This window comes from Nesoenas mayeri (genome assembly GCF_963082525.1).
Source record: "Nesoenas mayeri genome assembly, chromosome: 4".
Taxonomy (NCBI): Eukaryota; Metazoa; Chordata; class Aves; order Columbiformes; family Columbidae; genus Nesoenas; species Nesoenas mayeri.
In genome coordinates, this window is record NC_137540.1 from 70,791,256 (window position 1) to 70,863,344 (window position 72,089).

At 36.5% G+C, this 72,089-nt stretch overlaps 3 protein-coding genes across 3 annotated transcripts; all 3 read left to right on the plus strand.

The window, feature by feature from the left end:
* Positions 1-21,317: 21,317 nt before the first annotated feature.
* Positions 21,318-27,106, plus strand: SPON2 (spondin 2; the record flags this gene model as incomplete). Its single annotated transcript, XM_080343979.1, has 6 exons — positions 21,318-21,485; positions 22,278-22,503; positions 22,850-23,073; positions 23,339-23,530; positions 24,605-24,779; positions 26,928-27,106. The coding sequence occupies 6 exons, from the start codon at positions 21,318-21,320 to the stop codon at positions 27,104-27,106; spliced, it is 1,164 nt and encodes a 387-aa protein (XP_080200105.1).
* A 5,626-nt stretch (positions 27,107-32,732) lies between these two features.
* On the plus strand, positions 32,733-38,138 carry LOC308040239 (transmembrane emp24 domain-containing protein 11-like; the record flags this gene model as incomplete). Its single annotated transcript, XM_080344135.1, has 5 exons — positions 32,733-32,862; positions 33,752-33,852; positions 34,767-34,892; positions 37,002-37,148; positions 37,989-38,138. 5 exons carry the CDS (start codon positions 32,733-32,735, stop codon positions 38,136-38,138), a joined length of 654 nt encoding a protein of 217 aa, XP_080200261.1.
* A 2,739-nt stretch (positions 38,139-40,877) lies between these two features.
* On the plus strand, positions 40,878-58,536 carry RNF212 (ring finger protein 212; the record flags this gene model as incomplete). Its single annotated transcript, XM_080343415.1, has 12 exons — positions 40,878-40,989; positions 42,557-42,618; positions 46,600-46,674; positions 48,117-48,173; positions 50,894-50,952; positions 53,069-53,133; positions 53,223-53,292; positions 54,125-54,170; positions 55,463-55,530; positions 57,000-57,068; positions 57,840-58,036; positions 58,499-58,536. 12 exons carry the CDS (start codon positions 40,878-40,880, stop codon positions 58,534-58,536), a joined length of 918 nt encoding a protein of 305 aa, XP_080199541.1.
* Positions 58,537-72,089: the final 13,553 nt, after the last annotated feature.

Consider the following 72,089-nt stretch of genomic DNA (forward strand, 5'->3'; position numbering starts at 1 on the left):
ACCAGTGCTGAGAGCACCCAGAGTTTAAGACTCTTCTGTCCTAAAATTCTGTTTCCTCCTTGCTCCAGGCATGTATGACGGAGAAAATGGTTAACATTGACATAATAAATTTTCATTACAGATTAAATTTAAATGACACATTAAAACAAGACTCTAACCACTAGAGACCAAACCATACTTGTTTAAGTCCCAATGAGTCTTGCATTGTTTGATTGAGTCTCTTCAACCAGAAAGACAGAGAATATGAAACTAGCCAGAAGTTTACACAACACTGCAGATTGCACTATTTTTAATCAGTCAGCGTTCTCTTATTGCTGCTAGTCCACAATGCCACAGAGGCACCCCAAAAATCAATTTAGGCAGGTGATAAGCTCCAAACAGAAAGCATTTATCCAAAATTATTCAGCACTGCAACAACATAATGAAACACAGATTCAGACACCAGTTAGGAGTTCAGTTACTACACAGCCAACTCAGACACAAGGGATCCCCAAACTCTAGAATGATAATTCACAATGTGCATCTTCTCTCTCATACAAAGTGAGGATGTTCAAGGGTACCCAGAAGACCACTTACCAAGAAGGCAACGTGTCTCACTCCTCAAGGAACTTTCCTGAGATGATGCCCAGATCTAAGGAGGTCAGTCTTCCACTGCAGACCCACTGGTCCAACAGAAACCAACTCCACAGAAGCCACCACAAAACTCCACCTATATTCTAAGTAGAACCTGGGCTGTGGTCATTTATGGCAGTAGTCTGGAAACTTCCCTCAGCTGAGGTGTGTCATTGGTCAAGAGTCCTGTCTGTCAACCCAAACGGGTGTGTGCATGAGCAACCTGGTGGGTTGGTCCAGAAGTTTCTGGTGCTTTTAGCAGGGGATGCTGTGCTTGACATCCCCAGGCAATGAATTTCCATATAAGAAGTTATACATTTATATTTACATTAATATTTGTATGTTTACATTAATGTTTGTATGTGGACTTATATAATATGCATTTCATAATAGATTTAGTATTATTTTTGGCAGAATTTCGTTTGTAACTGTGTTTACTCACCATTTTTGGAACAACTGCTAAAAATTAAACAAAAATTTTTGGTACTCTAATTACTATAGCACAAGGTTCTTCTCCCTAGAATAAAAAATAACTTAGGTATATGAAAACCCAAAGGATTTATTTCACTTGGTGTCAGTTTGACTATATTAGCAGCTGTTTTTCTCCGAAACCTATGTTTTCACTATCCCATGTATCTTCAAAGTCCATTACATTACCTTTAGCTTTGATTAACCCAAATTGTTGTATCCTGTGTGTGCTTTTTGCACGTTTTCACTCATTCCTTTTCCCTAGAGAGACATAATTGACATAAAATTAACTCTAATACAGACTGAAAACTTTAACAGCCTTATTAAGCTTTTGTATTAAACAGAAAAAGCTTTCAAATAAGTTTGTAGCACAGGGAGCAATACAATAACGAATTCTAATTTACATTATGTGCTTGTTCAAAATACATGTAAGCCATTGCTTATAGAAATGTTTTTATTGTTGTAATGTGAAACGTTAATCTTTTACATTAATAAACAGTTAAAAGTCAGTGCAAACTAAGAAGTCCATGTATAACATTATATAAAGAAGGATCTTTTGTTTGTGCATGTGAATATGCTTTCTATATAGGAATATTGGGAAATCTGATAGGACCATAAATTTTAACTTGAGTCTTCCTTGCTTTTTCCATTTTTTTCTTCAAAAATCTTATATTGAAATGCTCATCTGCATTCATTCCTCTAAGACTGTAAACTTTTCCTAAAGCTCCAGTACCTTTCAGTCTACCCAATAAATTACAACTCCCTTGTAATGAGTTAGTGTTCTAATGAAGACTCACTGGCAATGCAGTGTATTTTAACAGACAAATTACTCTAAATTAAGCTCAAACCATCTGTTCAATTTTCTTTTATGATTCTAAAAAGAACATATTTTAAAATTATATCATTTAAAAATAATGTAAGTGATTGAAGTATGCAGTAAGGCTTCTGCATATTTGTTCATTCAGTGTAGCATACTTATGATAATAGTGGTGTTTCTTCCTTGCTCCAGGCATGTATGAAGGAGAAAGTGGTTAATGCTTGATACAATAAATTTGCAGTTATTATGACGCATTAAGTATGTCAAAAAAGATATTTTACTCCTAGAGAGTTACACTGAATGTAAATCTCTGTATCGGAGCATCCTGATGGGATACCTAGAGGCAAAGCTTTAGCTAATTCCACAACTTGTAGGGGGTTAAGGATATCAGAGACATTAAATGCTGACAACTGTAGTTTTAATATGCTGGGGAAATGGAGCTATTCCATATCACTTTCTGTATTTGTTAACAGTTATGCCACCACTGGGGATCTCACTAGGATTTATAGAGAAAGAACATGCTGGTAGCTATTTAGGGGGAAAACAGTATTTTTTTTTCTCCTGCAGACTCGTTCAGTAGTAAATCGTGGTACAGATTGATAGAACAGCAAGAAAAATAAGAGAAAAGACATGGTGTTCTTAAAGGGTACAATTGACAGTCCAGGTAAACCCTTTTTCCTCCCATTGCCTCTCTGCTCTGTGTCCTCTGTGTTTTAAAAATATTGCATTAAATACTTATATTGACCTCATAAGTGAGATAACTTTATTACTGTTGATTTTGGCTTCAAAGTGAGCATCGTCACTCTAAGAATATTTATCTCTGACTTCATGCGACTGCTGAATTTGATTGGGAGGCCACCTGTGGAAGTGGCTGAGAGAAGTATTGCCATGAAGAAAGACCTTTCCTCCTGGCAACATCTGGCAGGTTCCTGATCTTAATGAAACATCAGCTGAAACTACAGACTGCCTCTGACCTGCAGCTTGTCATCCTAGTCAGCTAAAAGACGGCATCAATCTCACCTGTTTGCTATTTAAAAGGCAGCAGTTTTGCCTGGGCTAGATAGTCAGGCTGCCTCTAGAGATGGTGAGGAGTGTGATGTGATTGTTTCAACTCTGTATTTTTTAGTAGGATGAATTTCCTTTTGGAAGTGTCCCTGTTGACGGAGACAGCCCGTTTTGCTGAGACAGGCCAGATGTACTCCTGTTAAACAGCTAAACTTAGACAAGAACGCCAAAGTTAGCGTTTAGCACTCCATTTACCGTCTCCTTTTCAGTCATTTACGGAATGACATCAATGATTATAAAGAGAACATCTGCTGATGGCTTTAGGAGGTATTAAGTTCGGAATGAGCAATTTAGTCATATAATTAACAGAAATATGGTTTGTTTGGCAGAATAGAAAAAACACTATAGAGATACTGATGATAATTGTGAAGGCCAGTAAGAGAAATCAAATTGTATCACTTCAGTACATTAAATGTCTGATTTTGTCATTCCAAAGTAAGTGCCTCTTAAAACCAGATGCTCCCTCTGCAATATTTGATGTGTATCTATAATGGATGGACAAAGGAAATATTACATCTTTTGTTATCCCTCAGCACCAAGGTCAAATTTGGTAAGTAAGCAGTGGTTTCAGAGTTTTAATTAGGTACAAAATAATTCTGTTTAATTCATGCAGAAATGTGTCTGCCTTTTGGGGATTTTCTAGAAGGCAGCATTTTAAAATAGGCCATCTTTTTTCGTTTGCCAGCAGAGAAAAAATTCGAATGTGTTTTATTTTTAATCTTGTAAATATTAGGAACATAACTCGTATCTTTGGTTTGGCTGAGAGTGTGCTGGAAGGATAATAATAGGATGTATGTTGCTAGTTTTCATGCTGTAGCATAATGAAACTTGAACAAAGATGTTGCTTCTCTAGAATATTAATCACTGGAACTACCAGATATATTAATACGGGACACAAAGTGATTTTACTTCATTTAAATAAAACTTCTTGACCTTTAATTATTTAAGCTATTAAATTTTTTGTTTTCAGAGTCTTAGGAACTAACAGTTTTCGGGTTGCTCATTTATTATTTAATACATGATCTAATTCAATTCAAATTTATAAACTAACCTTGCAACACTGAGCACTTTCCAGTATACAGTTAAGAGCTGTGATTAAGGCTGGTAAACTGCTTATCTGTGGTCCATTCTTTTCCATTTTCTGTGCCAGAGTTGGTAGTATTTAGTTTTGACAGGATTTTAACATTTGTTTTATTTCACTTGTTTTAATAAGGAAAAAATCCTAAAAAATGAATCTTCCATTTAGGAAAAGAATGGGAGAAAGCTTCCCTCCCCTTATTCTTCGGAACTTCCCTATAGATTTTTTTTTTTGCCAGTTATTTTTGCTTTGCAAATCAAGTGTTTGTTCACTCTCATAGAACTCCCACTTTTGGCGGATTCCTGACTGTCTGGTACAGTTCCACTCGTCCCAGGAGGAATAGTTTCTTGAGCAGAGCAAAGGTGAGGAGTTGAAAGTTCATGATAGATGAATGTTCTTATATTATTCTGTAATTTATACTGTGGATGTTACTGCTATCTAGATGGAATCTTTTAGTATGCATATGTATTGCAAAGAATTAAATGGTGGATTTTTTTCCTCTGTGGGAGCTGAACTTCTGCTTGTATAGTTCTTTATCATACAGGCTTTCCTGGCGAAAAAGAAAGGAGAAAAGGAAAATCAGACCTTTTCAAAATTACTCAAAATGTATTATTTTCTTTTCTAGAATTTGGTTCATTAACAATGGCTTAACTTTTTAATTTAATATGTGGTTTTTCTTTAGCGAAAGTTTTTTACTAGAAGAGAAACTCAATGTTGTTTTCTTCCTCTCTAAATTGGTATTTAGGAGGTGATAAGTTTGGGGCCATAGTGGCTGTTACTGTTCCTTTCTGTGCCCTTGGAGAGCTCAAACTATGAAATAAAGCCAAAGCTGCAGCTGCTGCAGACATGCACTTTTAAAATGAGAAACTTTGTGCTCTTTTTCCCTTCCCCGCAGTAAAATTTTGCGTAAGATGAAAAAAATTCATCACATTACAATTAGGCCACAATCTATTAATATTTGTTTGAGATAAAATTAAATACAGATATAACAGATTTTTTCATAGATTTTGGTTTTGCACGTACGTAACGTAACATTGTATGTAGTACTATGCATTCAGAAAGAAAAATACCTTCTGTCTTTTCTCTAAGTTCTTAATCTTCAGTTTTACATTAATATTTTCAATTGCTAGCGATTTTATACACAAGCATCATCCTGATATAAAATTATGGTACTATTTTGTGTAACACTTTTATATAGACAAAGCTTTGATTCAGTGTGCTGTCATGTCAGCTTCATGCACTTCTTCAGTTTTATTAATTCGAACATACATCTGTTGAGGGGGTAATGATTTATTGTGCATGGAAATTCCACAGTACCCTATTTTGCTTTGAAAGCTATATTTATCCCTGTGAGCTAATTAATGGAATCCCAGTTGTTAAGATGATTTTCTGATGTGTCGACAAAACCCAAAGAAATAGCTGATGCGCTTTCTTTTTTTGTTTCCCCCCTCCCTGCTTTTCAGGTATAGAATACAGGGATTGTCCATTAGAAAGAAGAATGAATCCAGGCAAATGTTTCAGTTTCACTTTAAAATCTGTTTTTGTAATAGTTCCTTTGAAGATTTTCTAAAAAGAAAACCAAACCAGCCAAAGCTAAAATAATTCTATTATTTTCTTAGCTATCTGAGCTACTTCCCACAGTGAATTAAGCGATATGATTAAAGTGATTAATTTTCTTTCATAATCTCCTTTATACAGCAATCTGTGATCTGAGATGTAGGAATCTTTAATCTAGCGGTTGAAGGCATAACAGCGTATTACTATGGCTGAAATCAGAAGTCAGAAGCATTTAAGCCGTCAATTAAATGCCATTTTTAAAACCAGGATGAATCTGACCTCATTTTTTAACATCTCGCTACACTGAGGGCAATTGATAATTGACATTTCTTCTCATGGAAAGTGACAAATTCATCATCATTTGGAATCTTGCAATCAAAATGAGATGTCTTTGAAAAAAATGTTCTGTAGCTTAGTAAAAAATTAAGACTGCTAATGTTAATTTATGGTAAAAAAGAAAAAAAATAATTTCCCAATATGAAATAACAGTAAATTCTTTGGCCCTTATTATTTAGAGGTTGGATAATGTGATTTTAGTGGATTCTTCTGGTCTTAACAGTCTGTGGATCCACAAAATGCTGTTCAAATGATACATGAGATGCGTAGAAGCAGGAGACAGAACATTTTGAAATGGATGACATTAGGGAGGCAGTCTGGTTTAGCAATTAGTGCGTGGATTCACAAGTCAGAAATTCTACATTCTATTCCCATATCTGACATTGATTAGCAAGTCACATTAGGACTTATTATCAAAAGTCAGATATGCAGCTGATCATCTAATTAGGATCATCATGCTATTAGCATAACTGCATTTGCAAATCATGCATGCAGAGCTTTAGCCTTTGTTTAACCTTGATCTGAGATATGAAAGCAATCTATGTTATGGATTGATTCAACCCTCTTATTTCGTGATTTGAGCAGCTCACAATTTTTGATCTATTTATCCTCATCAGATTCTGTCAAACGGGATATTATTACTTATCCTCATTTTAAGATATTGGAACTGCAGCACAGAAATATAAGTTTCTGATTTCCAAAGACACTTAGGCATTTAAAGATGCAGATAAGCAATTAAAGACATTTTCTTAAGTCCCAAAGAAGATCACATCCTTTAATCCTATATGCATTTTAATTACATTTTAGGTGACTAAATCACTTTAGAATTTGGTTCTGCATCTTGTGAGGATCTGTGAAGTCAAAGACCAGTTAGAAACTGTGTCCACCTTAGCAAGTAGCACAGACCAGTATATGCAGATTGATAAAATGAAAGAGTCTGTACTAAGAATCTGGCATTTGCACATTTCAGGAGGTTTTAATGTTGGGCTGGCTCTAGTTATGCTGTGGGCTGAATTCTTGCCAGAGCTCACCTTCTACTCACTTTCATTCCAAAATCCAGTTTGTGTGGGGTCCAAGTCCATAATATGAACAAAAGCATTATTGAATGGGAATGAACAGCAAATTTGCTACCAAAGATGACACCTGAGCTAAAATGTTGATATCTTGATTCTTAGAATCAAAACAAGCTAACAACTGTATAAGTAATTGGATTTCTCTCTGCACAGGTGGAGAATAGTGATGTCCTTGCTTGAAAAGTTAGTATTAGTAAGCAGATTGGGTCATCTGAAAAGTATGGTAAGACTTCTTGAAGTAGCTCACTGAAAAGCTGGGTAGAAACAGTTAAAACTAGCTTGAAAAGGGATATACTTGATTCCTGGAAGGTTAGCCAACTTAACAAAACAAAATACTTAGCACCTGTCCAACTTTGAAAAGATTGCTGCATTCTGGGATTATTTTTGTAAATATTCTGAACCTCTCTTGGCCAGGTTTATAAGACAAAGCAACAATTTTCCATGCACTGCATTGCTCTCACATTTTCATGAATTTTCCATATGATGAGAAAATGAAAAGATAAAATGTCTCATTTCAGTCTTACTGAGTGTGTGAGTAAAATGAAAAGCTTTTGTGAAATTGAATACACTTCCGCGCAATAAGGTGAAAGAGAGATTAAAATTTTAAAGAACAAATATGATTGAGAGGTTCAGCCAGGTTTCAAAGTTCTCCTGGAATTACTGAATCCACTAACTTTTGTTTCATTCTTTTGAGTGAATTGATTTTGTCACTCTTATATTTTCCAGAGAAATATCATGGGCATATGAGAAGTGCTCTGTGAACTGATATTCTAACATAAATATTTACTTTTCCAAAATATGAAATGAACTGCTTTTATTGCTATATCTATGGAAAAAAAACAATCAAAAGCCCAAAACACTGCATGTGACAACTGTGGACGTCCAAGATTTTTGAAGCTATCTAGATATCCTCCCTATTTTTTTTCTGCATTGGTAATGCTGACTTACTTAAGTAATAAATACACAGGAGCATTAATCAAGAGAGGTCAGCGAAAGAATGCTGGAAAAAAAAGAAGGCTCATTGTTGCTCTAATAGCCTTTTAATGTCCTGAAATATTACATCAGAGTTAAAAATACAGGATATAAACAACAGATACTGAAAACACCCAAATGCATTGGATAGGGTCAGAGGTTAGTAATGCAACAGGAAAAATATATACGGATTTTAGACAAAAAATAGTCTTGTATCTGGATTTTATGTGTTCATTTATTGGTTTATTTATTTTCTAGGACCTCAGAGCTGAGATAGCTGTAGTAAGTTTCGAGTATTTTTTGTCATGTTCCTGAGAGTAAAAATGCTCAGTCCACATCCTTTCCCTATCTTTTTCTCTCACTGAAAACTTAGAGCTTTCTACCAAATGCTATGGATGACTCAATAGAGTCTTCTTTTACTCTAGAAAATTAAGATACTTCTTAATTTTCCAGATGTTACTACCAAAAGGATTTGTGGTATCATAATACAACCCTTCGGAGTCTGCTAGTCTGATGGATAAATCAAAGGAGGAAGGTTTATAAAAGTGTGCAATACTTGTGTTCTTCTACCAGAGGTTTCTGTTCTAGTTGCTCTAGAGAAACACTGTTTCAGGTGGGCATAAAAGGTGGGATGTTTTCTGTGTTCTCTGGTCTGAGATCTGAAACCTCTCTCTTGGATTTCCCTTGACAAAGGGTGGGAAGAGAAAAATAAGATATCTACAGATCTTACAAATATCTACGTATGGGAATTTTAAAAACTTTTTAATAAATAATCTTTATCTCTTCAGAATGGCATGTGGAAAGTCTCTATAGAAAAATACAGCAATCCTTGGCATTTTGTGCATGAACATCAATGACTTGGTATATGACAAGGTATTTGTTACCCTGGATAAAAAAATAGTAGAGTGGAATGGATTTTCAAAGTAGCTTCAGGAAGAATTTACAATGTATCTGAAGGAAAACAGCAAGGAAAAAGCCTTTCTATGACAAGATGTCATGAAGACATGATGAATCTAATTTATCCGTTGTGTATGGATATGAATAGGGTATGGACTGACACACAAGCCATGGTGAATCCCACCATTAGTAATGTCTTTCATGATTAAACATAGTTGAAGATGGTAAACTGCAGAAAATAGAGTTTGTAATTTCCCAGTTTTCTGTAGATTTTCATAACTGATAAAGTTTTTGACATCTGACAGAGCCAATGAATGGTACTGAAGAGAAGAGCTTGCAAAAAAGGTGCGGTGTGGTTATGGCAGAGCCATTCATGTCACCAAAAGGGTTCATTTCCTATTTCTTGTTTATTTTCTCCCCTTGCATCCAACAGTGGCACATCCCAGGGACTGTTCCTGCTTCAGGTGAGAACTTCAGCTTGTAATAACATCATGTTCCTACCAAAAAACCTACATTCAGTAATAGCCAATTATTCGACATCATCTTTGAGAGGTGACTTGGAGGTCAGACAAAGAGGTGGACACATTTTTAATTATTTTGTAAGATCTATCCATCTGCTCTATTCTATATTGCCTAATACAAGTATTTGAAAAGAAACTTCTTCTCAGTGAGGGTGACAGAACAGTGGACCAGGCTGCCCAGGGGGGTTGTGGAGTCTCCTTCTCTGCAGACATTCCAACCCGCCTGGACACCTTCCTGTGTAACCTCATCTGGGTGTTCCTGCTCCGGCGGGGGGATTGGACTGGATGAGCTTTTGAGGTCCTTTCCAATCCCTGACATCCTATGATTCTGTGTGATTTATATCATCCTCGTTCTGGACTATGCTAGTGCCATCCAGATTCCGAAAGATGAGCATAAGCCTGAACCATTCTGGCGCATATACCTTCATCTTCTCTCCCCAGAAACCGGGGCCTAAGGAGAGCTGAGGAGTCCAGGTCTCATTTTAGGTCTTACATGAAGCAGGAGAATGCTGGAATGCACGTCTGAACCTTAAAACTTTGCAGTTTAGATGGAGGCACTACAGATTGTCTCCAGTTTCTACTGCTTCTTGCCTTCATGACATGACAAAATTGAGGTTTTTTGTTCATGGTTTAGTCTCTGTTTTATGGTGGTGGGTTTTTTTTTTCCCCTTCTCATTTGCTTTTCCTGGCTGTGGCAGTCTTGTCAGGTGGCCGGGAGGGAGAGAGAGGAGGAGATTGGAGTGTCTGCATGTGGACTGAGAGCCTCCTGACAGAGCACATGGTTTGCCTGTTGCTGAGGAGCAGATCTACAGCCAAGCCTCAGAGGTCAAGGAGAGGCTGCATTCCTGGAGCCCCCGAGGGACCCTGTGGAGGTTGCTGCAGCCCAGGAAGGCCGTGCAAGCTGCTGGACTCCAGAGCAGCTGGAAGGAGAGGCTCATTCTGAAAGGAAATAGAAAATGGGGGGAAGATTTGTTTTCAAAACTTTTATTTATCTGCATCATGCAGAAGATCTACATTTGCTGTGTTTTAAGGGGTTGCCAGTGCTCTAAGAAAACACAGAGATTAGAATTACTGCAGTGTTTTGGGGTGTGCTCATAGTAAGATTGGTTAGTGCTACCTCAAGGCTCAGACCTCCTCAGAGTCACTTCAAAACCTCATAAAAGCAAATGTTGATATATCAGCTTTCTGGGATGGAGGGCTTCTCTTCCTTCTTTGGAAATGACTGCAGAAATATTAGTGAATTATCCCTTGCGTAATTTATTTGGCCAGTCCTGCTAGTAGAAGGAGACAAATAGCTACTACAAGGGACTACAAACCATGGAAAAATGAGCTTGCTGTTTAAACTCTTGAAGTTGATCTAATTAGTGATGACAACTAGTGCCTGGTTAGTGCAAGAGATTTAAGAGCATACTATAACACTTTTTCTGTTTCCCTCAACTTTTGCCTGCTTTTCTATCTCTAGATGCTAAAATCAAACATTTCCGTTCTCCAAGAAAGCAAATATCATATAATACATGCTGCAAACAAAGAATATTTTATATTCTCTTTAAGACATCATTTATTTATAAAATCTGTGTTTTGACAATACAAATTCATAGATGTGTGGGCCCCCATACAGTGAGCCAAGTTCTCTGATGTTCTATATCTTTGAGCAATAGTAGTACAATCTGGGAAAATAAATGTATAAACTACGGGACCAAACTATCAACAAAAGACATTGAACCCTATGTAAACTGAACATGAAGCATTTTGCATTTTTTAACCTGCTTCCCTCCCTGTTTTGGGATTATTGGCAGTGTTACTGAACATGAACTGAAGTCCAAATGCTACATACTTTGCAGCAGCATTGTATCGTAAATCCTATCTGCGCTGTATTTATTGAGCCAATGTGCACCATATTTTGCTTTGTTAATATCTATTATATTACACTAACTAGCTGAGATGCTGATGAATTGGTGTAAGAGAGTAATGGTTGGTAGTAAGTATCATTCTGATTGTCTGATTTGCAATATTTTATGGCTTTTTGTTGAGGTATCCAAAAAAGAAAGTGTGTAAATTAGTTGATACTGAGAAACTATGTGATTCCTGTGATAATGGTTTGAGGTTTGTGATGTGACGTGTAGATTTACCTTCATAAATTACTAGGCAGTTCACAGTAGATTTTACAAACTGTTGTTTTCAGAAATATTTTGTTCTATAATAATGGGGAAAAAGGCAGCTCAGGCAGTACTGTCACCATTGTAAGCATCTGTAAAGGCAGCTTCTCACACTGAGAGTCAGGAAAGATCTACTTACCTGCAGATGCAATGAAATGGCTGTTTGTATTTATATCAGTTTTTATAACACTGGGATAATTATTAAAGGACAAATATTGATATTGCTGCTGGGGATGATCCAAAGTTTGACAGATTGATGCTTCTGAGAATTCTTTCACCGTCGGCATTATGGTATCTCTGACTATTTTACTCACAAGTAGTAAGCTGCTTATACAATCTAATTTACATAAAGTTACTTAGCCAAGAGAAGTGTCAAAATCACTAATAAGATAAAGACATCTGCTTCTGCACTACAACAGCATGGAAAGCAAATGCTGATGTAGTTTTCAAAATAGTGAATGTGAAAAGTAGGAGATGCAACAGAAATGTGTTAAACAGAGTATTGGTACCTGTCAAAGGCTTGTTAAAAGGAGAAGTCCCAGAGAAAGGCTCTATGATTTTCAGAAAAGGCAGAGGATTCACACTTAAAAAAAGGTAAAAGCTTTTTCTTTATATCATACTAGAGTATTCTATAAGCCTATAGCACCTGGTGCAAAAGGGTACCCCTAGTGAATTTGGTGACAATACTAAATCAGCAGAGTGGCTGACAAGACAAACAGTGAATCCACTCTCCAGGCAGACCTCCGTGGTCTTGAGGAGGCAGCCAAAATAAGAAACTTCAACAAGGAGTCCATAGTTCTGCCCCTGGGGCAAAATAACCCCGTGCATCAACTCAAGATGGGAACCGCCTGGCTAAATAGCAGCAATGCTGAAAAGAAGCTGGGGATTACTGGGGGCACCGAGGTGAATGACAGCAAGTGGCACATGCTCATCGTGAGTAAAGCAAAATGGAGACTGGGCTGCATCAGGAGCTGCAAGGCCAGCAGACTGAGACACTTGGTACTCACCACTGGTGAGGCCATACTGAACACTGTGGTCATTCCCAAATCAAGAGGGATACTAAGAGACTGGAGAGGGTGCAGTGGAGGGCTGTTGAGACAAGCCAGACTAAAGTACATGGCAGATGAGGAGAGGTTGAGGGATCTGAGCTTGTTTATTAAGAAGGAGGTCAAGGGCAATCTAATAGCAGCCTGCAAGCACTTGAAACAAAGACAGAAAAGCCAAGACTCTGCTTGGTAATGGCAGATGCTGCAGTAACCACGGACGTCACCTTGGGAAGTTCAGATTGCTGAGGGGGAAAGGCTTTTCCACAGGAGTGTGGTGCTGCACCAATGGAACTGGTAACCCATGGAGGTGGTGGAAATCACTGCCCACAGTGCTTTTCATGGCTCAGCCAAAGGTAGAGCTGGCCTGGACTAGTGAGGTGACAGCTCCGCTTTGAATAAGAGGTTGGACAAGAGATCTTCAAGGTGCATCCCAGCTGGTGTTTCTATGATTCCATAAAATAAATTGATTAAATATTGTTAACAAAACATTTAGGAATAAATGTTTGTGCTGACCACATAGATTTACTGAGTCAAAATTAAAGAACATGATTTTACATCCTATATACATCCAAGATTAGGGCTTAGTTTCCGTTGCTTTTACTGAGCATTCATTACAGAGCTTTGGGCCGATTTTTTAGATGAGTAAATCAACGCTTTTGTATTTTTGATTTTGAGTGTTCTGGCTTTTTCTATTATAGCAATTTTAGAGACAGTTAGAAATGTGTCATATTCTAATGATCATATAGGGCATAATGATCATATAAGGCTATTATTGCTCTTATAGCAAGCTAAATGTGAGGACTAGAAAAAGAAATATGTAAATGATCACTGAAGTCTTGCCCCAGTTCTTTGCTTATTTACTCGTAGTTTTAAGGGTAACTGTAATACTTTATTGCAATTTTCTTTTTTTTTTTCTTTGTTTCTAATAGTGCATTTTATTCATAAGTATGAAATGTTTTCCTGACAACTGCTAGAATTGTTTCTCAGAATCCACAACTGAAAATATATTCAGTAAACCTCATTGTAACTTTGAAGAACAGGTTAGGACACGAAGAATAATATCTTTTCTTAATTGAATCTGCAAACAAAATTCAGAGTGCTTGTTTAAAATGTGTTCTGGGAAATGGCTTTTCTATTGACAGAAGAAATTACAATATGAGCTTTACATCCTTTGGAAGACTAGGTCAGATTCTGATTATGTTCACATTGGCATAATTGTAGAGTGTTTCTGCCGATGCTAATTCATATTTATACCAGTGCTTCAGAATTAAAAATCCATTTGAGCATTTCTGGCAATACTGTGCCTCCTAGCATGATACTCGACATTGATTTACTTTTAGAAGTAAAAGAAGTAAATGAGCACTATGGCTTCCTGAAATACAAAATGATATTAATTTATCCTTAATTTGTAGTTAATACAGAATATAAAGGAGAAAACTTGAATTGGTAATCTCCTTAGGTTCACTTTTTCACTGTAATAATTGATAAATACAATTCGGGCACTTATGATTATTAATAATGCAGGAATCTGAAACAGCAATAAAAATTGCAAGAAATTATATAACCCATTATTTAAACAGCAGCTTTCTTCAATTTCAAAAGAGCAAATGTCTTCTCTTTGGCTTTTTTTTTTGTTGTTGTTGGTTGGTTGGTTGTTTTTTTTAATATCACTTTCTGCAATACTGGCAAAAATACTGAATTTGAAAAAAAAAAAATGTTCCTACATTTCGCATTCACCTGAGTTTTTGCGAACGAAAGGGCAAATAGAACATTTTATTTCATTCATTATTTCTGGAGAAGAGCAAGTTGTTTGTAGTAGACAAGACATACTGACCTGTGGTCAGAAACAGTAATGTCTTATTTCTGGTTTCTTCTGCTCTCTACTGATTTTAAGACCTTTTGTGCTCTTGGGTATGTATGTCATGAAAGCTACTTTATTTTTCTGCTGTCAGAGTTGGTGATTTTGTCAGAAGTTTCTTTCTGTGCATTGAAGAGAGATTGGTTGGCGCTAACTCAGGGAATTCTGCACTAAATTCCATTGTATGGCGTAGACATGTATTCATGTCATCCATAGAACTCAGCGCTACAGCCTCCTCCTTTATATACCTTACTTTTGCAATTACATTCCCCGTTTTACTTATGAAAAAGAAATCCCAAATGTGGAGAGAACCTATGAAATTATTAGACAGGTGAAAGCTATTTGCTGTTACCTGAAGCATTTAAATAAGATCAGAAGCAAATTTTCTTTGTAACATTAATATAATATCATAGAATAGTTCAGGTTATAAGGGACCTCAGGAGGTCTCTAGTCCAATCTCCTACTCAAAGCAGGGTCAACTTTGAGATTAGATCAGGTTGCTCAAGGCTTTATCCAGTCTCGTTTTAAAGCCTCCAAGGAGGGAGATTGTACTGCAATTTTGGACCAACTGCTCCACTGCTTGACTGTTATGATGGTGAAAAAGTTTTTCCTTATATCCAGTTTGAACCTCTCTTGCTTCAATTTATGCCCATTGTTACTTGTCCTCCTAATGGTCACCATTGTGAAGAGTCTAGCTCCAGGTTTCCTTGGAAGCCTTTTATCAGTGTCTTGTATGGAGGTTAAGTGGGTGGAGGACAATATTGGATATAACCTTCTAGATGAGGTCTAACAAATGTTGAATGCAATACTGCAAGTGCCTGAGGTCTTTATCTAAGATCTTCTTTTGCTCTCAAATGATATAATCTTTTAAAATCAGCTGTCATTAAATTAGACATTAATAGTTTCTCTTACTGTGATTAGATTGCATTATAACCAAGCTAAAGAATGATGACAGAATTATATATGTAAACAAGAAATTTATACTGATTACCCTAAAAAATTTCCATGGTGGAAGGTGAGAAATTTATCTTTGTCCCAAAAATGTGGTCCCACTGTCAGTGGACCATGACTCCTCATTCCAATGCTACTCTGAAGTCTTCATTGACTCCTCACCAGTACTGGGGTGGGAAGAAGATACTGTGCTATGGTGGCAAATAATGGATGTTTTACTAAATCAGGGCTATGTGCAGACTGTGTGATATGGATGGCTTCCCAGAAAAGATAAGTTCATTTTTTACAGTATCTCATTATTCACATGAATTAAAGATGTAACTCTAATAACTCCACAACTATCACTTAATATATTTAAGACCTTTGAAAAAAAATACAAGAAAAATCAACAAAACTGATTGTGGAGCAGGAAATAATATAAGCAAAGAGTGATCTTGATAGTGACTATTTTAGAAATATAATTTGGTGGTCTTCTACAGTGTTGGCACAGAGATAGAGGACTGACATTTCTACAAGGCAAAGAAAGCATCAAATTGGTCTTAGAAAGTCAACAATTTAAAAAAGGAATCTTTGTAGTGGTATGAATAGAATCACTTAGTGTTCAAATCCAGTGGAATTTTAATGGCAAACAAAAATATAAACATCAATGGTACAGGTTCCTTCCATTTTACAAGTGAAGTGAAAGATATAATAGGAAGATTGCATTTGTTGGCAGATGCAATCCATATTTTCAATATAACAAGAACAAATTTTTATTCTTTTAATTATCCTGCTCTAGTTTTGTCCCCCATTTTCCTTAGCCAGTTGTCATCTTCTTAAACCTTTGTATGGAAAACTATCTTAAATACTATTCATGATGTAATAGAAAAATATTGAATTTATTAACAAGTGAGGGTTAGAAATAAAGACAATTCCGTTAGAAACAACAGGATGTGAGAAGAATTAAGTCCGACAAAAAACCACCAAACTTCTTCACATTGGAAACAGTGGAACAAGAAATTAAAATGGATATGCTAAACAAGTCCAAAGAGGAGCATAGTCTCTAGTCACTATTGTAGGGAACCTTGATTTGGTTATCTAGTGCTGGCCCACAGAGCAGGTTTTTCAGTACTAGAAGTGACTTAATTACAGATGACAGAACAATGCAGAAGATGACAGAGGAGTTTTTTGCTGCTGATTGGTGTCATCATGGTCAATAAAACTGTGATTTTCCTTTATCCTTTTCTCATCTTGGCTTGAATTCTCAGTGACCTCTGAATTAAAAAGCAAGCCCCAAAAACCCCCAAAAATCACCCTCAACCCCAAACCAAACACACTTACAAAGGGAATTACTAAACTCAAAATATAGAGTAAATTTGCAATTCCCTACTAGCAGGTTGAACCTTAATTATAGTTGTCAGAGATAACATCTAGTGGAGTCTGGTTGGCTTCGAATTCAGCAAAAGCCAGAGGTGTCTTACTTAAGTGCAGATGCTTACATGAGAGCCAGGTATCTGATCAATGGAGAGCTTATCAATACAGTTATTGGAGACCAGTTAGCAGTTATTCTTTTGGTCAAATATAGCTATGGGTTAAAGGGTTAGCTGAATAGTTCTCTGGATTCTATTGACTTCATAATATATTGTATATAGTGGCAGTTTACATATCTAGTTTGTACGTCTGCACTCATTTTAAGCATCTCAATCTGGAAACTAAATTTTTATCCCAAAAGATAAATAGAGATTAAAGCTGCTGTCACTACTGTTGTACCATCCAATATTGGGAATGCTTAATTCTCCTATGTAAATACTTAATTTTATAAAAACTTCTGAACCAACACCACAATTTCTCCATGATAAAATATTCTGCTGCTTGCCAATTTGTACTGGAGATTTTACAACTTAAAGCTCAGAGAGTGTTAAGTGAATGTAAACCTTTTGGCATTGCTGAGTGTCCATAATCATCTGTGTATCCATGGTAACTACAGGAGAGAAAGTATGGGTGTATAATCCTTCTTAAGTAACACAACATTATGTTTTTCTTGGTAGACAAAGAGGTGCTAGCTAGTCATAAGCATATTAAACAGTCTGTGAATATCAAAGTTGCAAGTATACTCCTTACCAGCAAAACAGAAATTTGTTTTGTAAAATTGTAATGTATGATAATACTTCAGGGATATTAATACAGAATTTCTGGAGCTTCTGTTTTGAATAAATGTGGGCAAACTAACTTCAGATCAATCATTTTAGTTAAATCTCCTTTCTCTTCACCTTACAGTTTAATAGAAAAGTCATAACTAATCATGCCAATCTTGTTGCTTATCAGAGAAAGGGCTAAATTATTCTCTGACTAATTACAATGGAATTTACACCCTTTTAATGTGCTATATTCGTGTGTGATAGCCTAAACATGTTCATATAAATATTTTTGTATGCTGTAAATGATTTGAGAATCAATATGCTATTGACTGTATGGCTATATTTATAAATAGGGCTTTTTTCCTTGTTTTCTTGTTTTGTGACTTATTTTTGGTTAGCAAAAATACAGAACATTTTAGACACCGTTATGACTGTTATTTGAAGACCAAAAATAGCTGGATACCGTTTTTGTTTTATACTTTCCAGCTTTCATCCCGTGAATCTTGGTGAAGCCTGCAGGAACTGTAAGACGATTGTCTGATTGACAAGAAACAGAAGAAGGTGCACACTTCTGCAAGTAAAATTAAACACAAGGCACGTTGGCACTGATGCTTCTGTAAAACAAGCTTTCTATGCCTGCTGCCTCTAGCATTCAGAGACTATAGAGGTATGCATGTAGATAGAAAGTAGGGGGAACTGAAGAGACACAAACTTGAAAAATAAAAGCTATTTTGCTTTGAAAGAGGAAGGAAAAACTCCAATTTTGTATACAGGCAAAATAGTGTCTAAATTGAAGGGTTTCTTTCCAGTTTTCCGTGAGTTTTCAGCTGCTTCCTAATAGGACATAGAGAGTGAAGAAGGAATGCAAGCATATGTTCTGATCCCACAGCAATTTTTTTTCTGCAACTGCTGGCCCACAGAAATTTGGTGTCTGTGGTTTTCCAGCCATGAAAGTAATCCATTGAGTGGAAATCTGTGGGGAGGTTTAAAATTTATTTTATTTTATTTTATTTTATTTTATTTTATTTTATTTTATTTCCTATGGATGATATACATTTGGTGTTTTGATGTCCTTCACAATGTCAGAGACTGATTATGCTTAGCACAGTTTCTATTTAAAGAAATAGGACTGGGATCCTCAAGGTAGTGGTTTCTGACAACATTACTCCGTATGTTTTTCTCTGTTTTCACCTTCCTTCAGTTGTGAGGGTATGGGGGTGGGGAGAGGAGAGAAGTTAATAAAATGAATTTACTGTCACTATATTTTGTCCAGCAATTCCATTATGAATCCAACAAAGAATGAGGCTGTCAGTCCTGAAGATTTTAATCCTTCCTGAGAAACTGGTCATGGTAGGGCCCTCATGGTTACGACTCTCCTTGTAAACAGGGAAAGGTCCAATGCAGGAATGGTAAGGAAGAAAACCTTCATTTTGGACCAGGATCAGAGAACAAGATTAAGAACTCTAATCCAGTTTCCCTGTATCTGCAGTCTTCAAGGAAAGAATCCATCTTTGTTTTTTCAAATTAAAATGATTCAAAGTATCTCAGTCCCCCACTGGTAAGGTAGGAAAAGAAAAGATCTAAACTCAGTTGTATTCCATTAACCCTGTATTTGATGTTGAAGACCACGATAACCTCAAGAAGTTGGAGTAATGGAGCTCTAGAAGAAGGATAAACTGAAAGCCTCTTGGATGCTCAGTACAAAGCATCATGCACTCCTATTCCAAGGGAAGAATCAACCACAACTTTTGTGATTTTTAATATTTGTTTGTCTACTCTGCACTTAGAAACCTCAAATGACTTCCTAAGTTAATGACTTCCAATGCTTCCGTTTCTTTTATCATTTAGTAAGTTTTTCTTGTAATAGCTGTGCCAAATTATGCAGCCTGCATGTATTGTCCTGTTCCTGGACACATTCATAACATGTAGTCATGGAACCAGAATGATCTAGTCTGGTGATGTGCCTTTTGGCAGTAATTTTTCTTCGAAAGGAAAAGGCTAGTTTGATATATTAAATAATTCTGTGCTGGATCCGGAGCTAAATGATTTGTTCTCATTTTAAGTGTTGTTCTGGAAGTGTGACAGCATGTTTCAACATGTGAAGTTAGCTGGTTCAGTCATTGTGAGGATAAACAACAAAACCTACTGAAGTTTAAATCTACTCAGTAATAAATAAGTAAGCCTTAAATAATTTTACCAGTGAGCAATATACTTTAAAACTTGTGGGACTTTTGTACAGTTCTTCTAGAGGGCTGTCTGGGCTGGAAAGATCATCCACTTCTCATATAAATAGACTCAGCTCTTTACGGAACCTGTGGATACGGAATTCTGTACACAGGAGGGAGTGAGCTGGATGTAATTCAAATACCATCCTTCAACACACACTCAAAGAACTTGTATAAAAGTACCCACGAAGTCTCCTTGCTCTTTTTCTCAGTGGAGTCTGGCTCCTGGAACAGAAATAAATTATGGAAAATGTTGCATTAGCATAGGATGGAGGAAAGGGCCTTAGAAATAAAGGGCATGCCCATGTCCAGATGGCTTAACCTGCCACAGAATTCCCATATTCTATTCAGATATACAGGAATTCTGGTTATGGGTGCTCAATCCATCCATGTTGAAACTTGCAATAGATTCCATTTTGCCAGGAGAATAATCAATGGAAATTCCAGTCAGACATCCTCTTGGCTTTTCTTGTTGATTTACCATAGGGTGGGGGGCAGAAGGGAAGGATAATTTTCCAGTTAAAGTGCCACAAAGCTCAAACTGGTTGTGTGGTAACTCACTCCTGGTGCATGATAGCATGTCACTTCATCTATATACCTATGATGGCCTGGGACTTTAATCTGAAAAATAACAGGGTGTTTGTTTGTTTGTTTTCCCCATATGCCGTACCATCATATTAGAGATCTGTGGAAGTAATTAAATGACATTCCTCACAATTCCAAAAGAAGCCTGTATGAAAGATTTTCTTCATGGTTCACTGTAAACTTTTCAACTCAATTTCCTTTGCTGATCAGCCTTATTTAAAAGGTGGTGGGGAAATAATTGAAAATAAATATGAAACATTATTTATTAATTGGGTTACTATATTATGCATAATATTTCATAGACAATTTAAATAATATTAGTGATGTAAGTCTATGTACTGCACTTCAGAGGATGTATGATTTAACTGTAATAATAACATTTTTATTTGGGGTTTTTACTCTGAAGACAGCTAAGAAAAATCTCAGAGCTTCCCAAAACCACTCTTTCCAAAGAAACCACAATGTTACAGAGCCCTTTCATCATCCAGCATACGGTACTGTAGAACACAAAAATATACACTGTGCTACTTTAATTCATATTTGCAGGAGACACAGTCTGTGTGAGTATGTGCAATTATGAAATGGTAACTTTTTTTTTTCCTCTTGACTTTTTTAGCTGCCTCACCCCTTTTATTTGAACACATACATATGGTGTGTGAGAGTGAGCAAGCTCTCTGTAAATGTTTGGAAGGAGCATCTGTCAGACAATAAAACTTACAAGAAAACATGCTTCTCATTTAAAGTGTATTCACCAGAACTATTTCAGTGCTGGAATTGGTTCATTTGTATAGCTTGGAGGCATTAATAAGAGCAGAGAACTGTAAAGGCACCAGAAAACTCGAACTGTTGCTAAGAATCCAAGGTATTTTTTTTAAAGCATTTCTTCTATTCGGCATCACAGTCTTCTGATAGGAACCTGAACCGGTTGACAGACAGGAAACCTCCGGTAGTCCATCCAAAAAGATTGCAAAGGGGAAGATGGCATGCTTTGTGCAAACCTGGAAAGTCTAAAGATTACAATAATTGTTGGACCAAAGGGACCCTCTTCAGGCATAAATAGCAAGACTCCTACTGTCTTCTCTTGCAGACCAACTCAGCTGCCAGCAAAAGCAGGTGCTCTCCCCCTACCAGTGCTCCAGAGGAAACATTTAGTGAGTATTCACAGCTCTTTTTACAAATTAATATATTATTAGAGTTTGAGTTATATTTTTACAGTTTTCTCAAAGGACAAAAGAATTTAAAAGTAAGTTTTTAAGGCTGTTATTTTAAACAATTGCTGGAGTTCAACAGTCTGATGCAATTACCATATTCATTTAAAAGCAAAATTTGTACAACCTATGACAGCAACTTTAAAAAAATATTGTTTTTTAACAACTATGTAGCTTAAACAATCTGAAGTAATTACAATGTATTTTTTAATGCACAAGTTATGACAGCAAAGTAATTTATATAAATATGAAATGTATTTGACTTTAAATGTTATGCCATAAAACAGCCTTTGTAGAATACAAAATTAAAATAAATCATTTCTTTTGGCAACGTAACCTGCAATTTAATCTTTAGAAGAAAAAATATAACACTAATGTTTTCCACAGAAACAGTTGCTACTCTAATTAATTCAAGATGTGGCTCTAATAAGATTTCAAAAGAAAATCAAAAACAGATTTTTCTCAGAGGTAGTACTATGGACGAGGTTAAGATATTTTTATATTCATTAGAAACACTTGTCCCAGGTAGAGTTACAGATTTGTAGTATATAGCATGGAAATATCAAACCTGAAAGCACTATAGTAATGTTTTTAGAAGCATAATAATTTTTAATGTTTCAGATAAATGCTTTCTTTTGGGTTATAACTTGCAGTAGGTTACATTTTATTATGTAACTCTTATTCAATTTTGAGTTTAAAGTGACTAATATGTCTTTTTGTGTGTGTGTGTGGAAGGGAATGGAAAACCTGATGTTTGTCTACTGCTCCTGTAAAGTTATCTGGACGTTCCTTGTAACAATCCTGGGTTATGCCAGCAGCTTGCCTGTGGGTGATGATTCTATTTGCGCGACAGAGGAACTTGCCAAGTACAGCATTATATTCACAGGGAAATGGAGTCAGACTGCTTTCCCTAAGCAGTATCCACTTTATAGGCCCCCAGCACAGTGGTCATCAATGTTAGGTAAGTTTTAAGAACAGATAAATCTGTGATATTGTTTTTTCTTATTATTATTAATAATAAACTTTAAAATAACTAATGAAAAGGGGGAAAAAATAGCTGAAGTTATTAAGACTGAAATGCAGAAAGTGAAGTATCCACAGTGCTTTCAAAAATCTCCAACTGTTTTCAATTGGATTCTGTTTTCAATTGGCTGCAGCTGAAATAAACAGTGATAAGCCAAATGCTTCAGTGTTCACTCATTTTTATACACGTTTTTTTTTAACCTCAGAAGTAAAACCAATAAATTGAAGGAATAAAGACAATCTAAACTAGACTTTTATGTCATGCCATGTATTCACTCAAATAGGTGTTACTCATAGTTCTGACTACAGCATGTGGAAAAAAAATGAATATGCCAGCAATGGTGTACGGGATTTTGCTGAGAAGGGTGAAGCGTGGGTATTAATGAAAGAAATAGAAGAAGCTGGAGAGAAAATTCAGAGTGTACATGGAATCTTCTCTGCTCCTGCCATTTCCAGTGGTACAGGACAAACATCCACTGAATTAGAAGTGCATCCAAGACATCCCTTAGTAAGTAAATGCACATATTCATTTTCAAAGTTTATTTTATGTCACTAGCATGAAAAATTAAATATTTGAGTTCTTGCTTTTAGAAACAATATAAAGCAAAGAGTTACTAAAAAGCATGGCACATTGCAGGGAGCACTTTGCAGCTTCTAGAAAGTAGAAGAGCATAATGACCTTTCTTTCAAAAATTTAAAGTTAAAATGACCATAAGCAGCACCGGAGCATTTCCCAATAAGTGATGCAATCCTGATGGATTTTGTTTCATTAGGTCTCATTTGTTGTACGAATTGTTCCAAGCCCTGACTGGTTTGTGGGTATTGACAGCCTAAATCTCTGTGAAGGAGACCACTGGATGGAAGAAGTGGCAGTAGATCTATTTCCATATGATGCTGGAACTGATAGTGGTTTCACATTTTCCTCCCCAAACTTTGCCACTATTCCACAGGACACAGTTACAGAGGTAGGTGTATGTACATAGTTTAGAACTTCATACTTGTATGTTTTGAGTCCTCCATTTAAAAAGACCCTATGACTACAGGAAAAACTCTTGTGAAACTTATTTCAGTATTTTAGAGTGCTGATAATGTCCATGTATGGATTTATTACATAGCTGATGACCCTACTGCTTTGGTTTATTTTCTGTATCTTTCAAATGTATCAGGTATATGCAAATGGTTCATGAAAATTTGTCTCTATATTTAAAGTACTTTTCTGTAAAAGCTGACTATTTTAATATTATTTTAACAATTCTTAAAACACCAGAAAAATAAAACTATTCACAAAAGTCCTGGCATTCCTAAATATGCATGTAGACAGGAAAATTGTCAGTAGTGAATAGTGGGGAGGAGCTTTTAGTTCAAAGTATTGCTGAAACCTGACACTGTGACATTTCAGGGGAAGGAGCTGAGGGAGAGCGGAGATCTCCATCACAACTGCAGTGACCCCACTTTCAGTCTCTTTTGCTTGTTTGCTACTCTATATGCCTCATACTTGCTTTTGTCCATTAAGGGTGGTGGGGAGCTGAGGATGTTGATTCGAATGTTTTGAATGCTATAAGCATTCCTTTAATCCTTCCTTTAAGGTCAGTTTTTCTAAAGAGAAATGCTGTGCTAATGAATAATGAGAAAAGGAACAGAGAAGCTGAGAAACAGCACATTTGGCCTTCATTATACATGTTACAGCTGCTATAGCAGACCTAACATTATTATTTAGTACTCTTGTGTTCTTTCTTTCAATAACATTTGCCACTTCCCATCAAACCATTCCATACCTTACTGAGTTTTCAGTACCTCCCACTGCAGTCCTCTCTCTAAAGGTTGGCACAAGTCATTGTGCCCAGTCTTAAAGCATTATGCATAAAAATTAAAAATTCTGGGATTACCAGCAGTAGTTGTGTGAACTGAGGTTCATATAAACCGGTTATATGTGTTTTACTTGCCAAAAAAGTATTAGCATGGTGTGTAAACGTGATTTTACAGTTATCTTCTTGTTAATATGATGTGGTTTCTTGAAGGTTCCACTTTTTACTTCACAGATCACTTGTTCATCTCCAAGTCACCCAGCAAACTCATTTTATTATCCCAAACTCAAAATTTTGCCACCTATTGCTCATGTAAAAATGGTGAAATTAAGGAAAAACCAGCTGGGTCTTTCTGCACCTTATTTTAATCTTCCAGCTAAAAGCAATGAAGTAATAGACTCTGTCTCAGGTAAGTGATTAGTACTTTGACATGCTCATTGCCATTACTTCCATTCACTCAACAAAATATGTTGAAATCTGGCACGTGATTGGGCAGAATATTATCCTGTCTGCATAGGAATAGTTTCCAGACTCAAACATGGGAAATAAAACAAGCCTGTTGACATAAAAGAGAATCCTGGGAAGAATGAGGAAGGGATTGCATGTTTGAACTATGGTTCAAAGGTCTGGGTTATATCCACAGTGAGGGTTACTCGAGCCTTATTATTGGGGTAGATCAGTGAATTTTATGAGAAAGAAACAACACTTGGTCAGAATCAGGGTTCCCAAATGCTTTACAACTTTGAAGTTAATATTAATCCTTTAGTTTTTACATGATAGAGCAAAAGAACTATTATTGTTGCATCTTTCTGGGTCAGTGGGTTTTATAGTTATGTGCAATAAGAATCACTATAATTCAATTGATTTGGACATAGTTGTGATAGAAACGTACATCCTGACAACAAAAATAATGTTCTCACTCATTTTTCTTTCTGAAAAATATTTGCTAATAACTTTGTTTGGGTAGGAAGACATGTAAACTACTGATTCAAGTCAGTCTTAAGGGTAATTTTCAAATCTCCAGATTAACAAACACATAACTAACATGATATTTGCTCTAAGGGGAATAGAGCAGTTGGACAATGTCCACTAAGATTTTCTCCTTACATTTTTCTTGTGGATTTTTACAAAATGTAAGATGTAGGGTTAAAAATAAGAAGACTGACTTCCTAAATACTATCTGAGAGACAGCAGTAGATGAAATCCCCAATGTATTCCTAGAAGAGCTGCTATGTTCCAAGAGCTTCTCCAGCATGTCTGAAGATTACGTGTCTCTAGCTCTGTGCTGAGGTCATCTCACAGCCACTAGAACTAAACTCATTCCCTACACAGTGATTAATGCATGATTTATACTTTAACAAATGTATTTATCTATCAATGTATAGTTTTTGAATGCATTTCTATTAGTAAATAAGAAATATTCAAAGTGAATGCTACATATTTCATTTGCAATCAGGGACCTTTCCCACCATTTTTGAAAAGAATATTTGGCCCTCTTTAGCATGTAAATTTAAAATAATACATGTAAAGTGTGGTGTTTCAAAAACAGTTTTTAATGATATATCCCCACTTGACTGTATATTCACCAGTAAATCAGTCTATTTTAAAACATATTCCAAAATCAAAAGTACAGACGAAACTGTCCCTCATTCCCTCTAGAAACATGGGAACAAGTGATCACAACAGAAGTGGGGAGTTCCATTGTAATACCAGAAAATTATCCCTGAGGTCACACATTTAGTACGGCATTTAAAGCCAGTTTTGTGGACACCTATTTTACCTACAAGTGCTGTAATTCACAGTTTTCTTGTAATTTCCTGTGACAAGCAATATCCTCATTTAACCTACTAAGAAATAGTCACCTATGTTTTTATGAAAGGTATTTTAAATGGAAGCATACATTATGGAAAGTACTTCAGAGTTTCTGACTTATTTTCTTGCAGTAAATTAAAACTACATTGAAAACCATTTTAACATTAAAAAGCTTCTAGTGATGGAACATCTTTGTTGGCAAAGGGAACTGTAATGTACACACTAAACAAGAGGAAGATGATTTAATGATTACAAAATGGGACTTTCTTACTTCTGAAGTGGAATAGAATTCAGTATGAACAACTACAGGAACAATATCTAGCTGCAAAGAAATATAAAATATACCAAAATAAAGGAGAGAAATGCTTTAGAACCAGTGTTTTTAGTAAGCCATGCAAAGGCAAATTAGTTATAAAATTGACAGTAAATGTTTTGTAATACAATCTTTTGAATGTAATTATTTTAAGCATAGGGTGTTTTTGATAGAAATTCTATATGTTCAAATTAGAAAATATAATACCTCAGTGTCTCGACTGCGATAATAATAATACCAGTGTTGATGAGCTTAGGAGCTGAAAACAGACATTTTTATTTATGTGACAACATATGGATTATATTAATATCACATGCATTTTTGGATAAGTAAGGACAGTATTTGATTATCATTCCTTAATGTTTTGCCAACTATGTATTTGCCTTAAGCACAAATTTATGTAAAGTTACCTTTTCATTGTGTATATTGCAGAAACACCACTGGACTGTGAGGTTTCCCAATGGTCTTCCTGGGGTCTCTGTCGAGGTCCTTGCAGCAAAACAGGGACCAAGATCAGAACTCGTTTTGTACTTCTTCACCCTGCCAATAATGGGAACCCTTGTCCAAATCTGGATGAAGAAACAGGATGTGAACCAGAGAATTGTGTCTGAAATAAAGAAAAGATGATAATTTAGATAATTTAAAAGTAGGATAAGTTTAATTAAATCTAAACTACATGTCAGTCAATGTTCCTTATAATTTGGGTATGCTGCACTATTCTGCTGAAAAGATATATTAGACTGGTTTTGAAAGTTGTTCTTTAATATAAAGATTTTGGGGGGTTAAATTTCTAAATTTTAGTATGACAACAGTATTTCATCATTTACAGACCGAGAAACCCGAGATAAATCCTGGCTATAAATATACTATAAGTTCTTGGAGTACCCTCTAGTGGCAGAAGAGAAGACATTTGGAAATACACACAAAAATCTTTCAATGACAAAATCTCAACTAATAATGTTCTTAAATACTGTAATTTGTTGATCTACAGCTATTTATACCTAGAAATTACATTTTTCTCTAAATTATGTTTTTATAATTTATTGGCATTTTTGTTGTCTTTCTAAACATGTTTAACATGCATTTCTTCAGAAACTACATACATAAATCAGAGTGATCAGATGTTTGTGGTGTGGCAATAGTATAACTGAGTAAACTTGTCTTGAGACTTATGAATACATGAAAATGTCTCTTCTTTTTTCCTCAAAAAGTGAGAATAGTTGTCATGAGAACACTCAGCCAGCAAAGTTACTAGAAAAATTCAGAAATGTGGATACTACTAGAAAACCTCAGAACTTAATGAAAAGTGTTTTCCGAGATTTTAAAGCTGGCTGGTTGTATGTTCCTCATGTGACAAATATCTCAAAGTTAACACTGTTGACCATAACATAAATTATATCATTGTCTATATATATGCAGTAAATGTGTCTATGGTTCCTTAAATGTGTTTGCTGCTATTTCTGTTCCTCACCTTTCTACAAAGAAAACTTACCAATGTTTTAATGTTATCTAAAATTGAGGTGTACACACATATAACAAAACACAAGATGCCAGAAACTGTCCTGACTGCAAGTTTTAATGCTCAAATAACTGTTATTATGAATGAATATAAAATGAATGAAACACATTGCTTATAAAAAGTTGTGGCTACCAACTAGGAAAAGGATTTTTGAGTAACGCCATTCAATAGAATATGTATACAGTCAGCCCACAAAACTTTTACAGCACACTGATTTTACAAACTTGCAGCACAGATATTGAACAGGAGGGTTGATTTGAATACGTTCCTTTTGGAATGAACCAAATATGAGAATTTTTATTATCTACTTAAAGGGGCACACTGTATTCTCTGTAAGGCTGAAACATTTAAAAGGTAATTTTCTTCCAGGAGATAAATCTTGCAGACTCAAAGACATTTGAAACGTTATCACACTAGGCTAGGCTGGTCCTGCAAATGCGGATAAACACAGAGATGTTAGAGCTAAGTTTAGGAATATCTGCATCTTGCATTCTGCGAACTCCCACTGTTGCCTGTTTTACTTACTTCGTTTATTATACTTTATTTATGTTAAGGTTCCTCTGTTTCCACTCTATAATGGGAGCAGTGTCATTAGTATTATTAGTATTAGTATTATTTTTACATTTTGTGTTTAGTGGAATTCTCTGCCTTTTCAATTTTTTCTTGTTTCTATATTAATTTTTACCCATTCTATGTTTTCTGTTAAACTTACTTCCTATATAGTTACACAATTATTACCGTCTCAAAAACATATATTGAAGAATATATTTAAATATTCTCTGAGGACAGGAACTAAACTCGGGAAAGGTCTTGGGTAGAAATCAGATACAAGTTTAAACTTACAGAAAAACCTACAAACCACAAGGTATCCTTGGAAGAACCTTCCCAGAAGTTCTCTGAAAACTAGAATTTTACTTCTTCACATGTCCGCGACATGGATTTATCTTAAAAATTTTGGAACAATGCAGAAACACAGAGAGACTCTTCCTTCCTTTTCCCTTACATGCAGTGTTATAGGTGACTGGCTGCCAAGATGCTGTGGTCCTAAATATGTGAGATTTAGGAAAGGAAATAGGTAAATTAATTTCTGTGTTAAACTGATGTCAGGAGACACTTTGTCAGTAAACTTGAAATGGATTTGTAAACGTTGTTTTTAGCAAGAATTTTTGTAGGAAGAATCAGCTTTGGTGCCTTGGCAGATATCCTTGCAGAATGGAAAGTATGGTTAAAGGTAAGTGTAGCAGCAAGAGTCACCACAGACTTGAACTGTGGTCCTACAAAAAGTAGGAACACCAAATTCAATTCCCATGATGGAACAGGGTATCTCATTACTGAGAACAGCTTGTCCAGTACCTTAAGAAATTTGAGGACAGTTAGCTGTGAGCAAACAAAAGATCTTCCTATTGTCTCCTGGGAGGTAGGAGTGCCAGCTGAAGCTGTCTATATATTTATGCTTTTCTACAGGCTGTGGCTTCTCTGCAGGCAACCAATACAGCACCTTGCTGGTGAATGATTAGGAAAAAAACAGGTTAACATTGTAGATAAGTCAAGGCATGTGAAGGACTGATTTGATCTGTGAACTGAACAGCCCTCCCTGGTACCACAGCAGAACGTTTGCTGTGTGAGCCTTGGGTGGACTAAAGGAAAGGGCAGATATTTCATTCTAACAGATACTCCAGAATGCCTGGGATAGGTGCCCAGGATATGTGTGTGCCTGTGAGAGAGAAATAGACTTACAAACTGAGACCCTGTTCCATTTTGCCAAGTAAATGTGCCTTCCCACAATCGAGGAGAGGCTGTATCAGAGCAGGTAAGTGAACGCACCACACGTGACCTAATCTCATCCACCAAGTCTACTATGAAATGTTGCAGGCAATTATCAAAATAGTGCAGAATCTGCTGTTAAAGATGATTCTGGAGAGAGACAGTCTTGGATTCATTGAAAAATAGCTCTAACACCCTAGCAACACTGCCTAAATTGAGCATGGTCACGGAAAGCAATGTGTTTCAAACTTCTAGAATGGAGGCAAAGAGTATGCCAGCCTTTCTGAACACTGAATGAGCATTGTCCTTTCTGAGTGTGAGCAAAAGATCTGATAGTATTCAATGGTATAGAAGGCAAAGAAGTCAATTTAATTATATTCCCAGTACCATATAACAGAAGTACATTGGGAATACCTGATCTGTCATGAATGATTCAAAAAAATAAAGTAGCTCAGACTGCTCTATGACAATATTTAATGTGCTCAGAAAATAAATCTAACACTTGATACAGAAATCCTGGAGTCACCTAATCTGGTTCAATGAGATGAAGCATACAGAAGTTTTGGCCATGATAATTTGCAAGTACTGCAAATGCTTGAGACAAAATGCTCTCAATATGCTGCATGAAAACCCAATCACCAGGAGGCTGATTATTTTTATTGGAAGTCCAGCAGCCCTACTATGTTAGCGTTTGTTAGCCAAATGTACGGAAGTAATGTGTCTGTCCCAACTGGTCTGGACAGAGTGAAGGACAATGTGGAATCCTCTTGTGCATCTTGTTTGTGTTCTGTCATTGGAACATGGAATTTCTGAAACTTCAGGTAGTCAATCAAAACCTATATTTCCTGCAGGTGTATGTAGTAAGGCATGAGCATTTACGCAGGTGCACGTCAGTCAAGATTTCCCCATTGTGGAGGGTTAAGAGTCTAGTTATATGATGAGAGTCTGTAAAATCTAAATTATTTCTGATGGATAAATGCTGAAGTAGCAAAGGAGCCCTAATATCACCCTTGAGACTCCTAAGGATTCAATGGCCATGAGATACAATTTGTATCCTTCTGTCCTTAACCATATGGAGTCAAAGAATAAGAAGTAATGTTTAAGGAATCAAGTCTGACAATCTCTTTATTAGTATAGGGATGTTGCATTTTGCTGGAGGTGAACTAATACTTGTGCTAGAACTTGTGTGAAGATACTTCATGTTGGCAAATGGACTGAACTGATGATGGTTGTCAGCCTGTGCCAGTGTTAGATATTTTACTGAGATAATTTCACAGATAGCAGGCGCAGATACGGGCAATAAACATAAATCAGTATTTTTTTTTAAGATGTGAATTAATCCAATAAGAGTTACCTTCCTGAAATGTTAGATATTTAGGTTGCAGACGTTGATGATGAGTCTTTCTTCCTTGCCTCTAGGAAAACACAAGTACTTGTGCTATGATGGAGCCAGTTCTACAGCTACTAGTGCTAGCAGAATGCTTCTCCTACCAAAGCAGGTTCTCAGAAGGGCTACTCAGGAATGGACAGGAAGACCAACGTAATTTTATTTACTAGTATAGGTGTAACCAAAAAACAATAAATGCAAATGGGACATTTAATGAGGTAATTGAAAGAAATGTTCAGAGGAGGTGTTGGACAATATGAGACAAGGGCTAGTCATGACCCCTTGGTGTGTGCATAGTGTTGAGGATGCAACTTATGCGGCTGAGCATTTGATGGCTGTATAAAACCAAACCATAAAATAAAATCCAACTTCCACCTTTTCAAGCAAAACAGATGCTGGTAAAATTCCAGCAAGGAAATGGTGTTTTCCCTGTTTACAGCACTGTGAGCCACGTACATGGCATGTGTGTGTGCAGTAGAGGTGGGTTATATCCCATATCCTGAAGTCAAGATGCAAGGACTCTGAAGTGAACTGAGAGGTCCATAAAAGGCACATTCAGGGATATCACTGGACAATTTCACCTGCAAATGCCACATGCTACTGAGGAATAGGGCAGGGTTGGAGTGAGTCAGTGAGCAAAACACAGAGCCTTCCACAGGAGTGTAGAGAGCTTGAGGAAGGGAAAATGAGCTCAAAGATTTCCCTACTGGAAATGATTCCCAAGGTGGGTCCTCCCCGCTGGACAAGGACCGTGTATTGTCTCACATCAACACCAACCTTTCAGACTCAGTGGTCTCAGTTTATAAGACAAGGAACACTTAAATGGTAAATGAGTTAATCATCAGACATACAGATTGGTCTGTATTAGTACAAAGGATAAAAATAAACCCCTCAATTATTGTTTGATTTACACCATAACTTTCTTTAGAGAATTTATTAGGCAGTATCTAAGAAAAAGACAGTCTTCTGTAAAAAGTTGTTTTCAGAAAGTGTTAGAATTTTCTTATTTTCCCTGTGGTATCATATTCATTAGTGTTTCAGAGTCTTTTATTTTCCAATTTCTTTTGGCTTTTTTGGTATTTCTTTCAGCCCTTTTATGTAGTCCCTGTGGGTTTTGTACAGGATTGTACAAGATTTCTTAGTAGAAGAGGAGTGAAGCTCTGGAATAATCACCCAGAATAAATGGGAAATAAAAGTTAACAAATTCATTTAAATTGAAAATTGTGCAGTTTATGGAAAGAGACAATGTAAAGTAATCTAGGGAACTGATCTCAAGTACCTGAGAGGTCCTTTACAGTTTCATGTTCTTTTATGTATATAAAATACATTTTTGATCTAGGTGCTGGGAAATAAGAAGGCTTTTATAAGTTATCTTTTTCACGTTATCTCATTCTGCAGAACATACTGTAGTTATTTATAAATGTGTAACCACCAGCTGCCTCTTCTCACAGTTTTTTTTTCTCTCTCAAATACACACTGAGAAGTAGCAAACAAGGAATGACCACAGGACTACATGCACTTGTAAATAGTTTTCTTCAAAAGCAGCACAACTGGGATATATAAAAACATGAAAAGCCAATTAATAGGACTTCTTATGAACTCTTGGATTTCTTTTTCACTTGCTTTGTATTTTCACAGCGGAGAAAGAGAAGAGAAATGTATAATTGAAGACGTTCCCAGTGACACACTGGTAATCGGTAGGTACCTGTCAATGCTATATGATGATCTAACCTATGCAATGATAAAGATAGCTTGTAATGTAACAGGAAAATCTGTGACTGATGAATATAGAAAAAACATGATGGCAAGGGCACACTGAAAATAACTCCCCACAGCAGGGGCAAGTCATAATATTCTCACACATTGTGTGTAACCATCAGCCAAGGAAATGCAGGTTTCCAGAGCACTTAACTGACTAGACAGAGAAAAAGAATCTCTTCTAATTCTACAGCAGTGGAATTGCTGCCTCCATAGGTGCTTCAGCACATTCGGACAGATTTACTCGTTCATACCAGAATTTCTGTAACATGGTTTTCCCCATGTGAATGGGAAAGCTACTTTTTTGATTAACACTGTTCAGGAAAGAAGCAATTCAAGATGTACTAAAGTTCCATTTCACCTGTGATATCACAAACACATTAAATTCACGTCAAAGACTGTAAATGTAGAACTGAAAGGGGGATAGCAAAAATAATATCTCTCTCTCTCTCTCTCTCTTTTTTAATTATATGATAAATATGAAAGGAAATCCAGTAAACATAATTTGAATACTGGTAACTTATGCTTTTGGAGGTCTCATCATACTGTCTGTATGCTAATCTTGTCAGAGCATTAGGAGTAATTAGAAAGTATTGTTAATCAACTGTGTTTGTAGTATTCTAGAACATTTTCTAGTATAGTAAAACCTTATTGCATTTCACTCTGTCGTAAAGTGCCCCCTGAGCAATTTTAATCATAAGCACATGAAATACATATATTGTTTTATTGTTAATAATTTATCTTTATATTTTTGCTGAAAAAGCAATAGAGCTGTTTAATATTAAGCTATGTTTTATTTAACAGATTTTCATCTCTGTTTTCATTCAGGGAATTACAAAGTACAAAGTTGGGACATACGTGAACAAGACTTTCTTGAATCCGCTCCTGGTTTGGGAATGTTTGTGACTGTCACAAGTCCTTCTGCTGAGGTAAATGTGCCTTATGAATGTTTCTGTAGGATTTATGAGTTGACTTTTGGCACTGGCATGCAGCACTATCTAAAAATAATAGACACTTTTTGGGAAACATAAATCCACGGTCTACCAGCTAGTTCAGTATTTTGATGCTGAAAGGTATAAGCACCTTATGAGTGCTATCAAAGTAAACATAAATTACAATGTTTGATATTTGTATGGACTATTTTTGCATCACCAACAGATTTGAGAAATTTTGTCATTAAGAATAGTGACAACTGAGAAAAAAAAGGTTTACATTTAAAAAAAATGAAAATTCACTAAAGAAGTAAAATGGTACAGAATGTACTTGAGCAGCAGAAAGGAAGTTTGATGATAAACTAAATTGCAAAAGTCAAGGTTACCATGAGGGTACATAAAGCCATCATGCATAGCAACTGTCTGCATTGCCATGAGGTCCTGAGCTTTTCCAGCAATAGACAATTTATTTCTGTGCCTAGGCAAGGTCTTAGTTTTCAAACATTAAATGCTTTAGAGAGCACTGGTTTTTGTACATTGCAGAAATCTATAGTATTTCAGTTTTTACTGTGAGCTACATTTATTTTTCACTACATCTATTCTGAAATTCGGATAAACCTGATGATTTCAGGAAGTTAATTGATTATTTTTTACATCAAATTTACAGCACTGTTTTTTGATCGTTTTATTGGCATTTATAATGTACATAACACTGGAACAGGCTGCCCAGGGAGGTTGTGGAGTCTCCTTCTCTGCAGACATTCAAAACCCGCCTGAACGCCTTCCTGTGTAACCTCATCTGAGTGTTCCTGCTCTGTCAGGGGGATTGGACTGGATGAGCTTTCGAGGTCCCTTCCAATCCCTGACATTCTGTGATTCTGTGACATAACCAACTTATATCTAAATTACAGGTAATATTGTCAAAACTGTATGGGCCACAAGGAACATTTTCTTTTACATCCTATCTATCTGGGGAGTACATTATCTGTTTCCAGTCTAACTATACAAGACTTCTGTCATTTCCAGGAAGCAGACTGGTAGGTGTATTTCTTAAATATTCTTTGTTGTCATACTAGCAATGATATCCAAACTGCAGAGTTTACAAACTAGATTAGAAGTTGGTCTAACTTCCCACAGATAATTCAACATTTCTTAGTGATTAAAGAAAAAAAACCTAGAATTATGAAGATGAAGAGATAAGAAGACTCTTATGATATTTAAGAAGTTGAGATTAAAGAGGTAAGCTTAATAAAACTATAGAATGATTTAATGTTTGTATGGTGCTTTGAATATGAAAAATTCTGATCAATAATATTGGCTATTTGCTTCATACAGACACATATGTAAGATTGACTAACACAAGCACTTTTCATAAAGATATTTCATATCTTCACTGAGACTGAATGCCTGAAGAAAATATAACATTTTAATTTTTGAAAGATATTCAGCTTTAGAATGTGTTACCATACTTTACATTGTCTACTACCAACAAAGTTAGTCTTAATAGAGATTTTGAAAAAAAAGAAGACATCAGAAGTGATATCATTAATCTATTTCTATTTCAGCTATAATGACATTAGTACTGTTTTGAAAATTTTAGCTGTATGCCTCTTCACCAAAGGTAGTTGAACAGATGTGAAGAAATATTTTGTAGAGGTGTTTTGTTTTTCCACTTGACTGCAAGAGTTAGATAACCAGCTAGATATAAACATCTCATAAATGTGTTAAGTGAGGTAGACCCAATTTAATGCTAGATGTATGCTTTGGGAACATGTAGATGACAGAACCAAGAAGAGCTAACAGCACTGAAGTGGGGCTACTACACTGGAATAAGTAGGTGTTCTTATGGGCTAATTTATGGAAATTACTGGAAATTTAATCATAGAGATTGCAAAAGCACTTAGGTTGTCATAATACAAAAATTTGTGGAGCTCAGCAACTAGAAAGGGTAAGGCGGATAAAGCATTGGTTGGTCATAGATAGCTACACACCATGAATGTGTTTCTGAGGATACAGCAGGAGATTTTTGTCTGGTATAGATGGAGCAGTATTAATATAATTTTACATGACACATGCACCATGTACAATTCTGGTCATCCTGATTAAAAGAAGGGAAGAGATATAGGGAAGAAAAACATTGAAAACACAGATATTAAATAGGGTGTTTGTTTAGCTTAAGAACACAGAAGGAAAACGAGGAAGATATTATTCTTTATAGTTATATCTGCAGGAATAAAATCACAAAAGAAAAAAAAAGACATTATTTAGCTAAATTAAATCTTTAAGTGGTCTTCTGTAAGAACCACATGTAATGACTGCTTCAAAACAAAGTCTAATAAATTAATGGACAAAGGCTACCATAAGGTTGTGAGGTGGATTTCTGAATGTTCAGTTAATTAACTCAAAAAGAGCTGAAAGACCTGAAAGTGGATGTGCTCTTCATTTGTGGTAGATGTCTGAGTACCCCAAGCTTCTGTCATGGTAATGCCAAACTTGAGGATTTCCGCGTATTATCTGTTTGGCTCAAACTTTTTAATCTCCTCTTAGATTCAAACCGGCTACTAGAATAACTTTTTCCTATTAATTTTAGTGAAATTGTCAATTCGTGTCAAAATAAGTTGCATGATATTGCAAGTTGCATTCTTTCTCTGTGTTTATTGCTTGGTGGGTTTGGGCATTTTTGCTGTAGATCATTCAATAGTTTATAGGATATTGGGAGGTATTTCATACCAAATAAACTATGTGTGGAAAAAGGAAAAGAACTGCAGTAGTATTGAAGAATGTAATTTCTGCAATAGTAGGATAGAATGTGAAATACAATGAGCAGTCCTAATACCGCTCATTTTTTTAGTGCATTTGGACAAAGAACAGGAAACATTCATGGTGGTTTAATCAATGCTAGCATAAAATAATGCCCTAACAGGAATGAAAGTTTTAAATGTATATATTTAATTAAAAATAATATTAAGAAACACTTTAAATATCCCACCTGATTCTAATTTTGGGAAGGATTTCTATAAGCAGTTAAAACTATTTTCCTATAATATGCTTAAACAAAAATTATCCGCTGTTTGTTTGTTTTGTTTTTTTAAATAATTTTGAAAACACAGAAGACACAGTAAGGAAAATATTTTTTCTGTTTGCAGCGTATCCATCTGGACATCAGAGTTGGGGAACATTTTTTGGATGAATCTGTTCTTCAAGCCAAAGACAAAGTGAATGAAGTTAACATGAGACTGGAACATCTAATTGAGCAAATTCATCATGTGTCTAAAGAACAAAACTATGAAAGAGTATGTGTATTGCCAATGGAAATGTTAAATATATTGTACATAGGCTGATTGATTTATAAAGTATTATGAGATTTATGATTTAATTGCAGTGTTATTTTTAACTAACTCATTAAAATCTATTTAACCAACATACCCACATTACCTTGCAAAATATTTTTAAGCTGTCACTTAAAAACTAATTAATCACTGTGAACTCATGCTTGTAGCAACAGGCGCCATTTTAAAAAAGGAATTTCCAAATATAGTTTTCTTGGTCAGAGTTGGTAAGAGCAGCTGAGCAGGTGGCAGGTACCATTGCTGGTGATGTCGCCAGCTGTTGTTTCCATGCTGGTCTTTGTGGATAAACTTTATTAGAGTGGTTATGGAAATGACTTATTTATATATCTCCGCACAGTTAGAAATAATGCCTTCCTTCAAACAACTGTACACCCGTTGTCTTCGCTTTTCTATACATATGCCAGCAGTCAGACTGTATTTGAAATGCATCAACTAATTACAAAAAGAAAAATATGTATTGGCTGCAAAGAGGTTCTTGTCTGCAGTATGAAGGTGACTTTAAACCTAAAAATGCTTGAGCGTGTACTAATGGAATATATTTAGTACAACATATATTTCTTGAACAAAGGAAAGCTCTGTTTACCTTTCAGCTTCAGGATACAGTGTGTCTGATTCTCAGTTTTGATTTGTAAATGGGTAGGAATAAGCTTTGATTTTTATCAACATGAAAAACATGTTTGTTCTCTACCGTGCAGAAGAGGGATGCCTGTCTAGTTACCCAGACAGCAGCATGAAACATACAGATGCCAGAAGGTAATAATGCTTTTCCTTTTTTTACTTCAGGAGCGTGAAGAAAAATTTCGGAAGACAAGTGAAGAAACCAACAGCAATATTTTGTGGTGGGCTATCGTACAAACAATAATCCTCATCTCAGTTGGAATCTGGCAAATCAAGTCTCTCAGAGATTTCTTTATATCTAAGAAGCTTGTTTAAGTCTTATAAAGTAAACGCACAGATTAAACAATTGAACACCATCTAACACCTAGCCTCCAAAGTGACTTTGTATCTATGAGAAAATTGGTTGTAGATAACTCTCAAGCTTCTCTCATCCTCTACGCTGGTTCTTACTCTGGTTTCTCAATCTGTATCGCAGCCTCTGGCATCCCTTTATGTTTTACTCCTTGAATCTTTTATCCATTTTTTTTCCTCTGCAGATGTAAAGCTAAATCTAGAAGAGGGGCTTCATGAGTAAGGCAACATTTAAGTTCAACTCAGGATTGTGAAATCTAAAATAGAAATCTAAAACAATTTTCCAAATTTTTCAGAGTTCTCTACTGTTGTGGTTTAATTCTTGCTGGCAACTGAGCACCACGCAGGCACTCAATCACTTCTACCCATAGGGGAATGAGGGAGAAAATTGGAAGAGTAAAAGTGAGAAAACTTATGGGTTGATATAAAAAAGTTCAACAACAACATAATAATAACAATAACAACAACAATAATAATACGATGTAAGGGTTAATTTGGTGAGAGTGTCTTGAACTCGAGCTATGTTTGTGTAACACCTAGCTTTTCCTTAAATACAATTGTGATTGCTTTCTTTTAAAATATGCAAAGTTGAAGTGACAGTGGAGCTCACCCTTAATATTATGATCAGTGGATGCAGCAATTGCCATGGAAGAGAGAGACCCAGAAAAACCATTTGGAATTACACTTACTTTTTTTCTCCCAGATAGGCCCCAAACATTAGGGTATAGAGTTAAGATCTGACCTTTCCCACAGTTGTTTATGTAAATTATAGTCTTTGTGAAATATGTCAAAGTAAACCAAATTAGAGGTTTCTTGGTAAACATCGAATTTGTGCCTGTATATTTTATTTGAAGCTATTCTTACACTAAATTCTTCAGTCTGTTTCTGTGTTCCATAATTATTTTTAATTATCAGCAACTGTAACATGACTGCCTAAGAAACCAGTTTTTTACTTGATTGTGTATTCGATTTCACTTATTGCAGCTTGACTGAATGCATCTTTATGCCTTAATTTAGCTAGTTTGTGTACAACTAGCATAGTAGCTACAGTATCATGCAGTTGCAAGTCAAAAGCTGCAGTTAAAAATTCAGATAATTAGCTTAACAAAGCAGTAATTGTGTAAGAAGAAGTGGGAGGTGGTTATAACATGACCCATGTCAGCTGTTGGTTAAGATGTAAAGGGACATTATTGGAAAAGTTTCTAGAGAGCACTGTGGTAGTAGAATGTTGTGGTTTGGCTTCCTGCTTGTATTTCCAGACCCTTCACTAGTCTAAAAATTAGTGAATGTTGAAATATCTATAGACCGGTTATTATTTTAAAGGCACTGCTTGCTTTCTTTTTTCTGTCTTCTCACCTTTGTTTTCATTAGCAAGGAAATGACATTGCCCTTTAAGTTCACTTACGTTCACAGTACGGGCATGAAAATACAGCCGTGAGTGTGTAAGAATCCATAAAGTTGATACAAAGTTGAGACAAAAAGCGATGCTCTATGGACCAAATCAACCAAAACAAAATCTCATCAAGCTACTCACTGAGGTTTGTCTTACATTTAAAAATTCTGTGACTTTAAAATTGTCACTTGAAATGTCCAGTAAATAAATGTTATTAAATTCACTTTTACAGAGCACTCACAACATGTCTTGTAATAAAATCTTTGGTGGTAAGAAACAAGGAAAGATGTGTTCCAACCATATGGTATATGAAATCCTGGAAGGAAATTTAATAAAGTGTTGCCTCAAGGTTGCGATTCAGACTGTAGCTGATATTTAGCGTAAGGCTCCTAACTACATCCCAATGACAAACTTATCTCCCAATACACTTACGCTTTTAAACCAAAAAGGCAGGTTCCATGTCAGAATTTATAAAGGAGCTGATTATGTTTCTTTGTATTAATTAGGTCTATACTCAAACCAGCACTGAGACTTGAAGCCTTGAATAGAGCTTAAGAGCCCTTCATTCTTTATCTATAATAATAATAATTAAATATCTTTGCTTTGATGAAATGTTTTCAGTCTCCTTCAAGATTTTTAATTAACTCTATAAAGCAGAAGCTGAATCATAGCTCTTTGGGAAGCACTTTAGGGGCAGCAGTTTTTATGAAGTTAAAAGCCATGGGTTCCTCCTATGCAGTCTGTGGTTCTGTCACACTCAGAGCTACAGCCTGCACAGCAAGTCTGTGAGGGAATTCTCTCTTAAAATTTTAATCAGGGGAAATTAGCATTTTTTTTCTTCAATACGAAAAATGAAAATCCAGACTCCTCGCTTTGTACTTTTTTCTCCACCAAAAGAAGCAACAACAAACCTTGGATGGTGAATTAACAACCTTCCCAGACTCCTGCCTTTAGAAGGGTGAAAAGCCCCTGCTGTTCTCCACACACCTGCTGCCTGGATGGCGGCCCCGGCTCCATGGCCACCCCTGTGAGGAGGACGGGTGCAGCTCAGTGACCCACGTGTGGGGAAACCTCTCAGAGGGGATCCCCCGTGTGGACACCCTGTCCAGTTTGATAGAGCGGCCAGAAAAAGCTTTTTTTTTTAGGGTGTGGGGGTTAAACTCTGCTTGCATCGGCCCCCCCGGTGGGGGGAGGAGAACAACCACCCCTCACCTCAGAGCGAAGGAACATGGCGGCAGGAGCCCTGTAGGTCTCACCCCAGGAGTCGGCATCTTCCTCAGCCTCCTGCTCCCTGCCAGGCCCCTCTGCCCATGGCCTTCCAGGTCTTTTGCAACGTTTGCTTGTGCGAGCCGCATAAGCCCACCCCGCGTTTCAGCCTCACGAGCTGCGGCCATGTTATCTGTGAGATCTGCCTCCAGAAAGGTAATGGCAGCTGGTGGCCCAGCCCTCTGTGCCAGCAGGCCAGGCAGCTCTGGCGTGTACACATTTACCTTAAACATTACCATTTCTGTGGAACAAAGAAAGGCCTGAACGTTTCTTTATCTTCTTGATAAACCTGTCAGTTCTTGCTATTGATTTTCTTTAAATAGGAAAAACCACCTCTATGTGTGTCCAGCTGAATGTGGCTGGAACAAGGGGCTCTGAGAGCAAGGCTTAGGGACAGAAAACTCCAGGCTTTAATAAAAGTTGGGTCTGAGTGCTTAGAATCCATGGTTACATCGTAGAAAAAATCAGATGGCATTCTGTTCTGTCCAAGTTTGGAAGGGACATGCTTTTTCCTTAGTGAAATATCAGTTTGGAAAACACAAGATTTGTTTAGGGCAGGTTTTGCTAAGAGTCCGAAGACATTTTAAATGTCAGTATTGTTGATGAAACTCTAGAAGAAATTCAGCAGCATTAGGAGGACTAGAGGTGATGTTGTGAACCTCCTGTGTGTTGTATGTAATTCCTGAGTCGTATTCTGGGGCTCCTGTGATGTGCTTAGAATCATCTGTGGAAAAGATAGCAGAGTAGGGAAGTAGCTTCTCAAAAGAAAAAAATAACAGCCAAATATCAATGTTTTTTTTTTCCCTTTAGGTCATGCTAATTGCCTTGGTCTTTGTAAGGCCTCACAAAATCAATGATCAATCAGTATTTCAGCATTAAAAACTTTTGACTAAAAGTTTTCATAAGGTTGCTGTTGAGGAGAGAGAGTCATAAAATGCATTGTCTAAATACAACTTGCAGGCTCCTAGAAGCTGAACAACAACTTTCCTTTCTGCTGTTAATATTGTTTGGCAGAAAAAATCCTGACACATGATATGTTTTTTGCTGTTAATTAAATAATGATGATGATATCAGGCTTAAAATGTATTTTCTCTTTAAAGCTGTTGATAAACATTGAACCTTAGAACCCTTAGAAAAAAAGTAGCTATTAAAATGACCTGTTACTAATATTGTAGTCATATGCATCTACTAGAAATATTTGCTACTATGTTTGCAAATAATCAAAGGTACATTTTAAGAAATGATCAAGTTCTAGAAAGTGATGTGATGAATTTTTCACGAGGTAGGATTATTAATTCTTTGAAGTTAAGATTTCATATATTTTATCAAGAAAGCCAGACTAGGCCCCAATCTAAAAAGTCATATATCTAACTCATTAGTGCATTTAAGCATACATTTAATTAAACCAAGAAAGTACTCCTATTTAAATCAGAGGAACTAAAAGTCACCTGCATTCAGTGACACTAATGATATTCATAAAATCATTTACATGAATCCTTATTTGCAGTAAGATCTGATGATAGTCACATGCATTTTCCCTGTGCAACTGTGTGTAATGCTTATAGAATAAAATTCTGTATTCATGTTTATTTGCATTTCTTGTTTAAACTTCACATTCCTTCCACAAGCTCCAAACAAAGGTTTAGGCACCAAATTCTATTAAAAAATGTATCCAAGATCTCTTGAATTTAATGTATATTTTAACTGTGTCTCTACCTTACAGGCAAAAAAGATGAATGTTTGATCTGCAGAACTCCTTGTCGTACATTATTCCTCTCAAAACAGGTAAATGGAGCTTTGTTATTGTATTACATCAATCTATAGTTTATTTAACAGCTACATTATTTACATTAAAACATACTTCCATTTTGTTTGCCAACTGTGACATGAGTATTTGCTGATGATAGGTAACTTAGATACTTCTGCACTATGCACCTTTTATTTTTATGGATTTCTTGCAATAAAAGCCTACAGAAACTCTTTATGTTTCCAGATTTAGATTGAACTGTAGATCACTCCAGTCTTTTCAAGAAATATGACTGGCTACTGTGTAACATCAGGGACTACTTTCAAAGTGTGGTATTTATTAACTTCAGCATTTGTACATCATGGAAACTGGACTGTAATGGATTATTTCATGTAATGAATTGAATTGAAAAACTGCATGGTGGTGCATCAATATTTTCAAGTGTATTTGGTTTATCTGTCCGTTTGCTCTTAAGCTTAGCTATTTTCCTCATGACTATGTGATTAAGAAAGGATCTAAAATATTGTTAGGAATTCTTGTTATTCACTAGAGAATGAGCAGCTTCTGAGTCCCTTTCTTGAGAAATCATTAGAAAGATTTAATTTTCCTGTTTCTCCCACGAACCTTCTTCTCCTTAGCTGATTACATAAATGGGTTGTGAAAACATTTATATTTTCCTAGACTGATGCCTACCTGTGAGACAAGCTTGACTTACAACGATAAAAATACTAGGAGCATTCAATACATCTAACACATAAAGTCCTACAAGGCTATAAAATAATAATGTATGCAAAATAGAGGACAATTTGGGACTAACTCTGAAGTGGTGACCTTGAAGGAGGGCACGATTTCTCTAGATGTGTTTAAAACTGAGATGATGTATATCTAAATATAAAAATCTCTACCTCTACATACTGCATACAAAAAAGTAAGAAACTGTTACACTATATTTTGTATTTGTAAAGACAGAATCTCGCAAAACTGAAGCAGGGTGAAGAAAATACCAAAAAAATACATTGAAACAACAGAATGCAAACATAATACAAAGAAACAATGCACACAGTAATAAAATAAAACCAAAATATAAGCTTCTCATGAAATTTCTAAAGGAGGTATTTTAATAAGCTTTCAATATGAGCCTACCCTGGCTACAAGAACAATTCAAATTGTCAGGGACCTCTGGACGTCATCTTGTCCAACACCTTGCTCAAAACAAGGCTAATTTTGAAGTTAGATCAGTCTGAAATAACAACATTTGAACAGAATTTGACACTTTGCTTCAAAAATACAGAAGGAATTTAAAAATGCAGTGATTGGAGTACTAACAAAAATATTAGATGTTTCATTAGAATCTGCCACTGCTCTGGAGGAGTGGAAGGAAGCAAATTACCATATTCTTTAAAAAAAGACATTAATGATGATTGCTTAGCCTTGATTAAGAACAGATAAAATGATTGGAATGATAATTAAATATGCATATAAAAAAGTCATGGCTCTATAATTCAGGAACCTGAGTGGAAATATACCTGGTAACCTTTATGAGCTTGATGCTGTGGAAGAATTCCCAATGAGTAGAAGGTCCTATAAATGTGTTAAAACTCCTCATTAAATTGTATGTTGGGGCAATCAACATCTACACATTAAATATTCTCATCTTTACAGTAATGTATGCTTGTCACCTTTATATCTTCCTTCTGTGTCTCACGATCCTCACTTGCTTTTTCCCAGAGGATGCTTAAGTGCTATGATAAATCAGAATATCGCTGTTCATTATTTCAGAATATCATGTTAACATCTGCTACTCCTCCATGCAACAGATGAAATACAAATAGTGTTCAACAAACCTTTATTTTAAAGAGTTTTCAAATGGGCAATGAAGCTGGTTGGTTTTTATTGTTCTGAGATCTTATAAATTCTTAATCCAAGGTCATGGCTTTGTTAGGACCCTAAATAGGTTTCTAGAGCTTGCCTCCTATGGGTACATTGTAAAGATTCCAAACGTATTTTTATGTATATGTTATTTTTTCTAGATTAAATTTTAATGTCTTGTTTGTATTTTCTTTACTTAAATACTGTACATGGATCAGCCTGTGGTGTCTATCTGCTTTTCTCTTTCTCAGTCTGCCAGTTCACCCTGTGAATGCTTTGGCTAACGTCAACTAAATTCAAAAGAGCAGAGGAAGTCTCAAATACAATTAATTTCCTCCTGCGAGTTCTATAAAAAGGAATAGCTGGGGGAAGCAAAGAAAAGCAATTTAGATCCCATGGTGTTGGGAAATGCAAGAACAGCCCATTGATAACCAGAAGGGCATTTGGCAAGCACACAAACAACTCTACGGTAACCAAATCTCAGCTCATCTTTGCTCGGATGAGTTTCTGTACAGGACATTGGAGCAGCTGATGTCAGAAAATGGGGAAATAAAGATACAAATCTGTTATTAATTTAGTTCCTTATGTAGTTGTTTTTCATACATATGAGACTCAGTTCTCTCTTATTATTAAAATATAGAATATAATTATACATAGAAAATAGGTTTGACAAAGGCAGCTGTTATTTAGTCTTAGATATTTGATTTCATACTAGTGTTATGCTGGTTTCGGAGTAGGTAAAAATAGTGTCTATGTGTTTGTGCATTTCCAAATGTAGCAAAGCTTTTTGATTTCAATGCAAGATTTTTCCTTGAAAAGTGTTTGTACTTATCTTTCATTTTCTTAGTAGCCTAGAAAACTGTTACTTCATTCACAGGTGGTCTACTTCCTATTTCTTTCAATAATTCACCTTTCTCTAATTTTTCAAATTTTTAAACTTTTAGAGATTCTTTAGTGCTTTTGGGATTAATTTACATTTTGCCTGCAACAATTTAAGTTCTTTTTGATTGGATTTTGAAAGGTGGTTCCTTACATGAAGGACAATTTTTTTTTCTTTTATTATCTAAATATGTTGGGATTGGTTTTGCTTTTTTATTCAGCTATTGGCTGGTTGTAAATCTACCTTCCATTATACAATCACAATTTGTCAAAGAGAACCTTATAGTTTACAGTTTACAGGTATGTGTCATGTTTTTTTGGCTAGATTCTTCATTTTTAAAAGATGTTTACTCTTACAGTAGAAGATGATTGAAATGTGATCACTGTTAGTAATACAACAATTTTAGCTTAGTGCTATAACTAGTGTGACTATTTTGGGGTTATCTTTTGTTTGTTTTTTCTTACGAATAAATGAGGAATACATGTATTCTGGATAAAAGTAGCACTTAACTAAGATCTCTACATTGCTTTGTAGGTTTGGATAGATGTCAAAATGTCACTATTATTCTGAAATTCGCTTTACAGTTTGTAGCATTTCTTTCTCACTATAAATAATAAATATATCTTTATTGCAGTGATAGCTTAGGCACAGAGCACTTACTCAGCATTTTCTAAAAACACAGATGGCTGTTTGTGAGGTCACATCATGGTCTCTGATTAAAAGTCTCAGTCACAAAATAATTGCAAAATTCAGCTACCATTAATAGCTCTTTCATTATGCTGGGATAGCATTTTGCTGCCCAACAGTCAGGAGAGATAAAGGGATCCCAGTTGGCATTGGAACCATTCCAGAAAAGGACTTTGAAACAAAACTGATTATAGGATGCATCCATGTGTCTGGGCGTGGTGAGAACCACAAAGGCCAGAAAGGGACTGCCAGAAACCTGGCTGCTGGTCTGAAGGCAATGCCTCCTCTAGGGGACCACAGCATCTCCCCTGAACATCCTCTGGAAGTTGTTATTGTCTTAGTTACGCAAAGTATAAATGTGTGTAATGTATTTAAACAAAAGCACAAAGCTTTGCAGATGGTTATTAAGGACACAAAATAAAACTGGGCTTGTTTTCAGTTTCTGAAGAATCATCCTACTCTTCATCTGTGCATTTTTTATTTATATGCATCAATCAATTTAAAGAACACTTCATAAAATGCTTTATTTAATGTAACTTGCAAATAAAAATGCTAACCTTGGTATACTTTCTTTTCTTGGTAGACAAGTCCTGAAATTCAATCACTGTTCATGGGAATAGATACGTTATGCAAGAAATACGCAAAAGAAATAACACAGGTGAATCTGCCTTAAAACTTTTTAACTCTATAAAATAGCAACTTCTACTGAGTTTTATATAAATGGGAAAAATACATGAATGAATGTTTGAAAATGAATGTATGCTCATTACTGTCTTCACTTCCTTAATTCCACAGTTTCAAAGTTCTTAAGAAAGCATAAATTATTCAGCATGGTCCCTGCTTATGTTTTCAAATTCTCTCTGAGGACTCCTAGTCTGGCTATTTTGATGATGTAAAATCACTTTCAATGCCATGCAATGAAACATTACATCTACCAGAACCTCAAATGTGTCCAAATAGCATGCCCTAATTATAGCAATAAAAAGTTACACAGTGAAAACCTGAGCTAAAGCCCTGAGCTGAATGTACTTTCTCTCTCTTTTACTTTATTTGGTTTTCTTTTAACCAAAGTGAGCAAGTTAACAAAGATCCCTGATCTCAAAGGCTGGTCTTTATTAAAAATAAGAGTAATCTAATTCCTGAAAAGCAAAAGATCCCAAGGCAGTTCTGCATTTTTTACCACTTCTAAGATATAATTTTCCTTTTTTGACTGATGCTGAGCACTGAATTGACATTTCCATAGATTTCTCCTTTATAGAGCCAAGACCTCATTTCTGTGTGGTGGGAGGCAGCTCAAAGCTGTTACTTTTGGAGTGCCTCATTATTCCATCAGTTCTTCTGAAACGCTTCTGATCCTTTGATCAGTATCCAATGGGAACCTCCCAGGCTCCTCTACAGCAAATGAAAAGTAACCATTTCAATTAGATCCTCCACCATGGGTTCATCTTCTCTGAGTGTTTCTCTTGGTTGTCTCTATCCCTACACATTTTCTTGGCAGCTTTCTTACACATGAGAAGAAAGATTTATTACTAAGTTATTACCTCTTGTAATTTGTCCCTCAAGCTCTTGTCTTGCCTGCACTGTATATTTTTACTTTCAACCTGTCGGGGTTTATGATCCTCATTTGGACACAAGAGGTGCTTACACACCACCAGAGTGTCTAACAATTATTTTTTAATTATCAGGATATTTTTACAAGGCAAGTTATAATTGCCAGTAAGACACATAACTTTTTATGTTGCCATTAATTTTATGTGTTTGCCTAGCACTAATGAATAAGAAACACTGCAGCAAAACTGGTTTTCCAATGTCTTTACCTTGTTCTTAAATGCAGTGTTAAAATATAAATTCAACAAAATAAATCTACCGACTCTAGGGTAGGTCATACTAGATTAAATAAACTTCATAAGGCTTTCTCTATCAGTGCTAATAACTTTGAATGTTTTGTTGAAGAAGAATTGAAGAAGATATATTAATTACTTATTAAAATATAGAAAAATTTTAATACTCTGAAAGTTTTTCTCCATCACTTTTTTTTTTTTCCTGTGGTTGTATAAACATAATCAAGTGAAACTTGACATAACTGTATTTATTTTTTAGGTTGCAGAATTTCAAGAAAAACATCGTAAACATTTATTAGCATACCACAGACAAAAGGTAACTATAATTGTGATTTTCTTATTTTTATTGCTTATGTTTACCTTTCTACTTCATTTTGTTTTTAAAAACTACGTTCAACTTCCATTGGAATACTTAAAACAATTTTTCAGTATTGCCTCATTTCTGTCATTATAGATACCAGGTTTTAATTGTTTAAAATCTGTGAGGACTTTATTAATTATGGTTACTATTATTTAATAAAATGTATTTTAGTTGTGGGGTGACCAAGACTAAATGGAAAGTCGATGGACAAGGAGAGAATAGATCAGTTCACTGTCTGGAGGAGAAAGTGGAAGAGGTGTGGAGAGATTGGTACTCAGATAATAAACCCAGAGGAAAAGAAGACTGGGGCTGACAAACTAAATGGGAAACCAAGTGGAGAACAAGGCAAATGGCCAGTACCCTGAATTAGAGATAACTCAATAAGAAGGGGGATAGAACTAACTATTCTGTGGAAAATAGGTGCTGAATTTGTGACTATGCCTCTTCCTTTGTAGGCTGGAAAGAAAATTTCTTTCTTTCATCTCTCTGCTACTTCTAAATATTTTATAAGATAGTTGACTGTTTCATTCATTTCCAAGGACATGGCCAGGTATATCACTTAAAGCTACTTGGCGATACTGGTGAATCAACCCATCAGTAGGTGCCCTATGTATGAAATGACAGATGTAAGCTCACAGAGCTGCTCAAATGGCTGTTTTATGTGTGAAGAGAGCATCTGATTTGGTTCTCATGGATAGAACAACTTGGAAACTTGAGTTCCCTGTGGCCCATTCTCCCCTGTTTTCCATGACTGCATTTTGGGATCAGTCCTAGTGTACTGGGGAGTGGGTAGATCTTTCAAGGTCCTGTCCTTCTGCCTTCAAAGCCAGGCCTAGGAGGAATTCTGATTTTATGCCCCCTTCTAATTTATTGTAATAACTCTGGATGGTAAAACTGAAACTGTAAGTAAAATAAAGCTCTTCATAGAATTTTGCATAAATTGAAATATTATCTCCAAAGAATCTGGGCAGAGTTTTGGCATTTTTCGTCGGTAAGTTACTAAGTTATTTACTCTTGAGATGTTCATTTAACAGTGGTTGTAAAGTATGTGACCTGAGGAAGGTGTTTAGGTGACAGTACTGAAACAGCTAAAGATTTAGTTCGGTGCTATTTCAATGGCACACTGTTTTGGGTGGTTTTCTTGTTGAAGGTGAGTGGAAAAAGGATGGAGCAAGAATCATTTATGGTATAAACAGTTTGGCAAACGGCAACACCTCCAGGGAGGTGAGGAAGCACAAACCTACCCTTTGATACAAGTGCTGCTTCCTGCCGCTCTCCACTCTGCAGGTCTTGGCCTTTGGGAAAGGCAGAGTACTGCATAAGGAACTTCCCAACCAGGTTTTCACACTTAGCTCTCTAGTTTGTGGTACCCTTTCTTATTTTTAGTATGTCATCCTTGTCACTGTCAACCAACAGCTCTCATGACCTTGATAAAATCTTGTTTGTTGCTGTTTCTGTGCGTTACAGAGATCCCAGGATGCAGATCATGGTGTGTAGTGTGGGCACATGTTGTCCGTATTCCTGGCAAGTCTAGACCCTGTGTTGTGTTAGGACCCAAAGATATTGACAACCAAATAGTTATTCAGCTTCTGTAAGGCATTTTGGTCTTGAAATGATTCAGTCCTATAGAGTGACAGGGTAATAGGTAACAGTACATTGTTCCTGCCGTCTGTACTGGTCATTTTCTTACTCAAGCCCAGCTCTCATTAGGAAGAGAAGACAAGAATAAAAAAAAATCCCAATCTCATGTAAATTAGATTTTGTCTTTAACATGTTTTGCAGAGTTTCACATCTGCCAAAATAGCATAATATCTCCCACTGACAATATGACTTTACAAAGGTATATCAGGTGACGTTATTAAAGAATTCAAATAATATTGTGAGGAGAAGCACGAAAAGTTAACAAGAAAATTAATAATTTCTCTTCAAATCAAAATATGAATAGCATGAAGTAATGGAAGACTAAGGTCACACAACGGAAATTAAGGACAAAATACAGATGCAGATTGATGCTATTGAGTAAATTTTTATATCCTTCATAAAATATAATATATGCTAATGGAATGAAAGACTAAAAAATGCACATACTAGGAAGCTGACCTAGTGTTCTTGACCTCAATGTTCTTCAATTCTGCAAGCTCATAACATTCTTTAATGGAGATTTTTGGTTGTGTCCATAACATAATAGGAAATACTCTTCATGTAAGCCTGTTACAAATGGGTACTGCAAAGAACTGAATAAATTTTGAATCTGAAATGTGCAATATGGGAACACAGTATTTGGTATTTTGTACAGTTGTTGGTATCTTTGCCAGATAATTCCATGTTAAATGCATCAGAAGATTTATACCAGCTATGGAAAAACAGACGAAAAAATTAAACTATTTTAAGCACTTTTCTTAGTATTTTTTTATCCAATACTACCAGCACACTTAACAAAAGATGATCAAACTAAGTCTGTAACTGCCAAAAATCAGCATATATTTTTCAAACTGACTGTTTAATGGGTCCATACAACAGCTATAGTCTTGCCCCAATAAATCTGGAATAGCAATGATATCTAAGATTAAAACCAATAGAAAATAGCCTTTCAACACTTTAGAATACTAGTTGTATAAAAATGAAGTTGTCTATCATACAAATAGATTTTGTTTAAATCTATGATTATCTCACAGACAATGAAGTTGGAAGAATCTCTCAAGGAGGTAACTCAACAACTTCATCAGATGCAACGGTAAGAGGCTTGATGCAGCAGAAGTAAATGACAAATAGTCTTTGTAATGAGACAACAGTAATTTTAATTGATAAAACAATTTAAAAGCCATGCTTTGTGTGCTTTTCTCATATATTGTCTTTAATGCGTAGAAGAAGCATATTTTTACAGAAATAAATGAACAGCGATTTCTGTCATAAGGTCAATTTTATTCACATTAATCAAGCCTGCCAGGAAAAAAATCCTTTTAATTTTAAATTCAAGACAGTAATTACCTTATATATGAACTTTTAGCCATCTCTGCCATATAGATATTAAGTTTTAAAATTTTTATTTGCATTTACATGAACATGTTAGTGTTTTTTGGCTTCCCAGCATCAGCGTGGAAAGTACTATGATCTCTTTCCTAGCCCATTGGCAAAACTGGGAGAGTTTTGTAACATGATTCTCATCTTATCTGTTTCTAGTTAAATTCAACTTCTTGAATTATCTCAATTTAGTCTTTTCTCAAAAATGCATCAAAATCAAAAGGTTGCCCATCATTATCCCTCCACACATTGACTGATACACCTTAATCTTTTAATCTTTTTTCCAACTTAAACCCAAATTTCTTATTGACCCCTAGGTGCACTGTGTGCTATTAGTTTTCATTTAATTAAATTTTATTTAAATTATTTGCTTGAAAAGATCACATTTTAAAAAAATCATTATATGGTTCTCAAGATCGATATAACTTTCTGTCTTGAGAACTTTCTGTCTTCAGATTTCACAAGCTGTGAGCTATCCCTGAGTCATCAGGGAGTAGATTGAACAGGATCTGTTGCAAGTCTAAACTGAAGGGGATGTGACTAATAATATTTTTTGCATTCTCTTCACCCTTTTTTGTTGTTTCCCTTTAAAAATTATTTATGCTATACTTATCTGAATTAATTGCTCTTATATCCTGTGGCCTGTACAGCACTCTAATGTTTAAATTGAACGAACACAGAAAAAATGTATTATACTATATTACTACTGTTTAAAAAGTCTGCTTAGCAGAAGATAAAACAAAAAATATCAGATTAATCTACAGTGATTCACCTATGGTAAAATTATATGATTTTCCATATAACATTTATTTTTCTGTCCTATTATATCCTTCCCATTTTCTAAGATTTTGAAAACTACTGGGAAAAAAACCCTACCAGGCTTTGTCTGCTTTTCCCTTTTAGAGAATATGGGTATGAAGAGTACTTATAGTTACCATGTACTTCTCCCTATAGATCCATATTTTTGAGAGAAGCCCTTTATAAACGTCCCTTTATGAATACCAGTGTTCAACCATGATGAAATCTCCTTAATAAGCCAGTCTATAAAGCCAGCAATTTAATTGCAAAATTTTATTTATCTTTATTCCTTTTATGTGTTTTTTCAGTATAGACTTTCTTTTGACTCTGACATACACATAATACTGTATTATTCTCTCTTCTGCTGCTTGGTGTAATGTAACTGAAAGAAAAACAGTATAAAGGAAACTACGTGTCTGGTGGATTATCATAGTTTATATATTTTTACCCACTGCCTCCTTTTCCTTGTCTACATCTCAAATAAATAACATCTTGCCTATACCAGATACAGAGATTCTTAGTGAATTTCGGATTTTAAGAGTTCTACCAAGAGAGTGTGACCCAGGGCTTCTCCTTACATGCCTAGTAGACACATTCCTCCTATTTATGGTTCTTGGCAAAGATACCAGTTTTACATCGCTGTTGGTGAATTGCATAAATATGCCAACATTTCCTTTGATAATGATATTTTTTACAGTTTGGGAAATGTATGCATCAAAATGAAGATTTTTGACTGAATTGTAGTCGACAGTTGTATTTTAACATCTGTTTTTTCATAAAGTACTTTGCCATAATGTTATCCTAAATTGAGACTGTTGAGTGTGTAATGACTGATACAGACATTACAATATAGAGAAGTTAATAGCTTATCAAATAGATTGTTATTTTGCTTCATGGCAAATAGTGTCAAGTTAACACCAGCTATTGATAGATAATATACTTTATTTTATTCTTTATTGACCAGTTAGACAAATGAACTAATCAAACCAGCTTTCAATTCATATCTGTTGTTTCTTCCGTTTTCCCTTTAGCATGAAACCTCCTGAACAAACTCCACAACTACCATTGTCCAGTACAAGCAGAAACCCACATTCCAGTAAGAAGTGTTGGTTTAAGATGCTAGCTATGGAACACGTATCACTGGATATAGCTATGTTCTAATATTAAATTTATTAATGACTTTAGTTCCTTCAAGAAAACAGAATGGTTATTCTTCATATTCTCTTCATCCTAGTCATCCTTCCACTTCTGAAATGTAGGTACAAATCTGTTAGTTTTCAATGAAAATCTTAACAATGACAACATACTGATATTTCATACACAAAGCTTTTTTTTTTGTTTTGTGAGTTTAAAATGAGTATATTTTCTAATTTCGTGTTTTGTTTCTGCAAAGTATGTAAATAAAAAAGAACCAGGGAGGGTCTTATGTATCCAACTGTACCTAATAACTATTAATACCAGTATAGACTGACTTTGTACTCACTGGAAAAAATTCTAAGGCATTATGCTCCTTATTCTAAAGACTTTCTGGATAGACAGATAGATAGATAGACAGGCAGACAGATAGATTAATTAGTGAGGAGCTATTCCCATTGACTGCAGGGAGAAAAATATATGATTTCTACAGGCACCTATATATATACTGTAGTTGACTAAAGTTAGATGGGGTGAACTCCAGTAGGTCTCATTAATTTTTACATAAATTGCACATACAGCTTGCTCAAGCTAAAAGACTGTGACTTTATTTTTTATAGAAAGTAAAATTTCAGATGCCGTTGTTGTGGAGACAAGTAACAAATATATAAATATATGTATTTATTCTGAGTTGAATAGGAGAACAACAATGCTAATCATAAAATAAATTTGTCTGTAAATGTCTAAAGCAAAGCTCAGAATCAATTAATAGACTTTTCTTACTGCTAGTGGGTTTTGGAACAAGTCCTTAATAGTTATATATGTATTCATTATGTATTAGGCTTTTCCATTAATAGTCAAATTTAACATGAAGGATATAATGTAATTTTAACATTATAATGAATTTGTTATTTTTATTACAATTTCATACTTATTTTGACCTTTGTTGTAAGAATGGAGCCAATGGAGATTGATCCTGTACCATCACCAATGAGGAAAGTAAGTGGATTTTTTGTATATATGTTTTTATATATGTATATTTATACATATATATGCTTTTGATTTCTCCTACTCTGTTAATACTGCAAAGATAGGATTTGCCCTGCCCTTATCCCACTTTAAAACAGCTGATTTTAGCTATGCTTGATGCTTAGTAGAAGTCAGATGCTGCCCAAAAAGGAACCAAAGGGAAATAAATCACAACATTGTTTTCTGGAATTATATTCTCCACATGCCATATACAGGCTTTTAAGCTTCTGATGCTGAACTAAATGGCAAATTCTTGAAATCTCACTATGTTTATACTATAAAAATATTGTAACTGTTTCCAAAATGATTGCAGCTAATGTATGAAACTAAGAGTTGCAATTAAATTTAAGTTCTAGTATATTAAGAAATGGAAATATATGTAAGATTTCGACCTTCACCAGGTCTGCAGTGCAGATCTATGGTGTCATCTCATGGTTTCCTTTATAACCTATAATTGGTTATATCCATAGATAGAACTACATCCATGGATATAACCTATGGATTAGTATTTGCGATTCATCTCATTCTGAAGGACACTTATTGGTTTCATTCTTGTTTCTCTGCCTTGGCCATAAAGGGAATTTCAGAGGATCAGGTGGGATGTAAATGCTGTCGTTGCATTTGAATGGTGAAGGTGAATCACTTGGCACTCAACTTCACATTACACTGTTTTTCAAAACACTCCTGAAATCTCATTTAGGATGGATGAAAGTTTCTTATAAGCCACAAATCAAACCAAGAACTATTTTTCATCTTTCATCAACAGTTTTGTTTGCTGCTTGACTAGGTGATCTTGCTTTTGCCGATGCTCAGGGGCATCAATGTACGTATAGTATCTTCACATGTTAAGAAAATACAGGTGTAGAAATCAATGATCTGAAAGCAGTTTCAGAACTTGACATTTGAATAAGGAATTGCAAGCTTTGAATGACATCTCCAATATGAAAATAAAGGCAGGAGCTTTCCACTGTATTAGTATTCTGATTAGGAAACTGATGTAAGTACCCAGTATTTTTCTAATCTGAATGTGACAGAGACAACTTCTTTCAATAAAACTAAGATACATCTACTTTCCCATGCTGTAAATCTCTAAAAAAAATGGTAACTTCATTCTGAGGCTTTACATCTTAGTCCTATGAACAAAACCGCCAGCGGAGAGCGCCAGAAAACTGAAGGCTCAAAAAATGTAACACCGTTGCTTAAAATACTTTAATAATTAAGACACTTACTACACTGTAATTAATACATTGCCATTCCTTTAGCCTGATACACCAACTGGTCCGACAAGATTATCATTAATAACTCCACCACGAGATGGACGCATGGGTGAGTAAAAATACAGTTCGTAGCTGGATAATATTTGCATTATCTTAAGAGGATTGATAAATTTAAATCCATACATGAGCAAATTTACTGAACAAACTTCAAGTTTTGAGGTATAAGGAATTTATAATGTAGACATCAATCCAGCAGATGGGAAATGGTTAAAAATGAAGAATGAAATAAGTTGCCTGAGTACTGACCTACTCTGTTCTGTGAATAATTACCTGTAACCACAATGATTTTTGCTGAGCAATCATAATCAACAGTTGCAAAGGAAATACTGTAATGATGTGTATGGTTGAATAGAACAAGCATACTTGCAATATATGTTGTTGACCTTCTATTAACCTTCATACTTTGCTTATAAATACCAGAGATTAACATTGTCCATAATGTCATGTTAAAAATGTCCCTCGTGTTGTTGGTTTTACACTCAGAATGTTTCTGTAACAGCCCATTCTCAGGCAGACTTTCCACTGGCTTCAGCAGTTAATAGAATCCATCTCTAATGCATATGGAGCTTTTAGCACTCTTATTTGTACATGATGTAAACATCCCAAAACAGAGACAAATGAAATTGCAATGAAGGAACAAGAATTGTTTTCTTATGTTGTATATTATTTATATTTTCAGATACTTCCTAAATGCATGCTTGCCCATAAATTTATGGATAACGAGATAGTGAGAGTTGAGGTTAACTGGTTTTTATTGTCTAAATATAAATAGATCTTTAATTGGATAGTAAAATTATATGTAGAACACTTATGTATTCAGCACATTTCAGAATCAACCCATAAAGTTTTGTAGTGGTCAAAGCTGAATGAATCAAAGCATATTTGCAAAAGTAAGGGCAAGTAGGAGCAATAATTTAATGGTACACTAAAGAGAGTTTCCTTCTCAGAGATTGATGAGGCAAAAAAAGCACAGCTGAAGAACTGGAGCACCTCAGCAGAGCTATCTTGATAGTCTAATAATAGTCTAATAAATGAGAGAAGGTGAAATAAACAAACATATGTGTTTAACTTCATAAAAATTTGCAGGAATGGTACAATATCATGTTTTTGTGACAGCCAAGCTCTATTGAGACTAAAGAAAATTTTTCATCTTTACCATCTGTTGGAGTGCTGCTGAGGACTTTTCATAGCTCTCACTTCTGCTGGATCTTCTTCCAGCAAGAGGCTGAAAGACAACTCATGCCTCAGCAAATATCTGTGCAAAACTGTAAAAACATATTATTATTTTTATGCCTATTTTAATCCTTTATCAACTGACATGGTGACTTTACTTTGTCAGCCAATTCCTTATCTGTCATTGTCTACGGTAATGGTGCACCATTTATATTCTTGAATAAACCAATCCTGAATTTGTCCCAAATAATGCAACTGAAGTACTAATCTTTGTTTCCAAAGTTCTCTCTTAAGTAAAATGGGTAATTAATGTTGACTCTGTTTTCAAAAATTCAATTTGTACAGGTAGTGTGTCTTACAGAAGCTCTCAGTCATCCGGAATTATGTCAAGTCAAAATAGTAGAGCAGGATCAACAAGGTAATTAAATACCTTTTCAAGATGTTATTGTCTCCTGTGAGAGACTGAAGTTTCTCTTGTCTGGCCTGTATTAATCTGCACATTTAAAGATTATAGTCTACATCTGAATAACTGTCATTGTGCAGGCTAGCTGTCACCTATAGGAATGTGTTTGTTATTGTTGGAAGGTTCTATTTTGAAATCACTTTCTTCAAATGCAGGCAGAGATACTTTGAGTTCCTGTAGCTGTGGGCATCTACAGCCATGGTACTTTCATACAAAGAGCAGTAACTTTATAGTAAAGAAGTGCAACAAACTGTCTGCTTTATAATTGTAAAAATCAGAGATAACAACAAAACATGTACACAACAGCTGTTCTCTGAGTAACCTGAACATCTTCATGCAGCATGTAGCAGGTGTTTCAGGTTTTAATCTAAACGTTGAAAAGGTCTCAAGTTGTGAGAATTCTTAACATAAAGAAAAAGTAAACTCTTGTTCTCTATAATCATCAAGCCAAATATGTATTTCTAGCACAAATTTACAAAACACAGAAAAAGATATTGCTGCTTTTTTTTCCCTATCTCCAATTCTTATATAATTTATTTTGTCCTTCTGCTTTTTAAAATATTTAATAATCCTAAAGAAGTAAAAATATGATAAGGAACATGTAGAACACAAAAATTTATAGCACTTTGTATTAAAATATTAGCACTATGAATTGAAGCGGATTTGAAATCTCTTGTACTATGAAAGTAGCCTCAAATCGTATCTATGAATTAATTTCATTGACAGATCCACACCGATAAGACTACCGCATAGTGGATGTTCAGCTACACCATCATCTGGATCACAAAGTAGTAGAAGGGGATCATGGGCTCCTCCTGAATTCAGAACCCCTCAGCTGTACACATTTACATCACCTTCCCCACAGCCATCGGTAACCAGACAACCAATCACCATCCCTGGAATTCTGCAAAGACAACATTTAGGCAAGTATATTTTTATAAAATAACAGCATTTAAGACTTCCTGAAAAAAATTCGGCATAACATATGCTTATTACTTATTTACTGGAGAATGGTAAATAATAAATAAATTAAGTGAAAAACCCCATCTTTGAGCTGTATGTTTATAAGTGAATTGCAGTTCATATGCAGAACAATGCTTTGGACATTCGCTTGTGTAACTGAAATGGGGATATGGCAAAAATGTTTTTACAGGAAGAGAAATTTAATCTTTTAATAGAAATACAAAGGAGCATATTTAGATTCATAAAAAGCTATACAAAAATTCTCATCAAAATGCATAGGTTTTATTTTTAATGCTTGACAGTTTTCACTTTCTCTCTTCTTTGAATAAGGTCCCAAAATAATTTACATGAATAAAGCTTTACTCTGGTCTTACTAACCTTACTAACCTTTTTTTTAATTTGTACTTTTATTCTTATTCCAGGATCAACTAATTGTGGAGGACATTCAACACAAAGATAAGCAAACAACTGTGAATGTTTTTGGTCAATAAGCATCTGGAGAAGCCCTACAAAGTCTTTGAACATCAAAGTATTTGTAATTTCAATAAAATGTCAAATTGGCATAAACCAGTCAACTATTCAGCATGAATAATTTGTTTAAAATACGACTGATCTTGCTGATTAACATCTACAGTATTTTTAAATGGGAGTACAAAATGCTTTTGCTGGTTTTAGATATTTTGGCTTAAAATATATTGTATAAATAAAGAACCTTTATTAACTAAGTGTTAAGACAAAACATGATTATATATATTCAATGAGCATTTTTTGCTGTGAACGCACTGAGTTGCAGCAGAACCACATTTTTAAATGGTTGTGCCTCTACAGTATTACAGATATGTCCCATCCCTAAAAAAATATTGATTTATGGATTTTTGATTCCAGAATTTCAAATTTTGGTTCTTAGCAGATGACCTTTTATTTGCATTGTTGAAAGGGGTAACGTTTGAGGGATATTACATTCTAGCAGTCTCTGCCAAGCTCATAATACAGAATCTATTCTGAACCCCAAGAAGTTCACCGTTGGATGTAAGCATCAGTGATTTCTTCCCAAAATGGAATGAAATGGGGGAACTGGAATGAAGAGACAGTGGAGACCACCTTTACTCACACAGGAATAGCAACTGGAGACTCTGAATGGAGGGTGCCAGAAAACAACCTTTTTCTTTCAAGAATAACTTTTACCTTGAAATTCCCACCATTACCATGTATCTGTGCCAAACTTTGGTATGGCTGAGTCATCAAATATGCACCTTTGTTTTGTTTTGGCCCTAACTTTACATGGACTATTTTAAAAATAATAAAATTGCAAGCTGTTTTGTTGAGATAAAGTCCCCTGAGTACATGATACATTTTTTTTGGGCTGAAAAGTTTCACTTGACCTAAAAGAAAAATTAGAACAGAAAGGAGAGTATAAATGAGGAGAGTTTTTTGTGATGCTGAGACAAAGTGTTAATTCACCCAGAAAACAGAGAGGGAATGATTCCTACTATCTCTGAATTTGATTTTATGGTTCTTACATCACCTCCCGAGCTACCTACTGGGATGAGTTTTAACTGAGCCCCTTCAGTAAGAGTAAAGTGGATGGAGAAACACCTGTTTTGTGAAGATCCCTGGAGTAGGGGCTTCTCTAATAAATGTTAAGCTTCACATTTCCCTTATTTCAACATAAAACTGATTTGCTTTTTTTTACCATGCAAAAGTTTGTGTTTTCTCCTCTTGCTATTTTTATACTTCTAATTTTAGATGGGATTTCTAAGTAAATTTCCTTCCAAGCCAACTTCCATTTGGAAGATTTTATTTTACAATACCACAAACATACAAGTAAAGGAGTGTGGAGTAACTTTTAAAAATTCCTATTCTCCTTTAGCTCCAGATGATCTAGAATAGCTTGGGAAATGGGGTGAGGAAAATACGATTCTCATCTTCTACCTTCATTGTGCCCCAATAGTTTCTATTTCGTTGGATCACAAGATGTTATTCTTTCTAATTTCTATTTTATCATACTGTGGAGCCATCATCCACAACTGTGAAGCTATATTATACCTTTTATAATTGCTGAAAGTTACATTTTACAATCAGGTGAAATATCTGGGTTTGAACAGTTCTGTTTCTCCTCCCTTCAGAGAATCACACAGAAGAGACTGGGTTGGAAAAGACCTCAGAGATCATCAAGTCCAACCCTTGGTCCAACTCCAGTCCATTGACTAGATCATGGCACTGAGTGCCATGTCCAATCTCAGTTTAAAAACCTCCAGGGACGGCGAGTCCAGCACCTCCCTGGGCAGCCATTCCAATGCCTGACCACTCTCTCTGGAAATAATTTCTTTCTAATATCCAGCCTAAATTTCCCCTGGCAGAGTTGAAGCCCATGGCCCCTTGTCCTATTGCTGACTGCCTGGGAGAAGAGACCAATCCCCACCTGGCTAGAACTGCCCTGCAGGTAGTTCTAGAGAGTGATGAGGTCACCTCTAAGCCTCCTCTTCTCTACACTTAACAACCCCAGCTCCCTCAGCCTCTCCCCATAGGTCTTATGTTCAAGTCCCTTCAGCAGTCGTGTTGCTTGCACCCGCCCCCTGCCCAGTTGCATGGTTGTGAATGAAGACAGAATTTGACGTTGATAAACCTGCCAAGTTGTGTCTAAAAATGAAACCTTTCTGAAGATTCCTTAGAAGGAATTGTATAGGAAGGAGTCATATATGGAAGTTTTACAGCACTAACAATAATAAAATGTGCATCTTTTCATTCAAAGATGTGAGTAAGTGCATCCAGAGAGCTGAATGATTTCTGTATTGCTGCTCAACACAGTGGTTTCCACACTAATTCAGTAACAATCTTCCTGGCTCTGGTCATCTTCACCAGTTCATCTTTTTGTCTTTTCATAGAATCATTTTGGTTGGAATAGACCCTCAGGATCATCGAGTCCGACCATAACCTAAGTCTAGCACTAAACCATGTCCCTAAGAACATCATCTATACAGCTTTTAAACCCTTCCAGGGATGATGACTCCACCACTTCCCTGGGCAGCCTGTTCCAATGCCTGACAACCCTTTCCATGAAGAACTTTTCCTAATATCCAATCTGAACCTCCGCTGGTACAACTTGAAGCCATTTCCTCTTGTCCTTGTGATAAAAGCTCAACATGGGCAGAGAGTGTTTTATGGCTGTAGGCTGAGAAGAGAACTTGGAATACCACATGAATAAAGAAAAAAGACTAGTATAAAAATGTGTGTTTATATAATTTTACTTCTGCTCTGAGCTACTTAGCAGTATCTACTAGTATCTTCTACTTAACAGGTACTACATAGTGAATTTGAGCCCACAGTCCGATCCTAGAGAAAAAGAAGAAAAACGCTCGTCTTTGGAGATCTTACAGCTTTGAAATACATTTCAAAGAGAGAAGAGAATATAATTTGAATGAAATAAAAAGGCACAGGAGCTATCCATGCTGAGTCGAAATACCTTTGAATGACACCTTCATGCTTCCCAGTTCAGACAAAGGAAAATTTTGAAAACACAAGTTGATGAGCAGACTATCATGTGAAATTTTTCAAACTTACATCTGTCTGTCATATCATGAAAAATAATTGCCAGGAAAAATATTTTAAAAGCCATTTGAGGAATGTAATTTGCCAAGATAAATGCTTTTATCTTTCGTTAAAAAAAAAAGGTTAAAAATACTTAATTCAGAATTTCCTTCTTTTAGAAGAAAAGGAAAAAAATCAAAGCTTCCTATATCTGCCAATTAGCACAAAAGTTTTTGTATTAATCTCTTAGTATCAATCTTCACTGAATTTTTCTTACTTTCATAAAGAACTAATGTCATTTAATCTTTAAGAAAATTTGCAGTACACTAATGATGCACCAGAGGGTGCCAACTTACCTCTTATACCACCCTTTTGGGTAAATGGAGTAAAAGCTGTTCTGTTCTGGCCTTTTCAGTTTGGTATTTTTATAGAAAAGCTGCAGATAATAAAAAGAAGGGCAACAAGGTATTATACGTAGAGTCTGAAGATGAAACATCAGAAAAACACTTGAACAACAAAACTGCAAGTTAAAAGGGTAATTCAGATACAGCAGGCCACAAATACGAGAAACAAAAGTAATGGAAGCAGTGATTAGTCCTGCTGATGGGATAAGCAGTAGTGGTGTGAAGGAAGAAATTATTTAGACTTGATGCTGAGACATTTTCTTAACAGAGCACTTTGGCAATGCGCTGGTCTCTCAGGGTAGGGTCAGCGCACAATCGCAGGGGGTATTCAGGACTTCAGAGATAAGATCCCAGTTGTAAAGCTGTAATGTATAGCTCTGAGAAAGAGCCTGAACTGGCCTCAGCTTCTGTTCTGTGCTTCTGCTTGCAGCTTTCTGGCTTCAAGTCATAAGATGGCACTAGTATCTCTTTTGCAGTTTTCTGGGAGAGAAAACAAAAGTATATATTTCACTACAAGTGCATTTTATGCGCATACAAACAATGGCATAAGATTTTATTACAAGTCAGAATCGTGCTATTCATGCAAGGAGGTCACCACTAATGCTTAAGGTATCCTCCTGTTTGTGTTATCCTTGCCAACTCCAGCTTCATTTCACAGTCATCATGTATCTTTTTCACAAGGTGACGTTTATACCATATAAGGTAGCATCATGTCTATTTATTGCTTTGTAATACAAAGGAAGTCTGTTGTAGACAAATGCTTAGTCTGTTAGACATAATACCTGATACTTGCCAAGTAGCATTTTCTACAATTGTGCCAATTAAAATGTGAAATTGCTACCACTTATTTTTGAACTCTCGTGTTCTGGCAGTCAGGAAACCATGCCATAACTCGTCAAGAAGCAGCTCTGTTGGCTTATTTGTGATAGTCCTATTTTTCCTCTAGTCTTTAACCTTCTCGTGACCTGAGGAAACGCAATTTGATAATTCTCTCCTTCTGCGGTGTCTGTCCCAAAAGTACCCACATACCTCAGCCTGTAGATCAGCGTTTTGTGCCTCTAAAGTGTTTCTGATGGTCAGACACGTGCCATTGTGCCGGACTCTTCCTACAAATCTCTTCTGGGCGGACAGAAACCCCTGTGTGGATAGCTGCTCGTGTCCACGCTGTGAGCATTTCCATATTGCACCTTCAGGATTGCTGGGTATCCCATCAGCTCCAGCAAGCTTTAGTCACACAGTCACTAGAACCCCTGACTGCTACAACAGTTTGCAAGGAACACTCTGATTTGCACCAATGCACACGGGTGCCCTTCATAACAGAAGGATTGGTTTGCTGAATGCCTTCGTGGAGAAGGTTAGTGATCTCCTGACCCAGGGATCCTTTAGCTGGTGTACCGCATGAGCTCTGGTCAGGTTTTTATCTGATTATGTTTAAAGCCCTGATACTTTGTGTCCTTGGAGAGATACCAAGTACTTGTCATGGACTCACGAGAGTACAGCAGGACCAAGGACTAAGATACCAGCTGTCTTGAGAGGACTGGGAAGGAACTTTCTAGGGACAAGGTGGTATTCATGTGATGATGAGGTGGGGAAGGACACAACTGTGAGTGTTAAAGGTCTTTCAGGGTTAGGAGTCAGTGAACAAGCCGTGATATCAAGTTACTCACACTTTGCTACCAGCAAAAGAGGAAAATTCTTTCTATTCTACAAGTGAAAAAAGGGTTTCTTTCCTTTTCTGTGCAGGACATGGGAAAGGTCCCTCACAGCCCTGCCCATAGCAAGCAACAGTTCCCTGGCCTTGCTGTCCTAGAGCTATTCAGAAGTCACCAAATCTTGGAAAGAGGCTGCTCTGCATCTTAGCCCATCTTGCAATACTCTGAAACCAGGCATTTACCCCAGCTGTGCTGCCAAGGCCCACAAGCAAAAAAAAATCCAAACTCTGCAGACCAACAATACAAAGAGAATCCACTTCAACTCTGGCACTCTAGAGAATCACCCCATGCAAGTGGTATTTTGTTCTGACCAACACAGGGCCTCTCAAAGAAAGGCATGCAACACATTTCCTATCAGGGCAGCCTCCATAACAAGATCAAGGACTGTCTATCCCCATGTGAAGTCATCTGGAGGAAACAACACAAAAGAGAAGAGGAAAATCAATCCCACTAGACATTCCTGAAGGCTTTTTCTGGCCCCTGCCTTAACTGCGCGCACATTTTAGCCATGTTTCACATCCTTGCCCAGCTCAGTGTTGAGCCAAACAGAAGCTGACTTTGGAGTTGGTCTAAGTACATCTGTGTCTTTATGCATTTGGCTGCACAGAATATGGTGAAAAAACATTTCAGCCATCTCCAGCTCCTCCATACTCAATTGATTTCAAACAGGCCGACAGAGCTCCCAGATTCCCAATGGGTGATGGTAGGCAAAGCTTTGTGTGATGGGAGTGAGGAACAGATGGGCCATTTGGGATCACGTAGTCCATTCTCAATTATGTTTTTGACCTCTCAGGATTCAGCCTGGGAGGAGGACAGCTCGGTGTGCCTTAGCTGTTATGTTAGCTGCTGTCTGTAACACAGGGTAATTATAGATTGGGGATGGTGAAAGGGAGGGGCAGGAAAGCCTAGCTGGGAGAGAGAAGGAAGGATAAAGGGAGGAAGGAGAAAAGCAGCCTGGAGCATCAGGCAATGTTTTGGACATGAACAACCTTGCTGCAATATTGCTCAGCTTTTCTACTTGTGCATTCTCCGATGTTCATGCGTGTTCTCCTTTCTGCTGTTGCCCATGCAGCGTTACCAGTGGACTGAGGCTGGGAGGTGTTTAAAGCAAGGAGAGACCATGGAAGACCTAAAGAACAGCTAGTTGAATCCCCCTGGTCAAGACTTCTGCCGGTTTGTAGTTTGGTATCATTCCTCTTGCAATAGATACATAGACCTGGTTTGCCTTATCTATATCTTTCATTGTGCACTCTGAAATGGGCAATTCCAACTTTCTGTGTATCTATTTCCCCTTCTGTTCGAATCTTTGCAGTTTCTAGTCATGGCTAGCAGCCTTTCACAAATTATGCAGCTTTTCTAACTAAGGAATAAGTAGATTAAGAGATAAGCAAGGCCCATAAACCTCATAACGAGCAAGACTTGCACTTTTTCACAAGCATAGTACAGTTACTGTTATTTCTAACACCATTTCACAGCTTACCAATAGAGTCTATAGAGTGTGTGGGTAAAAGTAACAGAGCCAAGTAAAGCTACAACACCATACATTAAATCTTTGCTGAAACATAAGAAGAGAGCTCCAGTTCGTGTGTGTGAATTACCAAGTTTGCAGATTATTAGCATGAATGCAGAAAGCTTCTAGCACAGCATACGGTAAATACATTAGTGGTATATTCCAGAAAGCATCATTTTCCCAAACTATAGGTCTTGCTGACATATGTGGTAGAAAAGATAATTCTGCCAGTTGTCTGTTTGCTTCAAATCCTCCGATTTTGGAGCAAGTTTAAAGCAATGTGCTTAATAGCCTTTGAAAAATTGCAATGCTGTCTATCTGTGTGGAAAGTCGCATATCAATGACATTTGGTTGGCACAGTGGGTTTTGAGAAAAATGGCAAAGGAAACAGTTGGCACTAAGTTTTGAGAAAAAAATATATCAGAAAGTGTGAGTCTGTATGCAGTAAACTCGCATTTTATTTGCTCATACATCACTTCATCAGGGTATTCAATAATTCTTTTGGAAAATGTGTGAATGACATGTAAAGCAGTTTTTATATACAGCAAGGATTTTTCTTTTAACCTAACTGATGTTCTCACAACCTATGCCATATACGATATGCTGGGTAGTACAGTATTGTCCTCCTAAAAGAATCAGCCCATCCACTCGCATTTTGCAGGACATCTGTGAGGCAGGGGCAGGTGTTCATATGCATAGGGTGAATGACTGGTGCCCTGCCATGGATGTACATGGATGTGGTAGATCTGTATCTTCATTTGATCACCTAAATATTGATGCCATGATTGCAGATTGTAGGGGAAAGCTGCTGCATATTTCCAGTTCAGTCCCAATTGGAAACTAGCAAGTGGCACCCCAGCTGGAGTCCCTCTTCTTCACACCATAAATCGCAGCCAGTTAGAAATCGCAGACCTGTGGAGAAGGACTTGAGAGTACCGGTGGATGAGAGATGGGACATGAGCTGGCAATGTGCGCTTGCAGCCCAGAAGGCCAGTTGTATCTTGGGCTGCATCAAAAGCAGCATGACCAGCAGGTGGAGTGAGGTGATCCTGCCCCTCTCCTCCACTCTGGTGAGACCCCACCTGGAGTCCTGTGTCCAGATCTGGGGTCCTCAGCACAGGACAGACATGGACTTGTTGGCCAGAGGAGGCCACCAAGATGATCAGAGGACTGGAACAGCTCTGCTATGAGGACAGGCTGAGAGAGTTGAGGTTGTTCATTCTGGAGAAGAAAAGGCTCTGAGGAGACCTTATTATGGACTTTGAGCACTTAAAGTGGGCTTATAAGAAAGATGGAAAGGAACTTTGTTAGTAGGGCCTGTTAGGACAGTACAAGGGGTAATGTTTTAAACTAAAAGAGGGGAGATTCAGGTTAGACATGAGGAAGAAATTTTTTACACTGAGGGTGGTGAAACACTGTCCCAGGTTGGCCAGAGAGGTGGTGGATGCCCCATCCCTGAAGACATCCCAGGCCAGGCTGGACGGGACTCTGAGCAACCTGAGCTGGAGAAGATGTCCCTGCTCCTGGCAAGGGTGGCACTGGATGAGCTTTGAAGATCCCTTCCAATCCAAACTATGTGAAGATTTGATGATTCTATGACTAAAAATGCTAAGGCATCAGACTGCTGAAGCTTTTTTGCCCACAGGACAAGACAGCAGCCTTTTGGGAATAAGGAGTTCAGCGTCTCACTGGTGGGCTGAAGTTGGCAGCTTTTGGTAGTCTTTGTAGGAGCGTGTGGATGGGGCAGAAAGTTATCTCTGTGCCGGTATGTGGAAACACCTTTGGAGTCCTTGTGTGGTGGTGGCCCTGCACGTCTCCCATAACACTCCGAGTGACTTTCCTACAGCCTATAATTAACAGTTGTAACACTTCAGCAGTAAAATCCACTCCACACATCCTGGCCATGTAACTTAGACCAAGGGGTGACTTCATATGTATTTTTTGTGTGCCAATATTTCAATGCATTGCAACTCAAGCTCTCTTCCTTTGGGGCAATCTTTGTTTCAAACTACTATTCCCTTAAAACTCATGCCTCAGTTGTTGATGACAGAGCTACAACTATTACCATTAAAGATACGAGCTAGACAATAAATACCACGAATATGTACGCTGTATATAAAGTACACATACATTGAAAGCCTTCCTGTGATTTGCAGTTGTTAATTCATACACTGTTCCTTGAGAATCAGTTGAGAAAGATATAAATCAGAAAATCAGCTGCCTACAATATGCTGTTGAGGTAATTGCAAAGTTTCTACATTGATTGTTAATATGGCAACAGGGTGTTTTAGGGGACAAAAAAAAGGATTGGAGAGAAGGGAATAGCTCTTGTAAGACTCAGCTGTGCCTGTCAGAACTGTTAAAAGAGTAATACTTTTTGTTAGGCAATAAACTGGAATCCCCGCCGTGCTTCATTTAGTTTCCAAAATTCATAATGCAGCCTGTTTCCAAAAAAATTATTGGCTCATGAGTAAAAAAACATGGAAGTTTATGCAGAATGCTTTAGAGCTTGCTCATGATATGCTAATTGCTGCGTCACTTTACCTGAATTACCATTCAACAGTATTGAACTGTTTAAATATACTGTAGGTAATGTCATGTTGCCTCACTGATCACATTTAATGAGATAGTGCTGTACTAGCTATATATTTTCTCCAACTTTATGTAGTGTTTAATCCACATTCTTTATATTCTAAGACAGTGAAAACTGTGACTATTCAGGGAATACAACCTCTTAGTTTTCCCTTTAAGCATTAATGAGCAGATCTGAAAGAGTATATTAACAGAGCACGGCGAAAGCCGAGTCTATGGGCACGGGCCAGATTTTGCCATCGAGGAACCCAAAACCCAGCAGTGAATTTACTCCAGCAGAGACTGTCAGCAAACAGCTCGTGAACCCATGGTCTCCCACTCAGGCACTGAAAATACAGCCAAGCAGGGCAGGAGTGATACGTGAGCCTGACCATCTGAGCAAAAGGGGATTCTATTCTTTGTGAAGCTTTTTGGGCAGAGGTGCCTGGAATATAACTATTCGCTGCCAACAATTACTTTTAAACTAGAGCAACAAGTCTCTTTTATATCAAAGAGGGAGAAACAATTTGTATGAGCGTTAAGTGGGGGTGAAACGCCACTGGTCACGCTCATAGTTCCTACACACATCCCAGGTTTTGGTGGTTTAAAAAGTGACACATGCAGGTTTCATAAGTGACCCAACCTCTGGCAATTGGATTGTTATAAATGGGAAGGTAACAAATACAAATGTTTGATCAACAATTAGTAGGCGTTATGTTTGATTTCTTTTCTGTGAACCCGATATTGTTTTGGCAATACCGAATGTATCTTTAACATCTGATTATTTAGTCTAAAAATAATATCAAAACCAAACAAAAAACCCACAACCCCCTCCCCCCAAATGCAACTCACTTGAACTTTACAATTTATTTCAAAAAGGCAGACAAAATGTTACACTAAATGGTAGTAGCGATGTATATCCTTTCTTGGGGTCTTAGTTATGCCTCGCTATGTGGTTCTGTCATAAATATTTATAAATGTGACATACAACTCTGCTATTTTTACCAGAATTCTCAGTGATTTTCCACTAAACATTTTATGCAGACTGGGAGGGGAGAGACAGCACTTGCTCATTCACTACTGAGGGAAAGGCACCAGGTAGATGCAATAGTGTTGGGGCAATGGAGAAACCCCATGGGCTGGTGACAGTAAAAGTCCACATCTGTGCAGCTCAGACATATCAGACATAAGAATCCACTCCACCATCAAAGTTTCTTTGCTGTGAGAAGCCTGGGATGTCTAATTAGCTGTGAACTCTGTCTGAACTTTTCCTTGAGCTGAGTGCCACGTTGTGTAGCCTCCCTGGTGTCTAATGAGGGTGAAATGGCATTGCAGTACTAATCTAATTCAGGTCAAAACAAACAAAGCAGGAGATAGCGGTCTGCTGGAGGCCAGTCTTTTATTAGTTCCTGTACTCAAAGAGGTGCTTGTTCATTTAACCTCAAATAGCCCTTTTTGTCTTGTACTTAATTTAAAAAACAAGCAGCAAATGATTTGCGGCAGTGATCTGCAAAGCAGCCTAGGGAAGTTAGGTGTGCAGGTCCTATGGAAGTAGCTTTGGTCCTTACATAATTTTTCAGCAGAGGGATGGGTTTTCAGTGAAAAGAAGTATTTTCCAAGATAAGTGATTTTTTAAAAATTCATGTTAATTGAAAAATATGTGAGGTTTTCATATTTTTCCCACTTGTCAACCAGAAAAGGAAGATCATCACCACAAAATGTTTTACCTGGAATAGGACATTTTTATTTGGAGGATAGTAAACCAGGTACCCTGACTGTTGCCTCTCCCATTTTTTCTTCCTAGGAGACCAAGTGGAACTAAGGAAACCAGGGTGTCACATACAAGAGCCTGGTCAAAAAACTGCTCCCCCAACCTGCTGCACATAAGCAGGATCAGGTACACACCAGGTTTCCCAGGTGCTGTGGGGTAGGGCCTTCCTGAGACAAAAGTGGCATCTTTACATACTGGTTTTACCTGGATTTTCCTCCCAAGAATGTCTGTATGACATAAATAGGGAAATGAATTCAATTGTTTGTTCTCAGAAGTGAAGAAAAACTTCCTCTTGTTTCTTCTACATCCATGAAAACAAGGGGGGATCGCACAGGAACAAAAAATAAAGCAACATACATGAAAAATAAATACATATTTTGTTATTAACATAAATAACATCTCTGAACTAATTTTCATATCTGATCAGATGTTAGGCTATCCAAACTGTGGGCCTGTTTCTATGCAGCACAGAGTGAGAACCTAGGAACTGAAATGGAATAACTAAATAATTTACCTTATTTTCATTGCTGTTAATTTAATCCCATGAAACTTCCAAAAGTAAAGCAGGGTAGATCTAGTCTGAAATGAGCTGAAGCTTCACAAAAACCCTTTCCACAACACAAACTATGAATTTGTAGCCTGGTGCAAACCTGAACACAATTCGCAAAGCCTGCAATAAATCGGAACAGCATTTCCTTGCAGCCGTGGTAGGGAGAGCAGGGCTGAGTTGATGTAAAGGCAAAAAGCACTCTAAATAATGAACTGCTGAGTAAGAGTCAAGTCCGGATTACAGTACATACCTTATGGCTATCAGCAAGCAATACAGGGAATGGAAATGGGCTCTGAAAAATGCATTCAATCAGGGAAATTGCCCCACCTGTAGCTCATTAACAGGATTAAGCCCTGATACAAAGTGACAGTCAGTTTTATTTGTTTAGGCAAAAAGCTTGCTCTCTTTGTAGGTTTTGGCATATCCAGCTGGCTTCAACAATATGGATCTGAGACAGCTAGCGTAGCTTTAATGTTAAATTAGCCAGGGTTAAAGGCTTGCCAAAGCCAGGCAGAAACAAAGTGTTCTTTTTTGCGAAGTTGGCACATGGGTTTGGGTTTCATTTCAGTAGCACCCATGTGGTAGGTAGTCCATTTCCCGCATCCACGACAACATTGCTCCAGGTATTAAATGTCATTTTGTCACCAGAGCTGCACGCTATTGCAGTGCTCTCCAGGGCTGAGAAAACCGTGTAAACGCCCCATCGCTTGTCGGGAAATGGTTTTCTGCGCTTGCAGCGCTTGGAGAGATGGAGCAAAAGGGGAAACCCAAAGATCAGCCCTTTGTTACGAAGAGACTCGACGCTGCAGAAATCTGAGGTCTGCTCTGAAGTCTAAACAGGAGATAAAGGCTCAAGTCCTCAGCTGGTAAAAATTAGTGCCGCTACTGTGAACTTCTGGAGCTGCCGCGGTTTAGTTTATTGTACGACAGCTGGAGTGTGGTCGGCAGCGTGTAACTGATTCATTGCTGCGCCGTTCCAGCTCCGTGTGGGGAAACGGGCGCTGGAGAGGCGGCTCAGGCTTCAGCGTTTGCTAAATACGGCTGGTGGTCTGGATTCAGCTTTGGAAAATAAATGTATGAGGCTTTTTAAAGGTTTTTATATTGCTATTTTAAAATCCAGCGAGTCATAGTTTATCTCACGTCTTGTATTTGGAGGCAAAGGTGTGTATTTATGGATGTTAGACAGCAGAGCTTGTGTGAATGCATGTAGGGGAATTATTTGTGTATTCTTGTACGGCAACATAGCATCCAAAACGCAGAAATGTGTTTGTTATTAGTAATCAGAACTTTCCTTTCTAAATGCAACTGGTGCATGTTGTTCCCTTGGCACTGCTGCTACCACCCCATCACCAGGCTGCCCAAGGCCAGCAGAAACCTCTTATTGCATTGAGAAAATAATATAGAACTAAAACATTAAATAAACAAAACAATGACAAAAAAACCCCACCAAACAAACAAACACCCTCCCCCCCCATTTCTCATTCTCCATAATTATTTGCTATGCACCTTTTTCAGAGCTTATTCTAAGGCCTAGACCTGATGGGTTAGGAAAAAGATTTATTTGGAAATCTCTTTCTGCTCATTTGCACCTTTTTTTCCCCAGCAGCTGGTGTGAGAACCGTGATTCGGAGCTGGAGCAGACACAGCGGCCGTTGTGCTTCTCTCCAGCAGTGCTGCAGTGCTGGTGTCTTTGGGGTTGTCCAGCCCAGTGATGCTTAAGGTAATCTGGGCTTGAGAAGTGAAATTTATTGTATTTAAGAAAAGTCAGCATTAAACCCCTCAACATTCTGCTATGTCAGAACGTGATGTACTTATATCTTAATTAAAATGTGAAGTAAACATGGTAATTTAGCAGCTATAAACCATTGTGAACTTTGGCATTAAGGGGGCAGAAAATGCTGGAAAATTTTGTTCATGTCACAGCTTAGTGAAATTCTAATCATTAGGAATCAGGCACACATGGTAAA